General features: G+C 40.4%; 2 protein-coding genes across 3 annotated transcripts; both read right to left on the bottom strand.

Moving 5' to 3' along the window:
* Nucleotides 1-24,557: 24,557 nt before the first annotated feature.
* On the bottom strand, nucleotides 24,558-54,509 carry LOC131225882 (protein TRAUCO-like). 2 transcript variants are annotated; one of them, XM_058221481.1, is made up of 3 exons: nucleotides 53,213-54,509; nucleotides 43,726-44,048; nucleotides 24,558-24,922 (listed from the first exon to the last, which is right to left on the bottom strand). In XM_058221481.1, exons 1-2 carry the CDS (start codon nucleotides 54,417-54,419, stop codon nucleotides 43,771-43,773), a joined length of 1,485 nt encoding a protein of 494 aa, XP_058077464.1. In that variant the 5' UTR covers nucleotides 54,420-54,509; the 3' UTR covers nucleotides 24,558-24,922; nucleotides 43,726-43,770. The 2 variants fall into 2 exon arrangements, with proteins under 2 accessions (XP_058077464.1, XP_058077462.1); XM_058221479.1 differs by lacking the exon at nucleotides 24,558-24,922 and having other exon boundaries at nucleotides 43,618-44,048.
* On the bottom strand, nucleotides 49,618-50,230 carry LOC131225883 (ATP synthase subunit 9, mitochondrial). Its single transcript, XM_058221482.1, has one exon. It carries the CDS (start codon nucleotides 50,014-50,016, stop codon nucleotides 49,756-49,758), a length of 261 nt encoding a protein of 86 aa, XP_058077465.1. The 5' UTR covers nucleotides 50,017-50,230; the 3' UTR covers nucleotides 49,618-49,755.
* Nucleotides 54,510-72,089: the final 17,580 nt, after the last annotated feature.

Here is a 72,089-nt window from a genome sequence, read left to right on the forward strand (position 1 = left end):
GGGCAGTAGACCCACTCAAAGGGGCACCAATAGAGGAAGGCCGAGTCATAGCAGCCGATGTTACCTTCTTAGTGTCAGCCTTCAATCACTCCATCTCAACTGCAACCGGCATCTTCCTCTTCTTTGGTTGCTAGTGACCAGACATCTCTACATAAAAATTATATAAAAAAAAAAAAAGATAAGTAATGATGCAACAACAAGAGCAACTAACCAAGTAGTAAAAAATTACAAAACTTACCAGCTCAAACGAAGTTGAACTGATAAAGAAGTAGAGCGATCGCCAACTTCCTATGGTCTCGTTGTTGATAGGTCACCTCGGAGCGATCCCAATCGGGTGCTTGTGGTATAAGGACAGGTTGGGTTGTGATTGGAGAAAGGCTGTAGAGAAAAGCACGATGTCAACAAAAAAAAATATCAAAGTACAAGTGAAGCAATTAAGCATGCTTCCGACCTGGCAGGGTGAAGGAGGTTGGGACCCGGGACGGCAAACCCTCCAGCTCCGCCAATGGAGCCTCCCACTCTCCCGACGTGAAGAACTATTTATCCTTCTAGCCCTTATTGGAGGATGGATTATTGTTTATGATGGCCTGATAGCCTAGCCAGGTAGAGAATTAGTACCAACCGTGTGAGCCCGAGATGCTCTTAGTTTGGTACAACTAAGGGAGCTCGTTTACTATGAGCTTGGAATTTTCAACTAACTGTCAGAGGATGCAGCAACCTGGTTTGCCAAACATTTGGGTTTAACTACCTAGGGGTAACCTGAAGACAACATAAGACCTCTCTCACTATGGGGCGGAGAGGCAAACAATTGCCACAAGGATAAAATGTGGAGTACAAGGCGACCTCCCCTTGGGAGGTCGGCTAGGAACTTCCCTAGCTCGAGGGAAACGAAGTCCCACTAAGCTGGGAATCAAGAACTTTGACCTGTGGGAGTGTAGGTCGACTATACTTAGCCTCGACACGAAGGTGTCGGTAGTAAGAACTAGGTCACTAGAGGACCTGGCGGCCGCCTCAGCTGGTGGTGCCACCTTGGTTGGAAAAAGTGGTTTCCGGTGATCGAACTCAACAGAGGTGGAAGCAGGCCCCAAGGGACAAGACTCAGAGGACTCAAAAATGAGCAAGGACCTGGAATTAGACATTTCGTTCACTGACTCCAAGTAGAAGCGGTTAGAAATTGTAGCCACCCTAGAATATTTCCCGGAAGACATCAGGGAGATAGAGGAAAAAAAGGAAAAGAAAAGAAAAAAGAGAGAGAAAGGAAGAAGTATGGTGCATGTTGAGGGTCAAATATTGCATATTAGACCCCAGTTATTACAGGGTTTTACGAACATGATAATGCTTAATGTCCTATTTTAATCATGTTTTTTGTTGCAAGGTGAATTTAGGAGCTTGGACTTAAAAGAATGTTAAAAGCCTGGATTTAACACTCAGACATCACCAAGGTAAGGGACGGACCTCAGGGGACCGAGATCGAAGAATTTACATGCCAGAGATCAGAGAAAATCAGGCCACTCACGTTAAACGGGCCTGAAAATCGTCCAGAATGCAAGATCACAGGGTTCCCACCATCCGTTCGACTCAAAACTTTATATATGGCCTAAAGACCATAACTTAACCGTACACGTCGAATTTCAACCATTGGATCCTTGTGAAAGTGGCCCAATGGATAGATCATCCCTTATAATCCTGATTTGGGGCCCACCTGATATCTGGATAGGCTTTAAAATTGGTATCAACCCCTTAAATTGGATGGGGAAGTAGATGAACGGAGTAGATTTTTAAGGAACATCTCAGTGGACCCCACGCTCAAAGTGCATGTACACAGTGCACTTGCGCTGTACGCGCACTGGACGAGGAGTCGGTCAACCAAACGGTTGACCCGTCTCTCTCGTGGCCAGCAGATAGGCGTTCATCTGCCAGTTTGTGCTTGTGGGCCCCACCCATCAGCCATTCCTAAGATCCGAACTGTCCATTGAGTCCAGGGGGGGCGTGACCCTCGCCTAGGTGTCCTTTTGACCCCATGTAAATATATACACGTGGATTGTCAGAAAAAGTAGGATGAACGATGAGTTGGTTTAATACAGTGGACCACACCAAAACCTGATAAAAATCACTCCTTCCTGACTGGTTTTTCACCAGGAATCCAATGAATGGGGTGGATTTCCCCGAAAATACCACTGTGGGACCCATCGATCACGTCAGCGCAGCCTCGTGTGTAAGCATGCGCACATCCATGGAAAATCAGATTTTTAGGCGGTTGTGGCCCACCATCTTTGATCAAATGCAAGATCTGAACCGTCCATTGTTAGAGCATCCAAAAACATCCCAAAAGACGGTGTTTCTTTGGAAAATGAGCAAGGAAAGTGGTGTTGTTTTCGCATGTCTTCTTGGCTATGTAAAGAGGTTACGCGGAAACTTTCTTGGCCAACTTACACACTCCACTACCTTGGGCATTCTCCCAGCCAACCAATAACTATAAAAGAGAGGGAGAGAGGATGTGGAGGGGATCTTAGGCAACTGTGGAGGCACCTTGGGAGCATGGACGTAGGAAGAAAGGAGAGAGAAAGATCGTGGCGGCCAGCTACTTCATTCTTCATCCTTTCCTATCCTTCTTCTTTGGTTTCCTTTCTTCCTCCCTTATATTTTTAAGAGTCTTTAGCGTGATCATGGTGATGATTGGCTAAACCTCTTAGCTAGGGCTAAGAAGTGAAGCTTGTAGTGAGATGGGAGATTTTTTCATTATGCATTTTAATTCATGTTTAAACTGTACTGATTTTGATTCTAGTTTGATTAATAAGAATGCTTTCAGTTTTTAATGGTTTATTGTGACTTAAATTACAATGGATCTGTGATATCTTTGAGCATGTTCTTTTCATTATTGAGATTATGAGCATAGGAATCCTGTTGTTCACCATCATCTCCTGGGCATGGTTGGATGATGGAAGCCTTCCTAACATTCATACATCTCTTAGATTGGATGTGGATTGGCTAAATTCTGTTGTTTGCTTTGTCTCATGCGATAGTTTTGTAATAGAATCAATTCTAATTCTCATACCTATCTTCTCTTGAAAACTAGATCAAAGGAAGTTTAGATTGGTTTTTAATGAAATATCTTCCAACTGGATGAAGATAGGACTCTGATTCTAGTTGTGTTCGTGAATCAAGCATATATCTCGCTGATCTCTACAAGTGGATCCTTGGCACCCAAGTTTCCCACCTTTAAATTTTACAAGTTTTAGTTTAAGATTTCACCATTATTCCCATAAAATTTTCTGACTTAGATTACATCTTCGTCTAGTTCTAGCTCTAGTTACTTTCAGATTACATACAAGGTTCAGTCCCTGTCGATTCGACCTCGGTCTTACCGAGATTATTACTACATCATAACCCTATACTTGGGGTGTGAACAAGTTTTTAGCGCAGTTGCTGGGGACTAACAGTTATGTTTTTCTGAGATTAAATAGTTTTAAAATTAGGTTAAGATTAGGGTTTTCTAACTTTAGGATTATGTTTTATTTTTCTAATTTTAATTGTAGGATTTCTTTTAATTTTAGAAACTAACATTGCTTTCTAATTTTATGTTTAGATTTTCTATTTTTAGAAATTTTCTAATTCTAGGAATTCTTCTCTTTTTAGAAACTAACTTACTTTCTATTTTAGGAACTTTCTAATTTTAGAAATTTTTATTTTTAGAAACTAATTTCTTTTGTTTTCTTGTGCAGGAACTCTCCAAGCTGGTAACTTCTTTCTAATTCAATCTCTTTCTATTTCTAGATCTCTTATTGCTGTAGGATTTTTCTTTTATTTTTCTTAGGATTAGATTTAAAGTTAGGGTTTCATCATGGAAAAGTGGGTACGTCACTATGCTAAGATGGATAAGAGATATTGGGGAGGGGTGTATAATGATTACGATGTAATTCAACCTATATCTCAAGATTTTTCTGAAACCATTATCAAGAACCGACTGGAATATTATGCTCCATCAGTTAATAAGTCCTTACGCGATCATAATTATGGGATTGAGGACTATTATCAACCATCATATTCTCCCACATATGATCCGCATGACTATAACCAATGAAAACATCAAAATTTGGAAGATGAACCAACAACATGTTATAATGATTATTCTCTTGGATACCCGACCTTTGAGATACAACCAGAAATGATCCAAGAGGATTCATTTCAACATAACATGGACTGTCTTGCGTAAATTAGAAAAACGTTGGAAGTGCTTAATTCAAGTGATAATTCTCTTGGGTCCTCTACCTTTAAAATTCAACCAGAAACAATCCAAGAGAATTCTATTCAAAATTCCTTCCGAACTCTAAAGCTCAGCCAGCAAAATACACTCCAAAGACTACAAGAACTTAGAATAGATATTCAACAGTGGAGTTCACGTGATGCGATTGTGGAGAACTCTAGAATTTGGAATAATGAGTCGGATTGTGTTAATGAGCGTACGGTTCAATTTTCCAAAGAGTCGATCTCGATGACGGGCCAAAGGAATGGTCAAGAGACGTGGTTGTTTTTCAAATATAATGATGATGACACACTTCACTCACATGACACACTAGGTTTCAATGATGAGGGAGAGGTTAGTTTATTCGAACCTCAACCCAATTTAGAAAGAGAATGTGAGGAAAGTGATCCCATCCTAAGAGTGTATTGTACTGAATTGGAAGATGATGTGTATTGGGATGACGATCATGAGTGTGCAACCCAAATTCTCCTGGAATCAATCTCAAGTTTGGTCTAGGTCAATGATCAAGAAGTACACGAAGTGATCAGTCATAATGAGCTACTCCACTCACTTAACATGTCTGATTTAAAAGTGAAAGATGAGCTCCTTGCAATTGACCATTCTAACTCTTGTGAGACATGTTTGGACCACTCCCCTGAATTGAATGATAATATGATTCGGGAGAGACACGAGTAGCTCGATATGACTCTGAAATTTGAAACCACCTAGTTAAGGCCACCATCTGAGCTGTCAAATTTTGACGATTCAATGCCTCTTCTGAGTAGTATCAATGAACAAAGTCCTCACATCAATACTTCATTTACTGACCTTCAATTTTTCTGTGCAGGACTGGAGCAAGAGAGCATACCTCCATCTACTTTTAAAGACGATGGAGTCCTTAAGCGTCTCATTATAGATTTCAATGATCTTATGATAAAAGAAATAGTGGACGCTTTATAAGACAATACCTCGATAGTTGTTACGGATCGAGGAAACTCGTACTCTGAAATCCTTCCCTCCATAGATCTTGAGTGCTTACCATTAAAGGAGGAGGAGCTAAAAATTGAACCAGAGTCTGAAACTCTGGAATGTGTCGAGACTACATCATTTTCTACAAATTTTTTTGAATTTTATCTACCTGTAGTCTCTGATTCACCATAGGATACTAACTTTGACATTTCTTTTGTCACAGGTGAATCATATATACTTTAGATACTTCAAGCGATTAAACGACAATTTTTGCTGAGGTACATAAGTTTCTCTAGACATTCATGCTCCAAGGCATCCAAGCCTATTTCAAAAAAGGCTTTTGGATGATCTTGTTGAGAAACCTACTGAGAAATTTAGCCAGATATTGGCCGGAAGAGGAACCTTGTGGCATGACTAAGTAGCTTTTCCCTTGCTTTCATAGGACTAGGGTAGTTTTCTTTATGTCGTTCTAGGATAGTTGGCTTTATGCCGTTAAGTTAGTTTGCTTTCTAAGTTATTTTAAGATAGGTTGCTTTCGTTGGTCTCACTCTTATGCTAACTAACTTTCATGCTGAGATCTCTTTGGAAAAAGCCTCTTGATTCCTTCTTCAAGTACTATCTTTCCATCAATTCTCCTTTAATTTCGTTGTCTCACGTGCATTGCATGCTTATATCTTTTACATTGAGGACAATGTAGATTTTAGGTTGAGGATGGGAGATTAGGTTACCTAATCAGTGTTTTCTTGGTCTTAAGCAAAAATTGTGGAAAATTTTTAAATTTTATCTGAAAATTCTTGTGAATTCGAAGTGATTTTGACGGCCATATTTGATTTAGAATTATAAGATACTTAATGTTGGTAATTTATGGCTCTTAGATTCAGCCATTTGTTAGATTTTACAGTTAAGTTTGAATTGTTAATTCATTATTAGAAGTTTTAAACATTGATTGAGTCATGATTTCACATGTCAAACCTAACTTATACATTAAGTCTTCAGTTCGATATTGAATTGTTAACCTAGTAGTCGCTAGACATGGAAGGAGCCAACCTGGGGAATTTGTCCATCATGTTCAAAGAAAAAATAGTAACTAGCTAAAAAACGGTTGTCTTCAGAAAGGGTTGGGCGAATAGTCTTCTCCATAGGTTTGCTCCCCATAGATGAAACTTCGATTCCCCTTCTTGGCTTTACCTTTAAAAGGTTGACATAGCGTGAAAGTCATCAATGGAAAACTTAAAAGCTGGAAGAATGAAAAGTTAAACTGTAAGGCAACTTTTGGTTTATGTTATGGTTATCCTGAATGCTCTTATGATTATCAATGTTATCATGAAAATAAAGAATCGAGCCCCTGATTTTGATAAGTTTAGGTTTCACCATACACCCATGGAACTCAATGTTTAAAATTTTTCTAATCGATGGATTAATACTTTAAACTTTTTCTTTAAAAAAAAAAATTTATACACATGGACACAACTTGACTATGAAGTTTACCATGCGCTTGAGTCCAGGAGAAAGTAATCCCAACATTCATGAATCTTAGAAATCTAGTATCTGGATTTTTCTTCAAAATTTACTCGGGTTTTTAGAAATTGTCTCGTACTTCTTAAACTATTTTTCGCATACTTTGCTCGGGACTAGCAAAATGCTAGTTAGGGATTGTGTTGAGGGTCAAATATTGCATATTAGACCACAGTTGTCACATGGTTTTATAAACATGATAATGCTTAACGTCCTATTTTAATCATGTTTTTGGTTGCAAGGTGAATTTAGGAGCTTGGACTTAAAAGAATGCTAAAAGCCTGGATTTAATGCTTAGACGTCACCAAGGCAAGAGAAGGATCCCAAGAGACCGAGATCGAAGAATTTACATGCTAGAGATTCGAGAAAATCAGGTCATTCACGTAAAACGGCCCTGAAAATCATCCAGAATGTAAGACCAAAGGGTTTCCACCATCCGTTCAGCTCAAAACTTTATATATAGCCTTAGGACCATAAATTAACTATACACATCTAATTTCAGCTATTGAATCCTTGTGCAAGTGTCCCAACGGATAGATCAGCCCCTAAAATCCTAATTTGGGGCCCACCTGATATCTTGGTACACTTCAAAATTAGTATTAACCCCTTAAATTGGATGGGGAATCAGATGAACGGAGTAGATTTTTCACAAACATCTCAGTAGACCCCACGCTCGAAGTGCATGTATATAGTGCACTTGCGCTGGACGTGCACCGAATAAGGAGTCGGTCAACCAGATGGTTGACCTGTCTCTCTTGCGCAGCAGAAGCCAGCGGACGGACATCCGTCCACCGATTCGTGCTTGTGCCCCCCCCCCCCCCCCCCCATCAGTCATTCCTAAGATCCGAACCGTCCATTGAGACCAAAGATGGGGCGTGCCTCTCGCCTAGGTGTCCTTTTGACCTCATGCAAACGTATACACGTGGATCGTGAAAAAACGTAGGATAAATGGTGAGTTGGTTTAATACAGTGGACCACACCAAAATCCGATAAAAACCACATCTTCCAGACTATTTTTTCACCAGAAATCTAATGAACTGAGTGGATTTCCTAGAAAATGCCGTTGTGGGGCCCACCGATCACGTCAGCGCAGCCTCGTGTGTAAACATGCACACGTCCGTTGAAAATCGGGTTTCCAGGCGGTTGTGGCCCACCATATTTGATCAGATTCAAGATCCGAACCGTCCATCGTGTATATCATCCAAAAACGTCCCAAAGGACGATGTTTCTTTGGAAAATGAGCAAGGAAAGTGGTGTTGTTTTCACGTGTCTTCTTGGCTGCGTAAAGAGGTTACGTGGAAACTTTCTTGGCCAACTTAGGCACTCCACCGCCTTGGGCATTCTCCCAAACAACCAACAGCTATAAAAGAGAGAGAGAGAGAGAGAGAGAGAGGACATGGAGGGGATCTTGGGCAGCCGTGGAGGCACCTTGGGAGCTTGGACATGGGAAGAAAGGAGAGAGAAAGATCGTGTCGACCAGCTTCTTCACTCTTCATCCTTTCCTATCCTTCTTCTTTGGTTTCCTTTCTTCCTCCCTTATGTTTTTAAGAGTCTTTAGCATGATCATGGTGATGATTGGCTAAACCTTTTAGCTAGGGCTAAGAAGTGAAGCTCGTAGTGAGATGGGAGATTTTTTCTTTATGCATTTTGATTCATGTTTAACCCGAACTAATTTTGATTCTAGTTTGATTAATAGGAATGCTTTCATTTTGTGACTTAAATTACAATGGATCTACGATAGCTTTGAGCATGTTCTTTTCATTATTGAGATTATGAGCATAGGAACCCTGTTGTTCACCATCGTCTCCTGGGCATGGTTGGATGATGGAATCCTTCCTAACATTCATACATCTCTTAGATTGGATATGGATTGGCTAAATTCTGTTGTTTGCTTTATCTCATGGGTATGGTTTTGTGAAGGAATCAATTCTAATTCTCATATCTATCTTCTCTTGAAAACTTGATCAAAGAAAATTCAGATTGATTTTTAATGAAATATCTTCCAACTGGATGAAGATAGGACTCTGATTCTAGTTGTACTCATGAATCAAGCATATATCTCCCTGATCTCTATAAGTGGATCCTTGGCACCCTAGTTTCCCACCTTTAAATTTTACAAGTTTTAGTTTAAGATTTCACCATTATTCCCTTAAAATTCCTGATTTAGATTACATGTTCGTCTAGTTCTAGCTTTAGGTACTTTCAGATTACATACAAGGTTCAGTCCCTATGGATTCGACTTTGGTCTTACCGAGATTATTACTACATCGCAACCTTATACTTGTGATGTGAACAGTGTACTAGAAAAATGATCTGGCATAGGGACTCCTAAGAACTGAAGGACGTTGGAAATGGTTTGGCCAATGTGAGATTGGATGCAGATCGGCAGAGCCTAAACTTCTCAAAGCAAAGAAACAAAAGGAAGAATGGGGTCGGGGTATTTATAGAACTCCCATAACAACCTCACATGGAGAGAACGATCAACTAATTACGAGAGAATCTCGAACCAAGGTGATCGAAGGCCTAGGATAGGTTTTCGAGCTAGGTTGTCAGAGCACAAGGCTTAGAGATAGAATGAGCAACTCTCCTTACAAAGAAATGAACCCCCGAGCTGAGCCGTCAAAGGACAAAGCTGGGTGAAGGAAGATTCGTCTCATTAGGAACCTCTACAACATAGGTGAAGGACCCGTAAGGCAAGGAGCTCGAGATCTGAGCTCTCCTACATTCTAAGCTAACCTGACTGACCACCGCCAAGACGGTACAAGTAACTCGGAGGGAATTAAGCCCTCGATTCTAAAAAGAATGGCCTGACCTAATCTAGGTCAAAGATCATACCGACCGAGGCAGAATTGGCGACATTTTTGGGCGTAGTTTTCCATCCAAATAGGGACTTCTAGCGTATCCCATTAAGACAGGATGGTTTTAGAACTGCCCAAGGACCTTATAAGTACAACTACCCTAAATGAAATGAGGTAAGCTTAAAAAACCCACATTTTAGTCATTGATCTAAGCTTATCAACTTAAATTGCACATTGGAGGGTCCACGGCCGGTTATTGGCACACCTTGTTGTCCACATCTTCCTTATCCTTGCAGATCCATTGTCACAACCCTAAGTGTAGGGTCGCAATGTAGTAATAATCTCGATAAGACCGAGGTCGAATCCACGGGAACTAAAATTTGTACATTTCTGAAATTAACTAGAAGTAGAAGTGGAAGAAGATGTGAAACTAATTATGAAGTGATTGAGAAAGTAATTGTGAATTAAGTAATTAAAACTAAAAATTTAAATGTGGGAACTAGGGTGCCAAGGATCTACTTGTAGTGATCAGGGAGCCCTCTTGCTTGATTCAAGTAACACAATTAGAATTAGAGTCATATCCTATCCAATTGGAAAATATATCAATAAAACCAAATCTGAACTTCCATTGACCTAATTCTCAATGAGGGAGAACTATGATAATTGGCAGGGATTCCATCACTAAACTATGCCCGGGAGACAATGGCAAACAAAAAGATTTACCAATCCCATAATCTCAAAGCAGGAGAATTGTGAAGATTAGGAAGGATTTCATCACCCTACCATGCCTAAGGGACAATGGTGAACAACAGGACTTATTAATTTCACAATCTCAAATAAGAAAAAGAAGATACTCAAAGCTATTGCAGATCTACTGTAATTTGAGTCACAATAAACCATTAAAAACTGAAAGTATTCTTTAAATACCAAATTATAATATATGGAATTCAACATAAACTTGAATCAAAGCAATAGAAACATCCCATCATGCTACAAGTTTCACCTCTTAGCCCTAGCTAAGAGGTTTAGCCAACCGTGGACATGATTGGACCAAAGTCTCTTAAGAAAAACATAAAAACAACTAAGAAAGAATAAGAAAAACTCTTGACGAAGGCTTCTCCACCCTTTTGCTCCACTCCTTAAACCCTAGAAGATAACTAGGAACATCCTAGGGAGTCCTATTTATAGTTGTGGAACTGCGCAGTTTTCTAAAGTAGACTTCACTCTACGCAATTTCACAAAATGACCCAGAGTTTTAGAATATACTTTTTCAGGATGATTTCAAAATTCATTTTCTTTACTTCAAATCTTTGATTCTCTTCATTCCTCACTTAGTTTTCTTGGATCTTTCTTCAATCTTGGTCTCCTAAGATCCATCCCTTACCTTGGTGATTCTTAAGCATCAAATCTATGCTTTTAGCACACTTTTCAATTCAAGTTCTTAAATTCACCTTGCAACACAAATATGAGTAAAATAGAACATTAAGCATTATCATGTTCATAAAACCAAAATATAAATGGGGGATAATATGCAATATTTGACCCTCAACATCCTTCGGGGGGCATACCTCCATAACCGATTATATCTGTTAGCCCAAAATCTGGCTACAACAATTATTATACATGAACTCTACAAATATAGATTGTCATCTCAACTTCTCTTAAAGTCTAGGACGCATGCACGTAAAAGGTTTTCGAGTATCTAATTCGCACGCTCTGTCTGCCCATTTGATCATAGATGATATGTTGTACTATAATCCAATGTAGTGCCTATGACTTCCTACAAACTCATCAAAAAATGTGAAGTGAAACATGAGTCGCGGTCCAACATGATAGATCTTGACACTTCATGTAATCGTACTACTTCCTTGATATATAGTTTGGCAAGCACGTCCATAGAATAATTAATGTGAATAGGGATAAAATGTGTTCACTTTGGCAATCGATCAATGATTACCCATACTGAGTCATGCTTCTTCTGAGTTAACGAGATCCCAATTATAAAATCCATCGAAATGCAGTCCCATTTCCATTCTGGTACCTTTAGAGGCTGCAAAAGACTATAAGGGTTTTGATTATCAGCATTCACTCAATGACAAGTAACACTGCGAGATATGTACTCAATTATCTCCTTCTTCACATTTGGCCACCAAAATGACCGCTTCACATTCTAGTATATTTTAGTTCCGCCAAGATGAATTGTAAACTTTGATTGGTGTAATTCCTTTAGAATTTCTTCTCTTAACACTAGAACTTTTGGCACACACAGACGATCTCCATATCAGATACTTTTATCTTCCTAAATCTTCCATTCAAATTTATCCTTGCCCTACTATTTAGCCATCATCTTTGTTAATTATTCATCATTTCATTGAGCTTTTATGATTCTTTCCTTTATAGTTTGCTTAATCATTTTATTACCAAGATGAATGTGTTACTCTTGAAATCGTAACTTCACTTCAAACTCTTTCATAAAATTCAATATCTTCCATTTATAAATCATTATCCTAGCTATATTTTATTGCTTATAATGCTTCCTGCTCAGAGCATCTGCCACTAAATTTATCTTATCATGATGATAAGATAGTTCAAAATCGTTGTCCTTCAAGAATTTCACCCATCTTCTCTTCTTCATTTTTAAATCCTTATGCAAGAACAAATAACAGAGGTTCTTGTGATCGATAAACAGATCAAATCGCTCGCCATATAAGTAATGGCACTAAATTTTAAGAGCAAACACGATGGCCGCTAATTCTAGGTCATGAGTCAGATAATTACACTCGTGATTCTTCAATTGTCGTGACGTGTATGCTATAACTTTATCTTCCTGCATTAGTACACAACTAAGTCCTAAGATCGATGCGTCAGTATAACCTACGAACTTCACTCCCTCTCGAGGAAGGCTAAGAATGGGCGTCGAGGTTCATAATCACTTTAACTCGATCAATGCTTCTTCACACTTCTCCGTCCACTTGAACGGTATACCTTTCGAGTCAAACTCATCAATTGGTCAAAAATGTTTGAAAAATTCTTAATAAACCTTCTGTAGTAACCCGCAAGTCCAAGAAAACTTTTAATATCCGAGAAATTTATAGGATGTTCCCACTGAACCACTGCTCCTACCTTTGCAAGGTCCATTGTCGACCATCTTTGGTTATAATATGCTTGGAAAATTTCACTCTCCTTCCAAAATTTGCACTTTTAGAACTTAGCATACATATGGTTTTCCTTCAGGGTCTATAGCATCATTCTAAAGTATGCCTCGTGCTCTTTGTTGGTCTTAGAGTAGATTAATATATCATCAATAAATATAATCACAATTCGGTCCAAATATGGTTGGAATAACATGTTCATCAAATCCATGAACACAACTGGGGCATTGGTCAAACCAAATGACATAACCAGGAACTCATAATATCCATAGTGTGTCATGAAAGTCATCTTATAAATGTCTTGTTCCCTAATCCGCAGCTGGAGATATCATGACCTCAAGTTAATCTTGAAAAAATAATAAGTTCCCTTCAACTGATCAAATAAATCAATAATGTGCAATAGTGGATATTTGTTCTTGATCGTCACTTCATTCAACTGATGATAATCTATGCATAGACGCATACTCTCATCCTTCTTCTTCAAAAATAGTACAGGTGCTTCCCATGGTGACGTACTTGGCCTAATAAAACCTTGAGTCTTCGGTTCTTCTAACTACTTCTTAAGCTCCTACAACTCAACCGATGGCATACGATAAGGCTGCATTGATATTAGTATGATTCCTAGTATGAGATTAATGTTGAAGTTTACTTCTCTTCTAGGTGGTAATCCAAGTATATCTTAAAAAACTTCTGGATAATCTTTCATTATTGAAATCTACTATAGCATCAACTCGTGCGATTCCTCATCCTTTAGTACCATAATGCGTTCTAGTTTTTTGTCCCTTTTCTGCCCTCAGATTTGGAAAGGCTCTCTCCCTGGAATAGAGAAATTTTTTGTCTTAGAATGACAGTTGATCTTGGCGTGGTAGGAAGTAAGTCAATCCATTCATAGGATAACATCATACCCCTTCATTTTCATCACCACTAAATCTATTAGCATTGGAATACCTTCAATTCTAATTTCACAAGTTTTGTATATTTTGTCTAAGGTGGCAGTTTTCCCCATGGGTGATTCTACTGAAATTAACCTACTAAGAGATACGGGTTTCAAGTCTAATCGTTTCACTATTATAGTTGTAATATAAGATATTGAAGCTAAACAGGCTAATCGAACATTATAATCGTATCTTCTATGTCATTGTTATCAATTTCTGGATCCTCAATAGGCGTAACGGCGTAAACCTTATCTTGCATAGGTTGTTATCTGAACGATTATCCTCCTTGAGAGTTCTAAGGTCATTATGGTTGTTGGGGTTGATTATACTAGTTATGCGATGGTCGAGGAGACACGGAATGCGACTCCTAAGGATGTAAGTGTGAAGGCCTATATGTCTAAGGTGATTGGATGGACTCCTCTGTCTGTATAGGGAACAGTAGTCGTGAAGATGATTAATGAAGTGGCGACAACTGTCCAATGTCTCTTAGTCGAGTCCTACAAAACTGCGCCTTATGCTCGTACTTTCCATAATACGTGCAATTCTCTACAAAATGTCACTCCATATTATTTAGTGTCACGATCGAGGCATTGGTCTGTTGCCTTTTCCTAACGGTTGCTGCTGAGTATCATATTCTGATGTTCTCTTAACTAGGCATGGGTCTGTTTGCGGTCTCTTTCAGCTTGCAGGGCCTTTTCGACAATTTCAAAATACTTCTTGATGTCCGCACAGCAAAATCAGTTCTAATATTTTGGCATAGGCCTTCTTTAAATTTCTAGATCTTGTACTCTTCATCTTATACCACCTCCGGGGTATATCGGGATAACTCAGCGAACTTCACCTTGTACTGAGCTACTGTTATAGCCCCTTGCTCCAACTTTAAAAACTAGGCCATCTTCTGAAGATGATAGGCCTTAGGGAAATACTTCTCGTGGAATTTACTTCTGAATTCGCTCCAAGTCCACACATGCTCCGTTGTGGCCATTCTCTTTGCCGATCTCCACCATATATACATTCGCCTTGGAGAACAAACGTCACTAACCTGACTATTTAGTTCTCTAGACAGTCCATTGCTTCGAGAATCTTCTAAACCTTGTCAGCCAATCTTCTGCGATTATCGGATCTGAAGCACCTTCGAACATGGGTGGTCACAATTTCATGAATTTCTCTAGTACATCCACTCCACCGAATTACTCGTATCTTACTAAGGCCAGATTTTGCTGGCCCTGAGGTGCCTGATTCAAGTTTACTATCATATTCCACTGAGTAGCGAATTGGTCTTGTGGTTGCTTCATCAAGACCACCATCTGAGTTACTAATGCAAACACGGCGTCCCATGGTTAAGAACTAGATTCAGCGAAATGAGCATGCATAGCAGTTGGTGATAACGGAAGTTGCACACTAAGCCCAGCACCACCCAAGTTTCTCGCTGAGAGGCAGGACTTTCCGCCTCCTCTCCTTCCTCAACGTTCTCATCATGTTCTCAGATTATTGTTTCATATTCTACCAGAATATTTGGATCTACTATCGGTTCATGTGGGACAATGATGCTAGTCGATGGGACAATATCGCGTAAATTGTGGATCTTCTTTAGGGCCATCATGTCCTATAAAAGAGTTAAATTTTAATATAAAAATGATCTCTACCATCCGTCTCTATTCAGCAAAGTGTTGCGGATGAAAAATATTTGAATTTTATTACTCAAATCATATATGTACATTTTAAAGTGCTGGCAACACTTAAACTTCGTTTCTAAGTTCTTTGTCAATCATCACAACCGAGGGGTAAATTCTAAGTATAAAGTCTCAAATTTTTAGAGATGTACCATTTATGTAGGTGTGTGTATGAAAACATAACCTACATGTCACTTTATGTTCAATGAAAGCCTCACTCTGATACCATTCTATCACGCCCCGTAATTCAGATACATAGTGTGCACCCTCAGACCCGAGTTGTGGTCCATGACTCATACATTAAGTGTACATAATTCCACTCATCATGTAGCAGTTAGGAGGCATAATTTAACATATTATAAGTTTTCACCAAGTTATCATTCATACATCCACTCAATCACACATATTTTCTAATACCAATTCCATCACAAACACAACAACATAATAAAAGTCCAAAATTAAACTATGTCCACCTAGTTGGGACTTTATTCGATATAATATTAAATACTATTTAACAAAATCATGATTTATAAACATCTCAGATTAAATCTAAACATCAGTGCCCAAAAAGAATGAAAACTAATTCTCTTATCAGTCAATTACATAAACGAATCATCCATCCAACGTAGCAAGTTCACCTTCCGCCAAATACAACCATTAGTCATATATCTCATCCGCCACTTGGGCCTCATTATCCGACACTTGATTCGAATTTTTTGTCTTATTCACCTCTGTAAGGTTGTCAATCCACAACATTAACTGGTCAAGCTAGTGAATGAACACATCATGGTTCATACATAGTACAATATAAGATAGCACAAGCAAGAATGAATTATATGTATTTAGGCATGATTATGTATGCTGAGATATCACGTAATGCATGTTAAGTGGGATGATCATCCACTTGCTTGAGTTGGATATCCGTCAACCCATATCTGCACCTGGTAGGCTTTTACCATAGGTAGGCATAGGCAAGGCCCACACTTACTCCATGAGTAGGCTTCCACTAATGTGGGCATCTAGCAACGAATCTATTAAGAGAACCTTCTAAGGAGATCTCCCAGAAACCCAGGAACAAGGTGTGCATGCAGTCATCTAAAATGTGCCTCTAGGAATCAGCTTAGGAACGCTATGAATGCATGTCATGAATACTCAATGTCTATGCATTGTCATATATAGTCAACATATACATCTCTCTGAGAGGAAAAATGAATTCATGAAATCAATGTTTTGCATCTCCACATATTCAACTTACATTAATAATCATTCAAAACATATATCACGCAACAAGGATCATGCTAACATAGCAACACGATAATTATATCAGTCATGGCAGTCATAGCGATCATAATAGTCATAACAATCACATCGTCTATCTTAACCGTACAGATATGAGACACATTAGGATTCACTCACCTATCCTTAGTAGAGTCGATCCAGCTGAATAGTTGTACATTTTGAAATCTAGAATTCGAATACCTATTAAGATGGTTTAACACATCACAAATTTAATTAAGTTATTCCATCACATGGGGTCCACCTTTGATCAAACTAAGATGACCAACTATTAATCCATTATGAACTTATAACTCCATTGACTTAGTTTTGAAAATCAAATAGGGGACTGTTGATCGATGCAGCCAATCGATCGAGCCACATCGAAGGCCCTCCGTTGATCCTTCAATCAATTAACCATAAATTGAGTTAGTTAGAATTTTAACTTCTTAAGTCTCTGAACACTTTTAGTCACCTTCGATCGATCAAACCTACCCATCGATCGATCAAAATATATCAGATTAAACTCAATTTGCTCACTAGATAGATTTTGCTATGTTCGATCGATCGAGATTGCTCAAGAAAACGCTCGATCGATCAAACTAGGACTTCAATCAATTAGACTATATTATGAATTCTGAACTCTAGTCTCTGGATAAAAATTGACTTGTTCAATTGATCGAAGACTTACTTCGATTGATTGACCGAAGTCGATTAGGTTCTATAACACAATCTGATCTTCTGAAAATTTTAAGGTTTCTTCTCCAACTCTTGACTTTTAGGGATTCAATCAATCTAAGGATTTGGGTCTAATATCTTCTATTGATTTCTCCATCGACAAAACTAGAAAAAAAAAATAGATTACTCGGATCCGAATTATCTGGGATCTATGGTTGAAGTCGCTCAGCAACATATTTCATTATCATCAATACTTTTCATTGATTGTGTGGGTAATCTAACAGTCAGATCACTCTAAAATTCAAGGCCCTGGCATAATTTGGCCTTAAGAATCTTTGATTTAGATCATTCCAGATTAATATGGCTGGATTTCTCAAAGTCGATCTTTACAATACGAGATCTCTCATATGAGCTGTCTTTTTAATCTTCAAAACATTTTCAAAGATTAAAGTAATGAACTTAAGGTTGATCTATCTTGTTCATTATTTAGATCTAGGGTTTTAGATGAAAAATTCAGAAAATTTCAATTTAAAGAGAGAGAGAGAGAGAGAGAGAGAGAGAGAGAGAGAGAGAGAGAGATGGAAACCTTACCTATAATGAAAGAGCCCTGGATTTAAAAGATTCCTCCGTAGTCTTGTGAATTTTTACCAAATATTAAAATATTGTGGTGTTTGGAATCAATCATCTAACCTCACATTTTATTGAATATACTTCTACCATCCTGCTAAATGATTATTATTTTTTGGTTATTGATTTTAAAATTAAATTATTAATCCTAATCCACTCAAAAGTTATTTGTGATAAATCCACCTTATCCATATGTTTTGCCATATAATTTTACTACACCTAAAAATGACATAGATCTAAAACTCATGCGAGGCCGAAATAGTGGGGATTGAATAATAAGCAATAGTCAGGTTTGAACGTCCACCATGAAACAATAAAAGTTTTGGGATCATACTAATATTTTTATTGCTTTCAATTCATCCAGGGAATGACCTTACGAGCGGTTTGGATGGCATATAAACATCACCATGGACCCTGGGAAGGTTTCAACGGTGGGAATTTCCCTCCCCACTTTTTCCTGTCGTGTGGCCCACTTGAATTTTAGATCTGCTTTTTGGGCTCAGGTTCTAAATGAGCTGGCAAAATTGATGGACAGTAGATTTCTCACAAACATGAGCCCACCTAGATTGCCACTTGGGTCCAAGGTAATCCACGTCCTTGATTGAGCACTAACAGAAATGTTATTTACCGAACAATCTTGACCGCCCAATTGATTAACTTTTCCTCATTCAGCAAGTAATCAACAACCAAAAATTAAACGATTAGGATCATCTGATCAATCTAATCTTTCGTATATGACCCATTCACCATTGGACTTTTGGAACAAACGTTCTAGATCTCATCATGATGTGCCCTATCCATGGTAAAAAAAAGTTGTGGAAGAATGGCAACTCCCATGATTCCAGAACCACTGGACTGATTGGCACCCATTAAAATATTACGTGTAACTACGGTTCCTCTACAAGCCCTTGGGGCGAGGCAACTGAGGTCTGTGCATGGCATCGTTATAAAAGTTCCATGCTCAGGCTTATAACCATCATGCGGGCCACCACATAAAATGGGAGCTTTATAATAGTTGGAGTTAATAACATAACAAGCAATGCACAACCATTTAAAAGCCTCCAAATTCACATGGTACCCATAAGATGGTTTGATCCATCTAATTGCAACCCTGACCATGGGGCCTAACCAGACTTATGTGTTGTATATCCATACCGTCCATCCTTTTTGCCAGCTTATTTTAGAGCATGGTCTTAAAAAATGAAGTTGATACAAATCTCAGGTGGACCATACAGTAAGAATTGAATTCCCACCACTAAAAGCTTCTTAGGGGCCACAAAAGTTTTGGATCAAGCTTGTATTTGTATTTTTCCTTCATCTAGGTTTGTATCTAGGTTTGTGTGACGTTATCAATAGGTTGGATGGCAAATAAACATTATAGTGGACCTTAGGAAGTTGAATAACCACTCATTCCTGTGGAAGGGTCCACCTGAGATTTGTATCTGCGTTATGTTTTGGACCATGCTCTAAAATAAACTATTAAAATGAATGGACGGCAAATACATATAAGGTGGAGACCATTATCAGGATCCAACCTGGCCTGATAGGTTGGATGGCAAATAAACATTATAGTGGACCTTAGGAAGTTGAATGACCACTCATTCCTGTGGTGAGGTCCACCTGAGATTTGTATCTGCTTTATTTTTTGGACCATGCCCTAAAATAAACTATTAAAATGAATGGACGGTGAATACATCAAGGTGGAGACCATTATCAGATCCAACTGGCCTGATAGGTTGGATGTTATACACAAACCCGTGGACTCCGATTGCAATCCTTGTAGAATAAAACTATCCAACGTCCTCTTCTTTCAAGAGTAATATCATTTATATAATATAGCAACTTGCGAAGGACTGTTTGGGAAGTGCCTAAAAACAAGTTCTATCTCACAATCATGTATTAGAGATCGTATCTTTTTTAGGTAAGGAATAAAAATAATCTCTAATACATAATTACCATTGACTAAACTGAGATGAGCTCATTTTAGGTGTACACCAATCAGGCCCTCAAAGAATGAGAAAGTGATAGAATTTGAAAATGTGAAATACTAAAAAATAAAAATAAAAATAAAATACTCTTAGATACAAACAAAAGAATTATTCATTTAAAATAAGATACTGAAATATTTCCTGATGTGAATGATTAAAATATTGTAGCACTTGTCTTCTATTTTCCATTCTTTTCTACGGCACGGTTATTCGTCTTAAGAAATAATACTCACACATGTGAATTGCCTATATCATGCATAGATATATAGTTAACTAGTGGCAAATCACGCGATATGGAGTCCCATGTTCATGGGGCCCACCTTGATGTATGTGTCTTATATCCACGCCCGTTCTTCCATTTTGAAAACTCATTTTTGGGTATCATGCCAAAAATAAAGCAGATAATAAGTTTTCTTGTGGGACACAGGAAATAGTGTTAATCAACCATTAAAATTTTCTTGTGGGACACATAAGTTTTGGATTAAACTGATATTTGTGAGACCTCTTCATCTAGGTATTTGTGACCTTATCAACAGGTTGGATGGAAAATAAACATTCCAGTGGTCCCATGAAGTTTTTAATGGTGGGGATTTAATCAAGACTGTGTCCTGTGGTATGGTTCACCTAAGATTTGGATCTCTTCATTTTTCAGATCATGCCTTAAAATGAGCTGTCAATTTGCGGCAAATACATCATAGTGGGCTCCACAAATAGGAAGCCACTGGGGATCCACCCAAATTGCGCCCATGTTCATGCTAGTGCTAACATGGTGAGGGAGCTCGCACAAGTGTTTCAGTAAATAGTCACGTGCATGGATCAAAAATCAAATGGTCCATTATTGTTGACACAGGAAAGAATATGAAACAATAAGAAAAATATTACAATTTACCTGTGGTAATTAAAACCTTAAATTCACAACGAAAGTTCTTGAATCCACAAGAAAATTAGAGTGAAAGTTTTGATATTTTATAGAATAATGTATGCATGATTTCTTAATTTTACTACTAATAAAAAATAAACCTTAATTTAAAAATTATCCAAAATAGTAAACTCTTTTAAAACTTAATTTTCTAATTCTAACAAAATTCTTCTAAAGTCTAATTTGTCAAAAATAAAAAGTCTACATTCGAAGTATTCTTGACCTAATTATGAGCAACTTCTTAAAGATTTAAATTTCTAAAACTCAAAAAAAAAAAAAAAATGAAAATAGAAATTTCTAAAATTAGTCTTTTTTTTTTTCTAAATATTGTAGTGTTGGACGGGTTGCATTTTCTTATGAGACGGATGAATTCGGCCAATGCAATGGACTAGTTGATCCTAGAAACATCATTACATAAATATTGATAGGTCATGCGCTATGTGATGATGCTCAGATCAATGGTTACAATACGGACTTCGAATGACAATTTCTCCATATCGAAATGAATTTCTTCAAACCATACACACTTGGGCCCAATTACATCATTCCCTAAGTAGGATTAAACCCGATTTTGACGGACTACTTCAACTTTCATTTGAATTTCTTTTGGTTCAGCTGTGCAAAGAATACACCCATAGCATGTCATACATTAATTTTATGATTAGAATGTTGTTCTTTAAGTAGTTCATTAGATAATGAAAAAACTTAATGTATATTTTTCAATTACTTACCACCTATATATTAAGAGAGAGTTGTCCGATAAAAAATTATCAAAATAAGTAAAATGTAAAATAGTAAAGGAGAAGGCTGACCATTAGTAATCCGTTGTCATTTTACCAGCTTTACTAATTCCACTTGCATGTAGGTGCGTGTGGAGATGTGACATGTATCTGAGATACGAGCTTTCCATCAAATGACTACACTATTTAGATCTTCATCCTGAAAATCAGGCCATCTTACTCCTCAGGTGGGCCATCAACATGTACAAAAACCGAATGGCAGGAGAGCAATTTTGACCGTGCGTTTACTCTGTACATTGTGGCCCACCTGAAGACCGAAATTGTTTGACTTTGTTTAGGCGACAAGATGTAATCATTATTTCCGACATTAGGAAAAGCTCAAATGGGCCAGGTAGCCCTCCCAACCTGATGAGCCCGAACCGTCCATCTTTGGGGAGGCTTGGACCTACTAGATTGCCCCATGGGTTGCACTTGGGTCTTGCCTGCATGGCCCAATACATTTTTGAGTTGGGCTTTTTAACCCAAACCAACTCGATTTTACAATAAATGAGTTATATCGTAGAACATACCGTTCCAATACTCAATTAGGCAACCCATCCATCTTGAAAGTAGACTGTTGGTTTCATTCCTTCGTGCATCTATGGCCCACTTCATCAAGAAATAGATTAGGAACATTCAAGTAGGAAATAGTAGGGTTGAAAGTAGGGCAGGTTGGTGCTCAACCCTAGTTCAACCCAAGGTTCCTATACCTCAACCCTAACCCAACCCAACCACAGGTTGGAAATTCTCAACCCAAGCCCAATTCAAGCGGTCTCGGTTGGGTTGGTCAGGTAGATACATGCTAATATTTTTGTTATTACATTAGTCTATTATATTTCAATACACATCTTATTTTTTGTACATATAATTTTATTAATTATATGTAGTTATTTATCATAAAGAACTTCAGTTTTTTTCTAAACAAACAAGCTAAAATATAGAACTACTCCTTTAAAAGTAGTGTTGTGTAGCAGGCAATCTATTTGAGAGAAAAATAAGGTGCATCTTGTTAGCTTGAGTCATCAGAAATGATGTGGACCAATGAGACCCGATGGCACTGGAATTTCCTATGCCTTCAAAATAGACGATCCACATTCAATTATAATTTATAACTTATATATCAATCAGGTTCAGATTGGGTAGGACAACCCAAGACCTCAACCCGAGCCCGACCGAAGTTTCATTGGGTTGGCGTTTGTATAGGCCAAGCTAGAAACGAAACCCAATACATCATGCCCGAGCCCAACCCAATGTCGGGTCGGTCACAGGTCGGTCAGGTTGAACCCGCCCAACTTTCAGCCCTAGGAAATAGCGTCCTTATCAGCATTGAGTCAAGCCTGATCAGGATGGGTCAACCAATTTTTCGAGCTTGGGCTTGAGCAAGCTGTGCTAGGCTTATGTCAGGCTCGGACCTTAGCTCTTAAGGATTGGGCTAGGACTGAGCCTAACCATTGCTGCCCCCTTCAATACAACTGCTCATCAAATGGCCATCATAGATAGGCCATAAGAGTAAGAAAAATAACATATTGGGTACAAGATCTCGTTGACAGTGTGCGTATATATGCCTTCTATAAAATTGTGTTATCTGAGAGAAGATCCATTTTCACCACAGCTAGAATCATCCCATCAAAGAAATTCTAAGCAGTAGCCTATTAATGGTAGCGCCCACAGGTGACTGGTTCAGATCATCACACACACCTGTCATATGTATGGTAAATGATCTTTAGCCATTAAAAATGAGGTAACTCTAGAGGCAATGTATCAGCTCTCCATTACTATCATCTTCCCCCATAAATTGGCCATCAACGCAGGGATCTCATATTGTAATAGAAACCATACAAGTGGTTGGAGCGACAGTGGATTGGGACCGTCCACTCAGTTGGCCCTCATGCTGATGGTCCATGTCTTAAAACTACGATGATCAAACAAATATAGCCATCATTTTTTAACAATTATTTTCCTACTGAATGGAGCCGTTAACCACTTCAATTTTCACCGGATTTCTACAATCATCCAAATCGACATCCATGATGGGCCCCATCATGCGAATGATTTGGATCGAGTCTCCCTGGCAGGTGTACAATTCAAGGGTGACTCTCCAGGGATGCAGGTAACGCCCCACCATGAAAATCACCCTTGTTGAAAATAAGGCTGATCTGCTCGCTAGGTGGGACACAGCCATATGTTGAACCAGAGCATTGATTGTCCATTTTTCTTTTTTTCCAACAGTGTGGTTCACTTGATGCGCAGATTAGTGTAATTTTTGTCCCAGGTAATCTTCACGTGAGGACTACAGTTTGCATGGCACTGATGGTCTATTATAGACTTGGGTCTAAAGATCAAGTGGACATAAGTGGAACCGTCGTTGATGATCCAGTCGTTGATGATCCAAGCCGTTGAAATGATGGGCTAAATTTTTATAGACGATGGTTGAATAGATAGAAAAATCCCAACCATCCAATCTGGGCCATTAGACAATTGTCAAACATAAACCAAGGAGGACATGGAAAAGCTGTTTGGTTCCGTGCATCCAAACAAGCACCTACAACCCGAGAAAATAATAATAATAATAAATGCTTTTGGATCAAACTCCTATTTGAATCAATCCCTTTTTTGCTAAAATTAAAGGTCCAAACACACCCTAAATACTCTTTTGTTTTAAAATTTCTCACTAAGTCATGCAGGGTAAAAATGCCCACCCCTAGGCCCTATTGCCTACCGAAAATAAATAAAATTCTTTTCACTTAAAAAAATAAAATAAAATAAAAAAGAAATGAAAAGTCCACCGCTACACTTGGGTAATTGAGGTGAGACCATCAGACAAGGCCTCTTTAACACTGGTCATTAAATGGTCCAAAAAAGAAACAACTACAATGTGCATTCACTATAAGTGAATCCTAACCCCAATCTAACATTGGCTGATTATAACCAACAAGTGTTTAACATTATATCATTTATTGTAACTCTGCATGGAACTCTTCATACATGGTTTACAAATTTTTAAGATTTTTTGTTTTTTTTTAGTTTAATTAATAATCTACATAATAAAACAAGTGCATCATCAGGATTCGAGCCCAGTTATCCCTTTTTCGATAGGGCGTGCCCTACGTAAGTTGAATAACTGATCTAGGCAACTTGGGAGTCTCTATCCATGACCTCCATAAAGCTACGTGGAGATTTGAACCCACTGATGTTGAAGGACCAGTAATTCAGTTGTGGGTTAGGGGTGAAATGCCACAATAAGAGCTCAAACTAATAACATCGACTACAGCCGTTTTCACCTGTTTCACATGGTTTGGATTCCATTCCCTATTTGATAGACTGACTTCCATTTTCCCTTTGAAACCTGGTGGAAGGGCATGATCTCATCCCTGTTTTAGTCAAGACGAAACTTCTTTCAATCCATCATACAAACTAACAAGAAAACAACTTCACAATTCAATTACATTATCATATGAAAAATAAAGCCAAAGCAAGCAAGTGCATCAGAATTTTCAAAGAGATAAGTACAGCATGCCCCACTACTTACTGCTAGGGCCATCATGGGACTGGGATTAGGTTTGCCAAGAGAATAGTACTAGTAAATGCATGGAGTTGAAAATGTATGCATGAGTCTCTCATTGGGAGTCACTCATCTATTTATTATCTATAATTGCATTAAAAGAGAGTTTGCATTTTTTGTAAAATGTCATCCATGTCCTATGAGTATTACATTTCACACAAGTGGTTTTTCAGTTTTTATAAGACAAGCATGCATCCTGCACGATCTGAACCACCCATCAGGTGGGGTGCAATTTAAAGAAATGGTGTCTAAGATGTGGCTGTGATGTACACATGATGGGAGGAGAAATTTTATCAAGTTGTCTAAGATGTGGATATGATGTACACACCACAATTGGTCCTAAACACTGTGAATTCTTTCAATGGTGGGCATCTCCATCCCAATTGCTTCTGGTGGTGTGCCCCACCTGATTCATGGATCAGCCTTATTTTTGGGTTCCAGGCCAAGGAAAGGGTGGCACACCTGATAGATGGGGTGGATCTCATGCACATAAAGTCGTTCTCCCCACATTAGCACAAGGCATGCCATATACCTACACAGCCTTTCTGTTCCCTCCTCTCCCTTTGTGAAAATAGCATTCCACATTTTTCTCAGAATCCAGCTATCCATAACACCTCATTTAACATTTATAATTTTTTATTTTTATTCTTAAAGGGCTTGGAATATCATTATCTGGCTAAACATTGCTAGGAGCATCGTCTATTAGCACATCAAATGCAAGATAGACCATGCAAATATCCTTATTTTAATGCAAACAGCGCTATGATGTGCACCAAACAGTCCCCAAATATGAACTGGAGAGGAAAAAAGACATCTATAGACTAGCAATAAGCTGAGGGAGGGGTAAAACATAGAAAAACCACATTAGATGCATCAAGGGTGTGGATCAAAGTGTCTTGGTGAAAGACAACGAGATTAGGGTATAAAAAATGCAATGTATTTATAGTAGTGTGTAGTATATATTTATCTTTTTGGGTGTTTGCATGTACAAAGTGTTGTGTGTTCCTAAGGAGTATGTAAATGTGTTTCTAACAATATAATAAAAGGTGTGTTAGGACTTGATGCCCTTAATACACAATTAAAGCTTCTATCAAAACTCTCCTCTCACGCTTCTTTTTTCTTCTCCTCTTCCCTCCACTTCTTAAATCTACTCGAATCAACTTGGTCTCAAAGCAAGAATCTTCGCGTTGATTAGTGCTCCAGGAATCTGATAACATTAGAGACTATATGGCTAACATTAGCAACTATACATACCATATGGCCTATTTTTTATCTAGAAGAACATGGTTTGGTACATTTCGATTTTAGAAGATTTATAGTGATTTTTGTGAGATTTTTGGAGCCATCTGAGGTATATTTGGACCATTTTTCTCATTTGACAGAAAAACCCAAAATATCGGATTTTCTTCAATTTCGCTCAAATCAGTAGGGTTTTTTTTTCTTCTTCACATGGTGGATCGGATCCGTTGCATTTAACTTCTGATGGAGTTGTTTCTGAGTGGGAGAGTGATTTAGAGATGTTGTGAAGCCAAACAATGGACTGACGGTGCCATTTTTGGGCCCTAGTGGGTCTGACCTTACACCATGAGCTCTGGTGTATGTCCTGGTGCTTGATCTTCTTTTGTGAGGCATTGTTTATACTTGATTCAAGCCTTCCTTGATCTTTGTTATTAGATTTTCCTTCTTTAGCTGTCCCAGGCCACCGTCTGGAACCCAGTAACTTATCTATCTATCTATATATATATATATATATATATATATATATATATATATATATATATATATATATATATATATATAAAATATCTGTGTGTGTGTGGCTATTCCTGTCCAATACCCCTCCTTGAGCTGCTTGTGCTTGGGTTTCATGTTTGTGAACCCTTATGGAGGACAAGATCCCTTCAAAATCTAGTGTGAGATCTTCAGAATCCCATCCCTTGTTAATCACAACAATAAAGTTGACTGGTTACTCAATCTATGAAGCAGTTTTTTCGGGGAAGATAAATACTTTCCTATATATTGGATGAAGCTCCGGATTCCACAGATGGGAATTTCAAGACTTGGACCAAAGAGAACTACCAAGCCATGACTGGGCTGCTTAACAGTATGGAACCTACTGTGACTAATTCTGTGATGTTTCTAACCTTGGTAAAAGAATATAGGACGGCCTTCATGATATGTATTCAGAAGCTCAAAATATATCCAGAATTTTCAAGTGGATCTCAGACATCGGGAGATTTCAACAAGATTTGAGATCCCTGAAGAAGTATTTTCAGCTCTTCAGGGCATGTGGGATGAGTTGGATCTCTATCATCTCCTTCCCTCCAACTGTACAATGAACTATGATCACGTATGGAAGCATCGTGAAGAAACCAAAATTATGAAATTCCTTTCTGGTCTCAACTTTGACTATCATGGTGTTCAGAAACAAATTATAGTCATCGATCATCTTCCTCCTCTAACAGCTATTTATGCCATGTGTCAAAGGGCAAGTAAATCATCCTCTACTTTTGTTTCGCATGATCGGTCTGCTTATGTTGCTGGAGACCGACCTTTCTTTAGCCATGGTTCTATTGCTCCAGCATGGGGTGCTCAAGGATGTTGACATGATTCTGAATTGAGTAATCAAGGCGGGGGCCATGATGTTGATCATGGTAGATGTGGTAGACAAGGATATGGACATGACAAACCTCACGTTTGTACACATTGTAGGGGCACAAATCACTCTATTGATCGTTGGGATCTTATTGGTTGCCCATCTTAGGCAGGTGTGTCTGTGGCTGGTAGTGCCTCCATTGGTTCCATGAAAACTTCACTGCTACTGCAGTAGAGAAGTCTTCCTCAAGTGATCTTGTTCTCGTCCCATGAGGCCTATGATGCGTTAATGCAACTACATGTACGTAAGGTCTCTAATATTTCCAGAGCCACTATAGCCTAGTCAAGTACTGCTCTCCATGTGTCTTCTCCTCCTTCCTAGGTCATTGACTCTAGAGCTACCTCATACATGATTGATAAGCCCCATCCGTTTAGCTTTTTATCTTCCTTCTAGTCAGTCACACTTTGTCACTGATGCTAATGAAAACCAAACTCATGTATCTGGATCCAGTTCCATCAAAGTTGTTTCCTACTATACATTTTTCATCAGTTTTGCATGTCCCCAGCTTCCCACTTAATTTATTATTTGTCAATTCTCTTACAAAATCATTGAATCGTTCAGTAACTTTCTTTCCTTCTCACTATGTGTTTCAGGACCTCCAAACGAAGCAAATGATTGGTCAGGGCCATGAACGTGAAGGAATTTTTTCTATGATAGCATCTAGTGCCTTGTCTTTAGTGAGTCAGTGTCCATATGGCATTGCTGCATAAGGCATCTATCCTTCTCTAGGTTAAAACTTTTGTCTTCAATTTCTGCATTTAAACCTTTAAACTGTAAAACTTGTGAGTTCCATACTTTTCTGATGAAGGAAGATCTTTGCATACTTTCTCTTTGACCTATAAGAGATGTACCAGCGGATGTCACCTTCTTTAAAGAGCATACTTTACTGATGAAGGAAGATCTTTGCATCATCCTCTTGCTAGTCAAGGGGAGTTCATGCAGTCTAATTCTAACTACATACCACTTCTAGTCATATGTCTTGACCGTCTCTCTCAAAGCCTATTCTTATATATCATCGACAAACTAAGTCCTCTACTGATCAGCCACCTATCATTTCGTCTGCTTCTGCTGGTGGTTCAAGTATAAGCTCTCACTCTCAACCTCATGATGATCTTCCCATTGTCTTATGTAAACCTTCCCGCTCATGCACAAAGCATCTCATTAGTAATTTTGTTTCCTACAACATCTTTCACCTTCCTTCTAGTCTTTTCCAGTTTCCATATCCTCCTTTGTTACTCCATGCAATTTAAAGAAAGCTAGGAGTAGCCTTAACTGGATTGAGGCTATGATGGAAGAAATGCAGGAGCTAGAGAAAAACAACATCTGGGAGTTAGTTTCCTTACCTAAATGAAAACAGACGGTTGGATGTCAATGAGTTTATACCATCAAGTATCGTCTAGATGGTTCCAATGACCGTTATAAGGCACAGTTGGTCATAAAGGATTATACTCAACATATGATGTGGACTCCTTTGAAACATTCTCTCATGTGGCCAAACATAACTTTGTTCGTGTGGTTATCTCTTTAGCGATGAATTTATCTTGGCCCCTATTTCAACTAGATATGAAGAATGCGTTCTTACATGGTGATCTTGCTGAGAAGGTCTATGTGGATCAGCCCCCCAAGTTTCTTTGCCTCGCGATTAGCCTCTTGTGTGTTGCCTGAAGAAATCAATTTATGGTCTTAAACAGTATCCATGTGCCCGGTTTGATGAATTCAGTCGTGCTCTCCTGGACTCTGGATTTGTTTGCAACCAAGCCGATCACTCACCATTCATTTGTCAGCGACCCACATAGGTTATGGTGTTGATTGTCTATGTGGATGATATTATGTTATCCGGAGATGATAATGAGGGAATGGTCGCTGTTAAATATTTTCTCAATACTTGATTTGATATCAAAGATCTTGAAACTCTCCAGTATTTACTAGGGATTGAAGTTGCCCAATCAAAGTCTAGAGTCGTGCTCTCTCAAAAGAAATATGTCATTGATCTTCTCTCAAAGAAAGGGATTCTAAGATGTATGCTTGCCACTACGCCTATTGATACTACTCAGAAAATCATTCTTGATAATGGTGAGCTCTTCTTTGATCTAAGGATGTATCGTCGATTGGTTGGCTAACTTATTTAACTATTACTCAGTCAGATCTTTCTTATGTTGTGGGTGTTATTACTCAATTCATAGATGCCCCTCATACCACACATTTGACAACAATATATCATATTCTCCAGTATCTCAAGTCTGCCCCTGGTAAAGGTTTGCTTTTTCAATAGCATGGTTACCTTCATTTTTCTTGTTACTCCAATGCTGATTGTGTTGGAAGTTTTCGTGATCGACGGTCCACATCCGGGTATTGTACGTTTGTAGGTGGCAATCTTGTCACCTGGAAGAGTAAGAAGTGGTTCATCATTGCACGATCTTATGTTGAAGCTGTGTATAGGGTGATGGCTCATGCGACATGTGAACTTGTTTAGCTTCAAACACTCTTACAAGAACTTGGTTATGATCCTTGGAGTCCCATTTCATTGCATTGCAATAATCAAGCCACTATTCACATTGCCAGCAATCCAGTGTTTCATGAACACATGAAGCACAATGAGATTGATTATCATTTCATTCAAGAAAAAAGCCGCTAACAAGGAAATTGAGACTCCCTTTGTTTGCTCTAGGGAGCAGTTGGCAATGCTCTTACCTAGTCTCTCAATCAGGATGCTCTTCTCTGCGTTATTGGCAAGTCAAGCATTATCAATGTTGTCAAATCGCATATGCGATTAAATGCGATCGGCATATGTTGTTCGCATATGCGATCGCATATTATATTTTTATTTTTTTTTAAATGAAAAAATAAAAATAAAATGTAAAAAAATTTTAAATTTTAGGGAAAACGTGCCCGAGTGATTGAATAACTCCTTTTACTTATTTCATTGGAGTTTAAGTATTTCATTTAGTTATATATTTAATTACTTATATTATATTACATAAATTTTAACAAAACAATCAAGAAGCTACTTAAGATAGAATTAATTATTAAAATCTTCGAACATAGATATTTTATAGATAAATGGATAACTTGATGACTTGAAACAACTTACAACTTACAACTTAATGTAAAAAATAAGCATACTAACATAGGCTATTATTATAGTAATGCGCTAATAATATATAATCCAGTTGTCATTGCGGCATCTGATCACCATCATCGTCATCGTCATTGGCATTATCAGAGTCAGTCTCCTTCTTCAACATATACTTCATCTTCTTCTGTTTCTTCGTCATTGGTTCACACTAGTACTTCATCCACATCCAATGGTTGATCTTGATATTCTTCTTTTATCTCCTCGATCCCGTCCACTGCATGACTGTTGCTGCTCACCCCTATTCTTTGCCTTCGAATGAAAGAGCATTCTCCATGTGCCGAGCCGAATGTGGCATCTTCGACTTGAGCCCATGTTAGGTCCTCACTTGCAAAGACCGGGTCCTCTATCTCTACAAGTCACTATCTGCATCCAAATCATCTAGAAATATAGAATCATAGAAACCGAGCTTTTCTCGCCTAGTCTGGAATCGTTCTTGTAGCCTCTGATTATATTAAACAAAGACCAAGTCATTAAGATTCTTTTGTTCAAGACGATTCCTTTTTTCTTTTCTTTTTTCTTTTTCTTTTTTTGAATCCACATTAAAGAAAGTGCATTAGCAATGGCTCATGGCCATTACTTTTAACTCCATAAGATTGAAAACTAAAATCAACATTAATAAGTGAATTGGTGAGATCAAGTAGTAGAATTAAGATGATTAACAAAAAACGCAAGCATTACGATAATTATCATGAATCCCATGAAAACCAGAAGAACATCATGTATGATCCTAGCCTAAGTCACCAACATCGTCACACAAGATCATTAAATAAAAAGAACTAGGATCTAATTGATGTAGGGACATCCAATTAGCATAGTCTATTTCGAAGTGGAAAACCTAATAAAACCTAAGGTAAAAATTAGGGTTTAGGTAATTTGGGAAAGTAGGAAAGTTATGGATTTTAGATTTACGGTTAGGGTTTCAGGAATAGAAGATAGGTAAAGGAAAGATGGGTTTAGGAGAAGATGAAGGCTTAGTTGGGAGAATCAAAGAACCTGAAGAAAATACATTGATGGAGGGGAAAAGAGATGATGGTGTGGAGATAGATGAAGACATCGCACCTCCGTTGATGAAGATTAGCCTTGCACCAATCTCCCTTCCAATTTGCATGGAAGTATCCTCAAATCGCATGAAGATGACAAAAAAAGAAAGCAAGAGCCTTTTCTCTTTTTGTTAATCACAAAATCCAATAAGGGAGAGAGTCACACGCCCACCCTCTCTTTACAGCTTCACCAAGTTTCACTAATTACAAAAAATACCGTCTTATGAAATTTTAATAAAAATGGTCATAGTCTAAAGAGAATCTACTAAATCACTCACAAAGGTGTGCAAACATAAAATAATCAAAACTAAATCCTAAAAGATGATAAAATCTAAAAAACTGATGTGGACGATCCACGATCAATGGCCTGATCATGTGATCTATGTGATCCAACAACCCGATCGTCATGTCCCTCCAATCTATCGATCTGAATCACTCCATAAAGCAGCTCATGTGCATCTTCCCAGTGTGGGGCCTTCCAAATGTTCACACATGTACATGGGGTCTTCAACGGAATCACGGGTACTCGTCTAGCCACAGGAAAATCGATGTCGCTCGACTCCTCCTTTGATATGTACGCAAGGGTGTACGTGATGTGATATCCTCATCAAATTGCCAAACATACCAACTTGAACATACTCCAGTTGCACTCGCAACCGCTAACAGAACATGTGAGTCCAAAAATCTTCATGGCTAGCTTCTTTACTGCTGGATCTTTCCTATTCAGGTCGACTCCATAGGCAACCCACCAGCCAACTGAAATAATTGTCTAAATAGGGTTAGACTTCGTACATTTCAAGAAACTATTTCTAATTTACTTGGACCAACTCGCTTAGACATTCATACTTGGCAATTTCATAGTCCTATGACTGATAATTATCTCTTGAAAAAATACCCACACTCTTCATGTAATAGTCCAGCAGAGCTGATATCCTATCTTGTTCTTCTTTATCTATAACCACTCTTTCCAGGACATTAAAAAAGCTAGCCATATGCGTCACTTCCGCCTTTGCCACTATTCTATAAGCGGAAGCAAAGAATGCGGTTGAATTAAGAATGTAGGTAAATGAATATAACCGAGATGACATTTAGTTACCCCATGTTTTATCTATAATATCTAAAATGGGCATGTAATCATGCTCTTTATAGTTGAAGTGATCCATGATTTTGTTTCTAGCCCTCTCCATTGCATCATAGATGTAACTCATTGGTGGCTTCTCATCTCCATCTACCAATCGCAACACAATCACTAAAGGTCTCGATGATTTTAGTGCCTTTAGCACTTGTGTACAAAAATATTGTGAAATGATAGTTTGTTTAACTAGCTTCCCTTCAACATTCTTTGACCAAGACCCATTATTCTAATCGGATGACACTACAAAGCTTCTAAGCTCGGCTTTCTTTGAATACAACCTTTGTAGTTTTAAGAAGGTTGTTGTGAAACGAGTGACAGCTGGACAAAGCAAGTTACACCCAATGCATTTTCTTATTTAATGGAGACGAGGGGCATGTTTGTACATAAATATTGTGATTCTTCTAGCCCTAGCAATCACCTTAATGTACAACCTACCTACATCTTCTACCAGAAAATCTATAGAATGTACTGCAAAAAGAGTCCAAAATAAATGGCACCTCTTCTCCATAAGAAGACAGTAGTCGGCTATATATGAGGTTGCATTGTTCGTGATAACTTGGATGACATATTCCTCTCATACTTCTTCAACTATACTATCTAATAATTTGAACAAATAATCGGCCATGTAACAATGGGCCAATGTATCCACGGACTCCATAAACATTGGTTCCAATTGGACAATTCACTACAAAGTTTATCAAAGTCCGACCGAATTTATCGGTTCATCCATCAGCCATAAGAGTACAACCATAGGTTTTTCACACTTCTTTATATTCACAACCTTTGTAGTGTTAAGAAGGTTGTTGCGAAATGGGTGACAGCTAAACAAAGCAAGTTACACCCAATGTGTTTTCTCATTCTATAGAGACGAAAGGCATGTTTGTACATAAAGACCGTGATTGATTTGGCCCTAGCAACCACTTTAATGTACAACCTACCTATTTCTTCCAGCATATCTATACAATGTGCCGCACAAGGGGTCTAAAATAAACGACACCACTTCTCCATAAGAAAACGACTGGCAGCTATATATGAGGTTGTGTTGTCCATGATAACTTGGACAACATATTCCTCTCCTACTTCCTCAATATACTATCTAATAATTTGAAAAATTATCAGCAGTGTGAGAATGGGCCGATGCATCAATAGACTTCAAAAAAAAATGTCCCAGTTGGACAATTCATTAGAAAGTTTATTAGAGTCCGATTGGATTTGTCGGTCCATCCGTCGGCCATAAGAGTACAATCATAGGTTTTTCATGATTCTTTATATTCGGCTATAAAGCTTCTTATAAAATCAACAACAATTTTGAGGCATGTTTCCCTCACTTCGTGATATGAAGGAAGCTTAATCCCAGGGCCAAATTAACCTATTGCTTTCAACATAAACTTGAAGTTTTTCAACTTAATAGAATTGAAAACAACACCAACTTAGTACAACCACTAAGCGAAATATCAAATCATAGTTCTCCTATCTTTTTGCTTGTATCGATTTTCCAAAGTGGTTTGTATGGGTCCTTTGCTATTATCTCTTTGGTCAACCACATCCTCAGCATGTGGTCTACACCACCTATCTATAGGCACATACCTATGAGCTCTTTTCAAGGCCGATGGTCTGAGCCACCTGGTCAATGTAAGGGGGTAGGACTAGGTTCATTCACATCAACATCTATATCCGCATATGCTTCTCTCTTCTCGAAGTACAGCACTATCGTGTTTTCTCCTCAATTGTTTGTCCATATACTCCATGATTTTCTTACGGATTTCTAGAGTAATGTTGGGGCTTGCTCTTGCATTTGTTCCCGACATGTGTAAGGTGTTGCTTGTGTCGTGCAATGCCACCGGCACTTACAAACCCACATAGCTCACACACCATGTGAGTCTTTTCAGTAGCACTACGATAGTGCCCGTACTTCGAACCCACGTCATTTTATTTTATTTTTTTGAAAGATCACTTAAATTCATTAGAAGGGAAGAAAAATAGAGCAGGAAAAAAACCAAAGAAAGCAAAACAGGAAAACAAAGAACAAAGCGAAGCCCAGCAAAAAAAGACGGTCTGCCAAGAAGGTGGACCTTACAGCACTGATAAAAAGAAGAAATCAAAATTTCTAAAGCTATCGTGAGACGTTGCCCACTCAACGAGCAAACGTTTAGCAGTTGCGGTTATACTGTGCGCCGGATGAGATATATTATGAAAGTATCTGCTGTTTTATTTCTGTCCAAACGGCCCACCAAATAGCAAGAATCAACATCCTCCATAGTCGCTTACAGTGCTTGCCCAGGCTGACCCCATACCAGGCGTGGAGGAGAAGATCAACAGAAGCCGGATTACACCAATTAATCCTGAAGCAACGCAAAAAATCTGCCCAAACAGACGCAATGAATGGACAGTGGAGAAGGAGGTGATCGATAGTTTCCTCGTCTTTCATACAGCATAAGCAGATGTCGACCATCGGTAAACCTCTTTTTTTCAAATTGTCAATCGTCAAAATTTTTTTGTGCCCCACGAGCCAGCCGAAGACCAGAAATTTTGGGGGGGGCCCCACATCTCCAGATGAGGGAAGACGGAGAAGGAAGCGTGGGAGGAGAGGAGGAAAGCTTCTAATATAGGGACTTGACAGAGAACAAACCCGATTTATCCCATCTCCATTTGATACGATCAACAGCTGAAGGATCTAACTTAAAACTCTGAAGCTTTAGAAGAAGGTCAACATAATCTGAGGCCTCCCAGTCCTGTAAATGTCTTCTGCAAGTCACATTCCACACTGCCTGTTCTCCAGAAGTTATAATGCATCTGTTGATGGAGATATCATTAGACGGGACTAGCTGGTAAATAGAAGGATACTGGTGTCTGAGGGGAGCATCTCCCAGCCAGGTGTCTTCCCAAAACCGAACACGATCTCCCTTCCCTGGATCGAAAACAACTCCTTGAAGCACCTACTTGCTCATGGACAAAATAGCCCTCCAAATTGCCGAGGCTTTGTAGGCAGAAGAGGGCTTTGACCACCAGCCGCCAAAGGAACTACCATATTTATGTTTGATCAGCTGATTCCACAGGCTGTCGATCTCAATCCCAAGTCTCCAAGTCCATTTTCCCAAAAGCACTCCATTCATCGCCTTGAGGTCCCTTATGCCTATGCCCCCATCTTTAAAACTACAGCACACCTGCTTCCATTTAACTAGATGATATTTATTTTTATCAGACTTGCCATTCCAGAAGAAATCCCGCCGCAGCTTATCGATCAACTTCAAAATAGAAGGAGGGCATCTGAAGAGGGACATGAGGTGCATAGGCAAGTTAGACAAGGCCGCCTTTATGAGAGTGAGCCGACCGCCTCTCGAAAGAAAACGACACTTCCATTTGGCCAAATAGGATTCGATGCGATTGATCACCGTGTCCCACGCTGATTTTGGGGGGGGGGGGCGTACAAAGAGGGAGGCCAACAAAAGAGGAAGGGAGGGAAGCCGCAACACATTCCATCTTTTGAGCGTAAACTAAGACCTCCTTGGGCGCAAGATTTATACCAAAAAGTTTTGTTTTGGCCAGATTAACTTTTAGACCTGACACCACCTCAAAGCAGCAAATGACAGAGTATAAGTTTTCCACCAACGCATCATCTGCCATGCAGAAAATAAGAGTATCGTCCGCATATTGGATGTGGGAGATCGTCTTTGACATGCCTTTAATTCTGATACCACTAATGAGGCCTTCCTCTTCTCCTTTGTTCAGCATTCTAGAAAGGGCCTCTCCAATGAGAAGGAATAAATGGGGAGATAAAGGATCACCCTGCCGCAAGCCATGCAAGCCTTTGAAGAAACCTTTGGGGGACCCGTTAAGAAGAATGGAAAAGTGAGGAGAGCTGATACATTCCCCCAACCACTGTCTCCATTTAGCTCCGAAACCCATCCTTCTAAGCATGTATTGCAGAAAATCCCAATCGACGTGGTTGTAGGCCTTTTCAATGTCCAGCTTGCACATGAGGATTTTGGAGCCAATTGTGTGAGTAGAGTCCAAACATTCATTAGCAATGAGGGCACAGTCCACAATCTGCCTACCTGAAATAAACACACTCTGATTGCTCGATATGATCGTACCTATAACCATCCTCAGCCAAGAAGCAAGCACTTTCGCCAAGATTTTATAAGGGCTCCCAAGAAAACTGATTGGTCTATAGTCCTTGAGCGCAGCAGCCCCTGAAGCTTTCGGAATGAGCGCGATGAAAGAAGCCCCCAAACCCTTCGACAATCTGCCTCTTCCATGAAACTCCCTCACAAACTCCATCAGATCTCCCTTGAGGATATTCCAAAAAACTTGAAAAAAATAAATCGGGAAACCATCAGGGCCCGAAGCCTTATCCCCAGCAAGAGTCGCCACTGCTTTCCACACTTCCTCCTCGCTGAAAGGGGCTTCCAGGAGGTTAGAGTCAGTATGGGATAAAGTCGACAAATACAGATTGTCCAAAGTAGGTCTGCCCCACCTTTCTCCTTGGAATTGAGCTTTATAAGTTTTCCACTAGCGTCATTTGACTTGGGTTTCTAAGAAGAAGACATGATCTTGTACACTTGTAAAGATAAAGACTAAAAAGTAGAAAGAGAAGGAGAGAGAATTACACTTGTAGAGAGTATAGACTGGAGAGTCACACACATTTGTAGAGACTAGAGAGAGTTACACACTTGTAGAGACTAGATAAAGAGAGAATAGAAATAGAATAACTTCACTTGCACTTGTAAGAGGGAGAGAAAGCGAGAGCAAGAGAGGAGTGAGTTCTAGTCTTCTTGAATATTGAACTTGTGTTGTACACTTGTGCTTGTTGTCTTGTACAGTTGTACACTTGTAGTTGTAAGTTCTAACTTGTACATTGTAACTTTTAGTTTGTACTTTGTAGGCTTGTTTGTACACTTATACACTTGTAGGTTGTAGCTTGTAGTTATGATGTTTAACTAACTTGACTCCTCTCTTGAGTCTTTAAAAACAAATCAAACTAGAAAGAGAAAGTAAGAAAGAAAGATTGAATGAATGGGAGTATAAGACTATGAGAGAGAATGTAATGTAAGAGAGAAAAAATGAATGGGAGAATTTAAGAGAGAGAGAAAGAATGAATGAGCGAATTTAGGAGAGAGAGAATGAGTGAGAGAGTGTAAGAGAGAGACAGAGATAGAGTTGGAGAGATGAGAATGAATCAATGAATGAATGGAAGAAAAAAAAAAAAGAATAAATGAATATTACTAAATGAATTGAATAAGAAATGAAACTATAATAGAAACGAGAAGAACCGAAGAAGAAATGATGATCTTGAATGATGGTATTCTTGTTGAATCTTGATATTTAAACACTTCAACTTTTGATAGAGAATGAGAAACTTTAAGCCTTGACTTGATTCTCTTGAAAATCAAAAGAGTTGTAATCTTATAGAGAGATTAGAGTAAGAAGAGGGAAAGAATGGACTTTAGAGTGGAGAATAGTGAAAATGAGGGGGATTTGAGTGCCTATTTATAGACAAAAGTGGGCGGAATTGCAAAAATAAATAAATAAATAAGTTCCAACGGTAATATTTCTGACCGTTCGGACATTATGCGATTGCATATGAAGTATGTGACTGCATACTGGCATATGTAATCTCATAATGATCGCATACATGTTAGGACCGCATATGATAGCACAGCAATCCCATCGCATATATGTGCACATGCGATTGCATATGCGCACATCGCATTTGACATGGGGCATGATTAACATTAATGCTCCAACTTGGGAGGGAGTATAGAAAATGCAATGTATTTATAGTAGCATGTAGTGTGTATTTATCTTTTTGGGTGTGCATGTGTACACAGTGTTGTGTGCTCCTAAGGAGTATGTATATGTGTTTTTAGCAACATAATAAAAGGCGTGTTGGGGCTTCATGCCCTAATACACAATAAAAGCTTCTATCTCAAAACTCTCTTGATGGGGACATCCGAGCACCTTTTAGAGTTTATCAAATAAGGAGGAGATTTGCCTCAGTTTCTTTATGGCTAGGTGATCATTACATGGAGCCTAGTGGGCCAAATTCGAGTTTCTAGCCACGTTGAAGACCCCACATGCATGATCATGCATCTTTAAAGACCCCACACTGGGAAGATGCATGTGGGTTGCTTAGTTAAGAGTATTGGACTGTTGGATTTCGCACGATGGGCCATCTTGACTTTTGGACCATTTTGATGATTTGGTCGTCTTGATCATGGACTCATATCGGATACTAGTTTTAGTTATTTTGTTTAGTTAGTTTGATTATTTTGGCTTATTTTATAATTTAGTTGATATTAGCGGTGGTTTTGGACATTTTATTGTAAAACGCCCCAAATATAGTATACAAGGCTTGGGCATGTGAAGCCCCAGGAGACATTCTTTTAGTTGAAAATAAAATTTTCTTCCTTGTTTCTTTGAGCAAAGAAAAAGCCTCATGTGATTGGAGTTTTGTGTGAAGCCATGGAGTGATTCCAACTATCTTCTCTATCTTTTTCTTCTCGTCAAGGTATTCTTTTCACCTCTCTTCTTCCCTCTCACTTTTTTCTTTTGTTTCTTCCCAAATCCCATCCCCACCATCCCCAAAACCTTCTAGACCTAAACCCTACCCCACCGTACGGACCCTAATTCTTTCAAACACTAACAAAGTGCAAGTGAATCCTCAAATTTAGATCGAATCCTATGCTAGATGGAAGTTCTATCTTCCATTGGGCCATTTCCGATTGATAATCTTAAGATCCATCTACGGAATTGTGATGTGGCTTGAATTTGAGCATAGTTGACTACTTGATTTATTTAGATTTGTGATAAATTAGTAATATTTTATATTTTGATTTACTCTAATAATCCATTTATTAATTCATTCGCATCATTATAGTTTAGGCTATCCGTCCTGCATCATCTCCTCTCACACTTCTCCTTCTCTTTTCTTCTCGTATCTTCCTTCCACTTCCTAAATGGCTAAATCTACTCAAAGCAACTTAGGGATGGGAAGATGGAGGGGCTACTTTCAAAGGTTGTGGAATGAAGACGCAAGCACAAGATAAAACTAGAGGGGCCTCAGACCCTATCGCGTTGGGAGCATAAGTGTATTATTGTAAAATTCAGGTAGAAGAAGTAAAGGTAGCCTTATGCAAGAATGAGAAAAGGAAAGGCTGTGGAACGTGTGCTTATAGAAGTGCGGGAGGTACTAGTGAAATTGGGTAAATTTGGTTCACTGGATTTTCAGTAAAATTTTGTAGATAAAGAAAACGTCATGTGATTAAAGAAGCATCGTACTTCCTATTTACAAGAACAAAGGAGATGCGCAAAATTGTATCAACTATTGAATGATCAAATTAATGAGTGACACTACAAAGCTCTAGGACAAGTTCATTCCAACAAAGATTAGGACAAGAAACCATGATACTAGAAAGATTAGCACACACCAGGGAGAAAAAATTAAAGATATTTTTCTACTTAAAACAATTAATGAAGAAATTATAGAGTTAAGCAAGAATTTATGCATGTTTTATGGATCTAAGGAAAGCATAAGACAGTACATAAGCATGTCATGTGGTGGGCGAATTATCAGCTTGTTCAGGAATCCGAACAAGATCCTCGCCAAGGTGTTGATGACTAGATTTTGAAGCATCCTAACCAGGGTTATTTCTAAGTTTCACGGAGCTTTAGTCGAGGGTCAGCAAATTTTGGTTAGTGCTCTTATTGCCCATGAGTGCATTGACTCTAGATATAAGGAAGAGGCGAAAGGGGTTGTACATAAGCTAGACATTGAGAAAACATATGATCAAGTGAATTGGAAATTTTTGGACTACATGTTGGGGTGTATAGGGTGTGGAAGGAAGTGGAGAGGATGGGTTAAGAGTGTCTCAGTTCAGCAAGATTTTCGATCTTGATTAATGGATCGGCAACCCGCTCTCTCCCTTCTCTTTGCGATGGTAGAAGAGGCTTTGAGCAGAATGTTAAACCATAGGCAGGAGATTGGGTTGTATTGTGGCTTCCCGGTGGCGAGATTATGTACCGCAATATCTCATTTGCAGTTTGCCGACTTAATATGATTTTATTTTATTTTGCGATGCCGATGCAACTATGGTGGAGAAGTTGAGGATGGTGATCAGATGCTTCAAAGTTGTCTCGGGGTAAAGGTAAATATTGCGATAAGTGTAAAGTTGGGTGTTCATATGTCAGGGGGGAGCTTGTGCAACTAGCTAATACATTTGACTGTTGGGCAGGTTCTTTTTCGTCATTTTGTTCGGGGTTGCTGCTATGAATCAATTAACTGGCGAAACACTTGTGGTATGTTGTGGTGAAAAGATTTGAAAGAAAGTTATCAAGATGGAAGTGCCAGTATCTTTTGCTTAGGGGCAGCATAACTCTCATAAAAGCAGCTTTGTCAAATTTGCCAATATATTTTATGTCCTTATTCCCATGTTTGAAATCAGTAATGGTGATATTGGAAAGGTTGAGCACAATTTTCTATGGCAAGGAGCAAAAGGGAAGAACAAGTACCACCTCCTAAGTTGGGGGGAGGTGTGTAAAACCTATGAAGATGAAGGGGTAGGGATTGGGAATTTGGGCGCTGATGAACAATGCGTTGCAGGGGAAATGGTAGGAGGTTTGGTATAGAAGAAGGGGCAATGTGGAGAGACACAATAGCTAAGAAGTACAGACATTCTGAGGGATGATAGTGTGTTAAGGAATCCTCTATGTACAAAACCTTGGCGATATGGAAAGGGATTATCTCTTTGAAGTCGAGATTTGTTGAAGTACAAGACTAATGGGAACGGGAAGAATATTCATTTCTGGAAGGATGTTTGGGTTGGTGAAGTGTCCTCGTAAGCATTGTTCCCAAGAATCGTTCGAAGGTCCACAGCCGGCAATATCCTTGTCGTGTGTTGTTTCTCGATGTATGGCAGGCCATGGTGTGGTCCCCCCATGTTGCTCATTTTTATGGGAGGAAGAGGTAGAGGAATTGGCAGCATTGCTAGAGCATATCCAGTGGTGTCGCCAGATGAGTGGGGAGCAAAATCGGAAGATGTGGCGTAAGGATAGCTCCAGTTGTTTTTCAATTCAATCATATTGCGAACTTCACAAGCAGGGAAGGTCAGGTGAGATTAAGAAAACATGGTATGTCAGGTTCTATGGTGCTCCCCCAAAGATCACGGCCTTTGCTTGGTTAGCCAGAAGGGAAAGGGTCTTGACTGTGGAAATTTTCCAGAGATACAGAATAGTGCTCCCTAACGTTTGTCTGTTGTGTATGGCAAGTATTGAATCGGTTAACCATCTTTTCATCCATTGTCTGTTTCCCTACCAGGTGTGGAGTGGATTTTTCAGATCTCTTGGATTGTGCCAAGTTCAATTGGAAACCTATTCTTGGCTTGGCTTGGCATGGCATGTAGCTTGGTAAGCAGTTGAAGGCTTTATGGTGGCTTAGCTTGCTGGCAGTTTTGTGGGCAATTTGGGAAGAACGAATTGGGAAATGTTTTTGTAATTCATGTAATATGGCTGATTGGGTTCTCCTTAGGGCAAAGGGCTCTATAGTGGATTGGGCATCCTATATTGAAGGGTTGAAGGATTGTACTTTTCCTTTTTAAGCTGTTTTTTTTTTCCTTTTCTTTTCTAGTTGTATTTTCTTTTTTAAGCTATATTTTGCACCATCTCAGCGCTCCTCTTAATAAAATACCAGAACCTTCCAAAAAAAATCTAGAGCAGCTTAAGAGAATCCCAATAAGAGAAATTGATGGAAAGAAAATGGAGATGGTGGAGAGTGGAGACAGCATCTATGAGGGGAACCTTGATTACTGTTGAAGGGCCTAAAAAAGAGGATGAGAGGAATAAAGCTGTTTGGATCAAGGCAGTGAGAAAGGATATGAAAGCTTGTTTACTAACCAACAGGTTTTATGGTAATGATTGACAATATAGGATTTGTAAAGCCAATCCCAAAACACCGCACGAAGCTATGACGACTACATCGAGGATCTATATCTGAGCTGTTGAACATGTGCATTGGAAACTCTCTAAAACGCACAAAATTCAGAGCCTTTATTGAACTTTAGCAGCTTGGCTATGGAGAATAACTGTTCAAATATTCAGGTGTGCATGAATGCTGCTGAACAGATTGTGCATGCACAGAAGCATAAATGCAAGACACCCTAGCAAATGCATGAGCACTTCAAACACAGACACACATGCATGTCATCACACCAAATCAAAGGATTACATACTAGACTATCATTTAGGATATAATAATTAGACCATGTGGATTATGGAAAGCTTAGCGGCCAATGAAAAACCCTTGTTTTATAGTTTTTAATGAACAATTACTTTTCCAAAAGGAATGTTGAGTCAAGTCATGAGCTTGGAGAAACTTGGCCTAGTTGTGCAGTAACTGATCAAGTACCAAACTGCAAGGACACTTTGGGAAATGGGGGAACCAGGAACAGACCCCACGTGGATACTTGACCCATTGACCCATCTACTGACATTCTTCTAGCAGTGCAACTCAGCTTATCATTCCTCTTTTTCCAGTGAAAAAAACTAAAAAGGGTAATGCACACTCATCAAAAATAACAAAATATCACTGCACATCACTACTGTGAATTTTTGCACAGCTATAACAAAAGTGGGAACAAGAGAACATTACAGAGATTCGCACATCACATCTTGCTCTTTTGGTGAAGAAATGCTGCTAAGTTTTATTCCCAGGAGAGAGACCATTTTGCTCGAGTCCTTCAACTTTGACATCGTATCCGTGATACGGAGCTTCGATCATGGGTCTTGGCATTGGACGGCCTCCAAACTCTTGGGGAAAGCATTCAAACTCCGGTCCAAAATTGAACTTCACAACACAGTTGGGCTGGTTGGGACGCGTGAACATGGAAGCGGCCGGATAGTAGCGTCCACCATACAGGTTGGTGAAAGCAACACCTTGACAAATTCCATTCTTGAAGAACGATAACTCGCTTCCTGCATGGGTACATGAGGCGGTCTTCATATATACTTTGAAGAAGTAACTGGATGTTTTGGAGGCAGGCTGAATGCCAAAGAAAGCCAGACACAGCATGCATTCTTGGAGATCTTAGTATTTTTACCATGAAACTAAAATAATAATGATAATAATAGTTGCATGGTGGGGATAGCAGAACTTCCATTAGTGTGAGGGGATTTTAGATATCATGGCCAATATGGAATTCTATTTTTTTCCTTAGAATAACAAGTATTTAATAATATGATAAAGAAAACATATTCACGCTCAGAGCATTCAATTACACATTATAAGTTTTGGTCACCATAATTTATTAAAACGAAGAGATTACAGCCTATGTTCATAGCATTCTGTTACAAATAACAAGCAATTGTTGCGATTTTTTTCTTCTTCTTTTTTTTTTTTTGGGCATGATCATAATTTAAAAAAATGAAGAAATTACTACTTAAAGACTACAGCAAAAGCTAAGATGGAGGTCTCGAGCAGGATAGCTGAAATAGCTGAGAGAGAGAGAGAGAGAGAGAGAGAGAGAGAGAGAGAGGGATGATCCACAGATCCAGATTTCTCACCGTCAATAGGGTAGGGAACACCAGATACGGCCTGGAATTTCTACCTACAGCACCCAGACCCACCTTCCGGGGTGTCTCCATCCTAACCCAATCTCCCTCAACACCCCCTTCCTCTCTTCCCTCATCTCCACCGTTTCTGGCAAAACCCCAGTCCCCATTGCTCCAATCCCAACGTCTCCACACTGCCCCAATTGCCTCCTTCCCCTTCCTGCTACCCCTGCTTGTTTCTCCATACCAGCCCTCCTTGCTACCCTCTGCCCCAGTTCTTCCTGTCAAACCCAACCAGTAGTTCCCCAGTTGGCTTCTCTCCCTCATTCAACTACAAGCCTCTTGCTTTCTCTATGCTTGTCGTGGTGCCGTTGTACCTCGCTCACCATTTTTGAGGCGGATAGTCTCCCGCACCTCTCATCTCTGAGCCCAACCCCTCCTTGCCCCCTGCTTCTTCCCACTACCCCTGCTTGTTTCTCCATCCCAACCCTCCTTGCTACCCTCTACCCCAGTTCTTTCCGTCAAACCCAACCAGTAGTTCCCCAGCCGGCTTCTCTCCCTCATTCAACCATGAGCCCCTTGCCTGCTCTACACTTGTCGTGGTGCCGTTGTACCTCTCTCACCATTTTTTAGGTGGATAGTCTCCCGCACCTCTTGTCTCTAAGCCCAACCCCTCCGCTCCGAAGCTCTTGAAGTTGCTTTACCCCTCTATTTCATCTTGGCATACTGGTCTTCCTCTTGAAGACCAAGTCCATCTCTCTCTCTCTCTCTCTCTCTCTCTCTCTCTCTCTCTCTCTCTCTCTCTCTCTCTCTCTCTCTCTCTCTCTCTCTCACACACACACACACACACACATCTTACCATGATGTTCTTGTAATGCATTCGCAGTGTTATGTGAATAGTGACTGTGGCTATTGCAGTAGCCTTTGTCTACAAGGTGGCCTCGGTTGTTGCAACAGTCTTGACCTGCATGATCACATTGGTTGTTATGGCAGCCTCAGCACAAGAGATGACCTTGGCAGTTGTAATGGACTTAGCGTAGGGGACAGCCATTACGGTGACCTTGAACAGGCAACACTAGGGGGGAGCTAAGGAGACAACAAATTCTCCATTGAGGAGGAAGAACACGAAAGCTTGTGCAGCGACGCAGGCCATCTCTTTAAGTAGTGACTTAGGCAGTGGTTAGAAGCAGGGATGCATGCAAATCACAACAAAAATACACCCATGAGGGCATATGAGGTGATGGGGCCACATAAGCTATGTACAGGTGTAGACATAATGTTATCCTTGGTTTTTTGCCTTAAGATGAAGGGAGGAATATTCCTGTTAGAAGTCGCCATTTTTTGCACCACTTGTGGTACCAAAAAAGCATCTCAACACTTGGCATTTTGGGTAACAAGTGCAAGGAAGAGTAGAGAACCAAAGATTCTAAGTTCGATCCCCAGTGGAGTCGCCATTTTTATTCATAACAAATGCCTATTATTCGATAAGGATTTGATATTAGTTCGATTACTAACTCGGTTGCAAGGATGTGCACCCAAACACGCCCTATCAAAAGCTTTCATTAATCTGGGAACAAAGTACATTCCAGGTGTAGTTTGGCACAAGCCCTTAGTTACGTTCCCTAGGGAAAAACCCCTAATTAAAAGGTAAAAACCAAAGAATATTAATTTGTTACATGGTGTAGAGTACTATAACGCAAATGATGCATAAAGTACTAATCCACGGTCCTTTGTTTTCAGAGTGTCCAGATCATCCATTAGGCAAAGATTTCTAATGTTCAAGGACTCAAATGGTTTTAACATTCATGTCCTCTATAGCTCCAGAAAGTTCAAAGCATGCCTACCTTCCCCTAAGGTGTTAGCACCGAGCCATTCTGCTGGATAAACCAAGGATCGACTCAGTTTTCCTTTACAGTTAGCAATATCATCTGGGGAGCTCTGTTAATCAATCCACCAGTCAGCAGAAGGCCAGTCTTTGGGGCTCTAGATAGTCGGCAGGGAGCCACTGTTTGGAGCTCTCAGACAGTCAACGCAGGGCCAGACTGCTTATACTCGAATAGTTGGCACAAGGCCAAACTACTGGAGGTCCACAGGCTAGTGCAAAGCCACATTTCAGACGTATGAGTCCTTCAACTCACATTCTCACCTTGTCCCGAGCGTCGACAGAAGAAAAAGAAAAAGGGTTCGCAAGGAATCTCAAGAACCACAAATGGCATGAGTTGTAGGAATAAAGACCCAAATGGATATTTATAGTGATAGGAGATCATTATTTCCCGCCCACGAGGTGGTACAGTTGTTTCCTGCCTAAAAAGTTTGTTAGCCGGTTATGGACATGTGTCCTGCTGGCATTGAAATACTCAAAAGTGATTTCCATCGGCACATGCCAAGTATGATACATCATCCTGCGCTGACCTTGGTTGTTAGCGCGGAGTGGACTTTTCTTACAGAGATTGGTGCCACACTCCCTAAACTGTTAACGTGGTGCGGCATTCCTAATCCTGTGCCCCTCGTAAACAATGATCTCACACTCCCCTTAAATACTGGGTGCAGAGTTGAAACATAGACCCCCCGCTGGCCTTGACCATTTGGCACAAAGTGTGTTAGAAGAGTTCCGCACTGACCTTGGCCATTAGTGCGGAGCGTAGAGGAAGGGCTTCATACTAACCTTAGTCAGCATTTCAACTGGTCCTGCGCTTGGCTAGGGATGAGTGCAGACCTCTCCACACTGACCAGTTATCGTAAGTGCGATTTGGAGTTAGTGGAAAATTTGATGCCTACAACCATGTAGCTTAATTGGATGGTTCTCCATGTTGCAATCCAACCTCGAGGTCGTCAGTTCAATCCCAGCTGCCCAAGGATAATGATGACAATGTTGATTTCCATCAAATTAAATAGATAATCATTTTTCATATTCGTTGACTAAAATGCAAAAGTAAATCAATATGTGCAAAATACTTTGTATTCATGTGACTGCAAGAAAATTTTGAAAAGGAAGAGCCCTAAAGCATTCACTTAGCAACAACAAGGAAACCAACATTAGCAACTAAATCCTACATATACTGGAAAAGCGAGCAAGCATATAAAGTATAAACACATCCAAAATACTCTAATCCCAGTCAACCAAATTGAAAACGATAAGCTGCCCAAAATTACTAGGTCAAAAACCATACAACATTTCATTTCAGCGAAATGAAATAATCACATTTACAATGCATTCTTGCTTATGCCAGTGAAACACCTAAAAACATATTTTGGTCGATGCCGTTCCTCTGCAGATATGCAGCTGAACTAACATAAGACTGTAAGCGCGCCTGAGCGCCTTTTCCCAGCATCAATTATACCGGACCTAACTAAGGGGGTACCTGTGCTGGGCAATAGCATCGGTCTCTGATTAACCAGTCACAGCCGGTGCAAGGAAAATAATAAAATCTATAGTCTTGCTTCTTTATTATTATACGAATGGCAATAATTTAGTATGAGAAGGCTTTGTGCACTACGCGGTGCCACCGCTCACCTATCGAGGTGTTCAATCAAAAAGAAGAAGAAACCCTGTTTGTACGAGAACGTCATATCATATAGAGAAGGATTTCCTGCTGCACCGCAGGAAATCCATACCAACTTAGCTGCCCGGTGCTGCTATGGGCAACCGGTACACCATAGGTTGGTTGGTTTCTTGCAGTTCTCACTTTAACACCAAATTCCAAGTATATTTCAATGAAAAGTGACTATCTATTAACCAGTATCATCAAAAACAGAAAATCAAAACAAACGTCTCAGATCAGCATAGAATCATTTGGAATATTATTATAATATGGAAATCTTCATCTTCATCTTACACCTCTCAACAGAATGTATTCTACCTTCCTCATCCACAGATAAAGCATCTCCATACATCTAATGGGGATGGGTGTACCGCCTGGAACCAAAAAGATCAGCTTAGCCTCGAGGCTAAGGTTTTGTAAAAGACCCTCTAGTATGAATATCATTTGCTTGATATCATCAATTGTGCTTCCCTTCGGAGGAGCTATGATATAATCAGATAAAAATCTACCGTACCAGTAAGAAGACGGCAGACGACTCGATATTTGCCTATCGAAGTCATCCAAGAAGAAATTCAAAAGAACAAATGGCAGAAAGCCCACCGGCGCTATGCCCGATTCCCTAGACCAGTCATTTCCATTTTGATCTAAAATGGAAAAATGGAGAAAAGACTGAACGAGATTCAGAATGTCGGGGTCACCTGTAAAAAAACGCAACCTAGACAGAAGACGGTCACGATTGACTGTATGAAAACTTGGATTCAAGTTGACGTGTATGAGTACCTCAACAGGACCAAAATTCCGCACCTTTTGTATAAAGGAGGTGGCTTTTGTGCGATCTTTCCTAAAGTCATAATCATTCTCAGAAAAGGCGGAGTCCAACGTAGTATTTAGAACACATGCAATCGTAGGTGCTACAAGAAAATCCTTATCCTCGAAACGTAGAACGGCATTAATAGGAGTCGGCTTGTCTGGGTCTTTCGTAACCAAGACGATTTGGTTTTCTCAAAACCCTTCGGCAACACCACGAGCCTCAATAGCGACAAGACGTAACTGGCCTCCGGCATAGAAGCTCTCATCTTTTGAAATGTTATATGGCGCTCCCACATCTTTGAAAATAAAAAGAATGCCAATGCGACTCGTTCTAAAAAAGAAAGAGGATAGGAACGGGGAATAATCGAAAAGGTAGGAATACCTTGAAACTCCTTCATATTCATCAGTCGGTCAAAATGCTGCTGCTCACATCACGCTCGTTGTGTGAGACTTTTTTGTTTAGCCTCGAGATTGATCGAGTAAAGGCATGGGATTGATCGAGGAAAACCCCCGTGGTCACCGCTCTTCGAAGAGAGGACCCTCCTTACTGAGAGACACGGTATAGTCAGTAGTGTCGTTGACCATAGTCCGGTCATGAACCGTCTACCGGTTCATTAAAGTTCATTAGATTTTAGTAAAGGTTGAAGGTCCGGTTCTTTCTTGAATGTGGAATCGTTTTAGATCGTACCAAGCTGAAAAACGTATGCGCGCGCCTTTTTTTACGTAATAAGCTTTGAAGCTGGGCCTGCCTCCACTTCCTTATTAGAAAGAGAGGCCTATTAAGAATGAAATTGAAACCTCCTTTCTTTGTTCGATCGGAATACGGATGAGATCAGAGACGCCATCATTGGGGCAAACGATGCAATAGCTTCGGTTAGAGCAAAGCCCAAAATGGCATAACCAAATGATTGTTTAGCCAATGATGGATTTCGCGCCACGGAATGGATCGAGGAACTAAGGACGTTTCCAATACCGACAGCAGCTCCCGCTGAAGCAATTGTAGCTGCTCCGGCACCTATTGATTTTGCACCTTCTAACATCTCGAGTCGAGAATTCTCGTCACGCTTTTCCGTAGCTCTTTCCTGGATTCCTCGTCGATTCCTCTTCCCCACGTTCTTATCTCGGGCGTATATCGAAGGTTTAGTGCAAGAACCAACCCTACTAGATATGAATTGGAACGCGCACCAAAAAACAAAAGCAGAATCAATGTACCGACTCACATAACTCACTTCAAAGTCAGTAATAGAATTTAGCCTTATCTACGGCTAAAACTGAACTCAAATATAAACTTCCCTGCGTGTCATAAAGCGACCGCTGAGGACTCAATTAATTTGAGCGTCAATAACATAACTCCAACTAAGACAGCCACGGGAATCGTACTTGACCGAGAGAAACTATCACTACTCGAAGAAGCACCTTGGCAGGGGTTTCGTAGTCCAAGTGGATCAAAGCACTGAGAAATGCTTTGTTGAGCTTCCTCTATCCCCTTGCCTTGAGTTGGCAGACTCAACAGATGATGAAAATCAATTCCATCATTAAAAGAAATGATTCAAAAACGGTTCCTGTGCCGCAGCAAAGATCGGACATTTGGGAAACCCCATTCCTCGAAATGGACACTCGTCAATCAGAGCCAGATTAGAAAGGGCACTAGTTGGATTTCAAACCAAATCCCCAGTAGCAAGATTAGGATGAGCGCAATGCAAGCCACTGGGAATCTGAATCCAGAACAATAAAACATTCAAACAAATAAACGCACTGAAAACTACGAGAAATCTAAAATCCCACAAAACACAAAGAAGAGGCATTCTTAAAAGCTTCCCCGAGCGAAATTTGATAGGAACAGATGGTTTTCCGATCGCATCCGCCACACCACTACTAGTGCGTTCAGGAGACGATCGAAGAAAATGACGATTAGAAACCCCCCGCCTGTTCTCTGACTAGCGACTCCCGGAGCAGACTAGAGGCAATTGGACTACTATTAGTAGAAATTCATGAATGGATCCTCCCCTCCAGAAGAGGCATCTTAAAAGAGGTCCCCAATTTACCGCCCACACCTGGAACCGGCGAATTCAAGCGGCGCCCTAATGCTCCCATTGGCTGCCACTTGCGATCAACAGAACGAGTCACCCTTTCAAGAGCCCAACAGCCTCCAAGCAGTGGATTGGAGGCACGCGAACGAGCAGAATGAAATCGCTCACCGACAGAATAGTGAATAGCCGGGCGTTCCCCGGAAAACTTTTTGAATAAATTACCAAAAATGTCCATAATATATTAATTATATTGACCTCTTATATGCTCTCTCGCTAGAGAACAAAAAAGAAATCAACGAGAGCGCATACTTCTACTATATACAATACATATATCATATTGCGTTTGCGTTGCGTCACTGGATTTCTTAAATCAAGAAAGGCATGGGGACACAAGAAACAGAAAGAAAGGCATAGGATTTTTCTGAGATACGGACCCTACTGCTGCCCCGTCCTTAACTATTTATGGCGATTCAGTCCCTAGTTTATGCCCCAGTTTTTTATTTAGTTGGGAGTTTGTTCCTCTCGTCCCATCGCCTCCATATATCGGCAGGATGGAGGGACAGCAGCGAAGCAAGGGTCTCGGAAGCCTGCCGATATATGGAGGGGACGAGATAACACAGAATGAATGAATAGAGAGATTCAGAAGATTGCCATTCTCCCTATTTGCATTTATTGTGGGCGAAGGCAAACAAATCAGTGTTTAGCGGCCACCACTTGGCTACTTAGTCGGCGGAAGAGCAACCAATGGGAAGAGTTAAGCGGAAAGGAAAATCCACCACTGTGTTGGAATAGTGCAGCTGAAAATCCAGGGATTCACCGATGCGAAACCCGAAAGGAGAGCAAGGTTACTTCAATTTCATGGGGGGGTAGAAATTCCATTGAAGTAGGACGCCGCGCCACGACGTCACCGGAACCCATAGACAATTCAGTTAGTTAGAAGTTCCGACCACCAGCTCTATGGCGAAACACCGGAAGACCGCGGACTCACACATAGTCCCACAGAGAATCGCCATATTTATACCTACAAAGGGAAGTAGGTTTCGCATTTGGTGCAACCTCCGCCGGCCAGCTAACGGCTGAGCCACTTCCTATTTTTTGTCAGCCGGTCTCGGGGCGACTCCGGCTCCTTACTTGCCGCTATCCTCTATTTTGATAAAGCAGCTTTCGGGCTCCGCTTTTCAGACCCCAGGAAGAGAAGGGTCCTGACGACGTTCGAAGGTAACGCCTTACCACAGTAGAGGTCTGTCTTTCTGACTGTGATGTGCTTTTATAATTTCATTCATTACTAGTCATTCCGCAAGTCACGACTTCCTTTTGAATGCTACCAATCTATTGATGTTCCGAACCAAGCCCGAAGCACATACTGAACACCAACCCAATCACGATGACAAAATGAAAAAAGTGGATTTAAGGCCAAGCCCGCCACCTGGTTTTGAGAATGAGATTTGCAATCATTAACCAATCTAATCAACAATAAATCCAAGGCTAAAAAGAAGGGATGGGATCCAGTCCACCCGGATCAACATAATTCTTGTACTCCCAAGTTTATACCATACATGGGCATGTGTAAGATGATCCAAGCTGTTTGTTCATCACTCATCAGTAACAAGTATCAACCAGTCATAGACCAAAAAATTGCCATCAGACAATCCTAACCATTTAAAAAGCAGTGTACAAACATCACACAAACCTGATCAGCAATTTCTGTACCACACTTCTTACTTGGTCATAGTCAGATCATTGTGAATTTTGGTCTATGGCCCATTTATGGAGCCTTATGATGAATGAATGATTTTATCATCATGGAAATATGATACATGAACGGTATAAACCACAGTTTTAGAAATCAACTCAACAGTCTGTTGAGTCTTGTAACTTGTTAGAGTTTTCTAGAGCATTGAAAACTTGGTAATATTTAATATTTAAATTTTATAAATGTTGAAGAGTCTACTCGAGGCAACCCGTGTTTGGTTGACTTCTATCAAGTTTCTCCAAGTTTTGTCAAGTAGAATCAAGTCGGGTCAGCTGAGTCTGGAATGAGTCAGGAAGGAGTTGTGACCGAATCGATTTCTTTTTCCAGTCCTGAGGTAATCTGATGAATTGGGTCGAGCTTTTCCAAATTTTCAAACATATAGAAATGAACCCAGTCCCATCCTTAAAAATAAATGAATTAAAAAACTCAAGAACTCAATTACTACTTGCTTACCTGGTACTACTTTCGGCGGATCATCCTTCCCATCAGCCGCACAGGCATATCGCTGCCCCTTATAAATAACCAAATGCGGCGGTTTCGGCACATACAACTCTCCATCAGGAAGACTAATGTAGCAGCCCACCACATCCCCTTCACCATACCCTTTCTCTCCATACTCCTCCCTCACTGCCCGATGCACCTTACTCCCATCCACATCCCGATACGCAAAGCTGTTCCCATCATACCCCACAGGCGCCTGCAAGTCCCCCTTCTCCGTGGCCCACCCAAGCCGCGTGTGGCCCGTTTCCCCCAAATTCACTACCTTGATTTCAAAGTACCACACGCCCTCAACAACCCCTCTTGTGGCACGGACCATGCGGTACCCTTTGGTGCTCCCTGCAGACAGACGATCATCGCTGAGCTCGACCTTCTCAGCCTTGTAGATTTTCGAAAGGCAGATAATGGCGTCAGGGGAGTCATCGGATCTATCGGGAAAGCGTGGGATGGGGGTTATGACGACAGCAGACTGTTTGGCAGTGGCGGCAGCCGTTGCAATTCTGGCCTTCTTCTTGTTCTTGCGGGAGGTGGATTTGGTCCAGACATTGATGGCCTTCTTTTTGGGTTTTTTGGTTGCAGGTGTTTGTGTCGTTACGGGCGGGAGCGGTGGTGAGGGTGCAGATGTGGGTTTTGGGAGTGGAGAGGTTGAGGTTAAGGATGAGAGGGGCTTTTTCTTTTTACGGGCGGGGGCGGTAGTGATATAGTCTTCGGAAGAGGATGTGGTTGGGGGCTGTTGGGGGTCTTCTAGTTCCGGTTCTTCGTTGTTGTGGTCAGAGGCTTCATTGTCGTTGTTATTGTTGTCATTGTTGTTGTTGTTGCTGCTTCTACTGTTTTTGTTGTTGTCCGAGGAGGATTCGATTTCGTGGTTGTCAGAGGATGGGGCTGGTTCTGGGTTGTCCGCGATGGGGGTGTCGGTGTCGGTGTTGGTGTTGGTGTTGGTGTTGGCGTTGGAGTTTGTGTTGGCGTTGGCGTTGGCGTTGGCGTTGGGGAGATCAGAGAGGGGTTTTTGTTGTGGGTTTTGATGTGGTGGTGAAGGAGGGGTTTGAGTGTGATGGAGAGGACTGCTGTGGGTGTTGGGTATGTCGGTGGTGGATTTCGTGTGGGTGTTGTTGTCGTCGTTGTCGTCTTCTTCGTCCATGTAGGTGGCTCTCAGGCTTTCCATTGAGGAAGGATGTGATAGACAAGAACCGCTCTCTTTCTCTCCCCCCGAAAACTCTGATAGTCCGCGGAATGTGATGAATAATACGCTGACACAGAGAAACGGGGAATATTAATTAAAACAACACTTAATTATGACATCGTAAAAAGCGCTCACCTAATAATACGAAGCATTATTGTTTTACCCCCCTACGCTATTCAGCTTTTTCAGGGATAAAATTTGACCACCATCAGCCATCTGTTTTTAGTCCATAGTATGCGAAGGTAAGAGGGCATCTTGAGAAAAGGCATAGGTGCACTTTAATTTGCTAGCCATTAACCACTAGGATTATTTCAAAAAAAAAAAAAAAGAGTAATTACTTGTGGCCAACAAGTGCATTAGCATTGTGTGCTAATTTTAGATTGTTTCCACCGGTGTGGTCCACCCATCATGAGTTCTACACTCAAACTTCATCTTATGGCATGAGAATACTCCCTTCATGTGGATAGGTTGGATTTGATACAAGGCTATCCAGTGGACCTCAGGTAAGGTCTCATTTGAGGTTCGATAAGCAAGTCCCTTGCGTATAGAAGGCCATTTCATCTTTTTATCTTTCTCTTTCTTCCTTGTTTTAAGAGGGGACCACAACAAAGAGCTAAAGCTTTCGACGGCAATTTAGTGGGCCACAGGGTGGAATTGGTTCAAAAGGTGGAGCCCTTGCCACAGGAGGCCACTTGGCCTTCTTTGGTGTTTTCTTTTTCCTTTTAGAGTGAACCACGCCATGAGTTGAAACTTATTTAACTATTGTGAGTTGTACAGACAAACATCACACTATCACAATGGTGTAGTGATGTAGTTTTGTTCAAAGTTTGTTTCTTATTTATTTTTATTATTTTTCTTTGTACGAATGATTAGAGTTTGTGAAATAGAATAGGATTTGGTGTTTGTATGAATGGTGGAGAGCGTAGTAGTCCCATGTGGAAAGTCAGGGTCAGTTTTTTTTTTTTTACAAGACCGAGCAGTGAGGATGGCCAATAGACATCAATACACATTGAATATTAACGATCTACAATGTGTATCGGCAATCCACATTAAATGCCCGTTATTCATTTGCGTTCCCGTGGACATTAGATGATAGATTTTCCAAGAGAATGGAAGATCGACTCTCTTTTTCCACCATTGTCTCACTCAAGGGCTTTTATCTGGGGGTAAAAATGTGTTATATTTTACAAGAATAACCACTAACTAATTATTACGATCCTACAGTCGGTTAGACCTTATATAAACGCTTAATATTGAGAATCTGAATATCATTAATCTTAAAATGACTCGTGAATTTGCATTTCAAAGACTCTGAATAAGGGACCATAATTATAGAAAAGGAAAGTTTTAGGCACCCACTATGCCCCGTACAGATGTATGGTCTTTACTTCACAAGATCTTACTAATTTCTAAGAAATATGATTAGTTATCGCGTGCAGAAGATGTAATGCAATGCAATGGCAGTGATGATTAGCCGATCTGAATTTCTGATGGCCGGGATCCGATTATATTGGCAAGCCACAGAGCATACGTTTAAAACGATCAAGTGAAGAGTGCAAAGTATATAGAAATGAGATGTATGGGACGCTTGATACTGTATGATGCTTATGATAAAATTACAAGTAATTGGCTAAGGTTTCTGGTGGACCTACTCCGATTATATTGACAAACCTCATAGCATACGTCCGCTGGTTAGTTGCAAGAAAACAATGAAATGCAATGTAATGCTGATGTATATGTGGAGCAAGGGGTTGAAAAAGGGATTGAATATTGCACAGTACTAATGCTCTAATTTGATGAAATTGGTTGAGCTTGAACGGTAATGTCATAAGGCTAAATCAAGTGGCTTATATTTGAACTTAGGTGGCCCAGGAGGCTTGGACTTTGGCTAGTCTAAACTAAACCAAGGTTGGACTCTTTCACTCTCACTCTCACTCTCCTTGATGGAGGGGTGGTTAGATGGCTAAGACCCCAAGGTATGAGGAAGGATGCTTGATTATTCTTAAATGATCTGGATCTTCTGAACCTACTAAATGCTTGAAATGACAAGGGAAGGGGACTATTTATAGTCTTCAAACCTGGTTTTCTAGTAATTGTTGGTGATCATAGGGGAAAAAGATGATTGAAGGGCTAGGATTGAAGATTGTCACATAACATCATCTCATGGGTTGAAAGAGGTGGTAAACGTGCAATTTTGGGTAAGGAGATATGTATCAGAGTAATTACACTTCAACCGCACACTTAAGGTTTGAAAAAGTAGAATTTCATATGCTTGAGGGACGCCACCCCCAAAGAGGGGGAGTGTCATGTGGCCAGTGGCAACCTAGTCATTACTGATACTCACTTAGACTCCCTACTTTGGCAGGTAGCCTCCTCCAAGCGTGTGGAGCCTCGCTATGAGAGTTGTTGATTTGAGGTTTTGCATGTTTCTCTAATTGGGCTTTGGTTCGGGCTTGGTTTTGGGCTTAATTAGGTGAGTTGACTGGATTGTTGGATTGGGTAGGCTGATTAGGTGAGATGACTCAACAAGTTGACTAGGTGAGTTAACTCATTGAGCTAACTCAAGGCTCTAGGGTTTTAGGTTCCTAGGGTTTAAGACTAGGCTGACTGAGTTTAATGGGTTAAATGGGTTGACTTTGGGGTTTAGGATTAGGGTTCCTAGGGTTTAGGCTTCTAGGGTTAGGGTTTAGGATTGGGGTTTGGTTGTCCATCCATCAATTCAAAACAATCAACTTATGTGACGCCCTAATTCCCGAAACCCGAGTATACTACTCGTTTTCTGAAAACCCGAGTGCTAACCTTTAAAGATAGCCAAAATTCCATGTATATTTTATTATTATTTTTTCTTTCTTTATTGTTCAAAGTGAACATTTTAGTGAAAGAGAAAATAAATCACAGGTGAATGAAAATTTGCATACGCATTCAGAATATACAAGTAGCTGCCCATATGGCTTATACAAACCAATGTCTCAATACTAAAAAATACTAGTAATAAACAATTTATCACATAAAGATAATAAAATGCAGTCATGCTTGAGCTACAAGATTGCACAGCTTTCCTTAGGGCAGATACGGCCACACATCCCTAAAATTTGTATCATGCTTCTCATATGTCTGAACATGAGTATCAATCAAATCAACTGCAAAACCTGTGCGGTTATATATTCAAAAAATGAGTAGCCAGCTCAGTGTGACTTTACCTCAAGATTATACACCACCACATTAGTTAAGTATATTTTAAACAAGAAATCATACAAAATAATACAAATGCAATCTTATTTAAATGGATGGATGCGTGAATGCACATTAACTGAGGATGCTCATCAGGTTGACTTTTGGGCAAAACCTATGCAAGTAGCCAGTCACCAGTAAAAATACATCAAGTACGTGCATAGTGACTAACTTACACAAATTAAGTTGATTGTGGGTAGTCTGGGAGCTAGTAAAACGATACCATGACAAATGATACATGCTACAACATTCAGAATTAGTCACCCGTCGTCGCTTGTATGTTATGAATGCATGATTAGCCCAACCGTTATTATTTCAATAACAACCATCCAATTTAAGAAAGCTCAAAAATCACTATGGGGGGCTCGTCACCCAACATAGGCTAATGAAAAGGTGAGTCCTTGGAGAGGGGGGGGGGGGGTGAATAGGACTATGCCAGATAATTGAATAAAATGATGAATAAGTAAATAAATCAGAAATCTCAATTACACTAGTTTGAAAAGTTGATTCAAACTGATTCGTAGGACAACTTTCATCTAAACAAGTTCAGGTAAGACAACCTTATTTCATGAATGTGATAAAGAATCAAAATTTCAAACTAAGTAGGAGTAAATAAAACTATCTATTATAAACATTCACTATTTTTGCATAAAAGAAATTACAACCATTCACCACAAAAGCAATAAAAGCATTCACCACACACCAAAAATTATAGTGGTTCGGTGTGTCAACAGCTATTCTCAAATAGCCACACCTACTCCACTCCTAAGATTACTAACCACGTAATCTCGGCTTTCACTATGAATAAGGTTTTCACAGGATCACCTTAAAACGTAATATAGTTGTGATTTTATCGGGCTATCACAAACAAAGAAACCCCTCACTGGGATTTTCTGGCTTATCTCGAAAAAACCAACTCTGAGATTTTCTAACTCTCTCAGAAAAAACTAAATACAAAATGTAAATGTATACTTATCTTCATCGTAGAAGAAGCTGTAACCGTAGAACTGCTTTTCTTGAATGGCGAATGTTCAATGCTCAGTCCGATAGAAACGGTTTAGGATTCTATTGATTTTAATTAGATTTAAAATAATGGTTACTTGTATTAATTCATTTAAATCTTGAAAAGAAGAGTATTCTCTCTCTTTTTAGAATCAGAATGATAGAATAGGAGATCAAGAAATTAAACAAAAAGCTATAAAATCAATTATAAATACTGCTTAATAGCTTGACAATAAGTGAGACTTCTTTCTCTCTTGAATAAGGACTTTGATAGGATTGAATTGTATTTTCGAATTGAGAAAGAACATTAATTTATAGGCACAAAAGTTATTGCTTCGACTCGTCTAGGCATCAGATTTAGTTCAAATAAATTTTCAATTTGAGCGAGATAAGATCTAACAGATCTTCGACTGGTCGAAGGCCCTGCACAACTGGTCGAAAGCCCCGCTTGACTAGTTGAAGATGGTCTTCAACTGGTCGAGGATGCCAAAATCTGAATGATTTTAGTTGTTGGACTTCGAGCCGAGGAACGCTCGACTAGTCGAGGAACCCACTCGACTGGTCGAAGGAGTAATAGAATTTCTGTTTCACTTCGACTAAAACTAGGACTATTCGAGAAATTCCTAGACTGGTCAAACCACAACTTAGGCTAGTTGAAACTCAACCAAATATAAGTATAAAAACTCAATTTTAAATATTTTTTAAAAGCACCTAAACCTAAGCTCTTTCTAGGGTTTGTAATACCTGTATGGACTGAACTTCATTTGAAGTATATTAAAGACTAGAACATCTCTTAGGAGCTTGATCTTCTACCAGAACTTTAGTAGATCGAGCTTAGTCTTCGAGTAGAGCTTGAGCTTGACTTGAACATCATTTGCTAAGATGTTTTAACAAGACAAAATTGACAAATAAGGTGTAAAATGTGCTTTAAACATAATAGCACTTACAGCTAATAACTCGGGCATAGTGTCCCCTACACCACTCCCGGCTCATGAGACTCCAACACTAGGATGTTTAATGATAACATCCTCAACTAGTGGTCATTCATATTATAACAAGTGGGACTTACCATTGCAGGGTTATAGGAAAATAATCCATCAAGTCATATAGGACAAATATTTAATCGAAGCCACAAAGGCAAATATTAAATCAAAGCCACATGGAAAAATATTAAATCAAAGTCACATAGGATAAATATTTCATTAAATGATACAATAAAAAGAGATTATCCCCAAAAGCCACAAAGGCGTAAACGATCCACAAGATAGTAAGTGCACAATAACATTCAATTTAATCTAATGCATAAAATGGCCACTAAATCGAGGATCTATTATAATCACAATCAATCAAGTTACATCCCAATCTGGAGATATATATATATATATATATATATATATATATATATATATATATATATATATATATATATATATATATAAGTGGAGTTTTCCTACTAATGGATGTAGCAATTCAAGTTCTACGAACAATCCACAAGTATGAGAAGATATAAAGTGCAACATGTAGGTGTATATAGAAGATAGAAATCGAGCATACAATTTAAGTATCAATTCCAATAACATAAGTAATCATGAAATAACGATATCAATTTATCAGTCAATAATCAAAATATAAACTATCACTTAAACTAACATGAAAGCAGAAAGCCCAAGGGAAAAAGTCATCACCTTATGTGTTGAATCGCCTACTAATGTTACTGGAAAGTTCGTGTGCCCTTAGAATCGAATACTGCCATGAATTGTAAAATTGTACGATTATATCAAAGTTGTACAAACTATCTATGGCTAAGATCAACAGTAAGGAATTAGTTACATACTTCGATATACAATCTAACCTAAGGTTAGGGTTTTTGAGAAATACAAGTTTCATAGTTATAACATTAACTTAAATAATCAAATCTAAACTCTCACACAAGAGCGTAGAGAGATAGTTGACCTCAAGTTGACTTGGTTGAACTTAGTCAAACTGAGTTAAACTAAGCTGAACTTAGCTAAACTTGGTTGAACTTGTCTTGGCTTAGTCTTAACCCAACTACAACTCGGAGGTAACACTCTACAACTCGTTCGAAAACTCAAGCCTTGTAATCCATCTAAACCAGTCCCCAATGATGATCCAAAACTCACCCAAACTCGTTCGAGTTCAAACCAAGTCGACCCAGCACCAACCCAATGACCACCCCACTCTCTCTCTCTCTCTCTCTCTCTCTCTCTCTTCCTTCTCATGACCGAACAGGGTATGGGTTTGGCCCAGACTTAGATTCAGCTTAAGTGAGTTGACTCAATGAGTCAAAACCCCATTACTTCTCTATCTTCTTTCTTCTTGCTTTCTTTGTTCTTTTCCTTCATTCCTTTATGATTTTCTGCATCCCCGCAGCTTGAGGTGGATGTTGGATATGAATCGATTGAACGAGTTAGCAAGTTGAGGCCCAGCTGACTCTACACAATGACCCTGTAGCAAGTTAAATGTGGCACAACTTCTAGTTGGCAGCCCATGTTTCTCTCCTATTCTCTTTCTCCTTCTCTCAGCTACACCCATAAGGAGTTCTAAGCTTAGTTAGAACTCACCCCAACTCAACAGCGAGTCGAGATAGCCAAACTCAACAACAGCTCGCATGCTGGTCCAAACTCCATCCTCCACTTCTTGTTCTTCCTTCTTTTTCTTTGCTTGCTTTCTTTCTTCCACAAATATGATTAGACATGCCTGGACTCGCCCAAAATCAACTTGAACTCGGGCAAAATGCCCCAACTCAAAAACAACTTGCAACAGCAAGCGCGAACCCGGCTCCTCGACCTCCCTCTCTTTGATCTTCTCCTTTCTTTTCTTTTCTTTTCTTTCTTCCATTTTTTTCTTCTTTCCTCTCTTTTGATCTGATTGTTGTGGATAGTGCGGATGTACCCAGGGAAGCTCATAAAGAAGATGTTTTAAAGTTTCATGGAGGTTTTCTCAGTGGTTTTGCGAGTTGAAGAAGATTGGCTTGGTTTTGGAAAAAATAGGAAGAAATGGCAGCGGCTGTGGTTTCTCTTATTGCAGCTAGGGTTTTTGGATCGTCCAGGGATGAAATATCCCATTTTAGATAATTTGGATTGGTTGAAGTGGCTTCCAGAAGCACACAAACAGCCGAGATCGTGTCAGCGCTTTGAACAGAAAGATTCTTTCCACATTTTCCTATAGCAGTGGAAACCCTAAAACAAGGAGTGAATGGAGAGCTAGGATTGTGTCAAGGTGGATGGCTAAGATGGAAAGGGAAGAGAGCACATGGATGGCCAGCCTAAAAGCAAAACAAATTTCCATTTTTGGAAGTCAGCCGCACTAAGCCAATTTGCACCAGAAATTGTGAAGGTGCACACGTGTTTTAACGTGTAGGAAGGGTTAGGTCCTAGCCAAAATCGATTGCCGTACAAGATGGACGACTCAGATCATTGAAGTGGGTGATTCTTGTGGACCACTGATCAACGCACGGTAACAACCCGTTTGCATCCCCACTTGCATTCCAACCACTTGCACCCAACAATGTGCGCTCACTCATGTGCAACAACATGCAAAACTAACAAGGTTTGGTAAAAAAAAATGCCAGCTCCATAATGGACAATTTATATCTCTCAGGGGGGTCATTGATGGTGGGCCATAACCATAAGCATCGCAATGGATGTTGTTTGTTTGAGCTATCATTAAGCGGGAAAGAGAGGAGAAATCCTCCTTAAAAACAAAAAAAATCAGCTCAACCCTGGTTTAATCGAGGTTGTTGCTCCGTGCACAGCAGGTGTGCACACACGGTGTACTCACTCACCTTCGAAGTGTGGTCCACAATGATGTTGTGTGAAATCCACACCGACCACTTGCTCTGTAGGGTTTTATCATGTAATGCCCTGGATTTCGAGGACCTAGTGAGTACTCTACTCCCAATCCGGCGCCGACAGCCTCCGTAGAACCCCATTCTCGGACCCCGGCACCCATTCACCAGGTTCCGATCCTGGGATACTACAAGGAGGGTTTCAAATCATTAGTCTGATTCATAATGAGCATAACAAAAGCATAACCCACAAACAATAACCACAAGAACACCACCACAAAATCCACTATGATCAAAAACTTTTAGTACAATACGACAGAAAGGGGAAATACAGTATAATAAAAGAAACAAAACTCCAGAAGCTCGGCTGCACGCTCCAACTACAACGAGACTATGGCTGCGACTGCGTCCTGGCGTCACCTGCACGCATCAATCGTGCATAAGCTTATGGAAAGCTTAGAGGGTGGTGTAAGTGTGTGCACAATATAAACGTGCTCAAAATGCAAGGTCAGAGTGATGCGGAATCATGGTGATGAGCACATGAATGCAATCAGCCGTACCAAGGCTATGCGGTGCAAGATATGAATGCTATCGGCCATAACACGGCCATGCGATGCAAGATGCAACTCAAGCATGCCAATCCTCAACATGTATCGGAGTTCTCATTCGGATAATCACCGGGTTCAATACACTCCAAATGACACTGCCGCTCTCCTAGGCGCAACCCAAGTGAGCGTAAGAAACCTCACTATCCGCCCGGCCAATAGTCCGCCAATACATCCGGGACGTCGATAGCGGACCCATTCACGAGCCGGTCAAACTCGGCCTAGTATTGCCCCCTACCCTCGGGCGAGTAAGGCCACACTCCTTTCCAACCGACAACGACACACAGTGGGAGACGCGGCCTCCCGGTATTCGGCCCTCATGCGCTCGTATATCCACTCGGTCTCGATGTTGGAGTCATCCTCCGGTACCATCGGGTTTAGGAATTTTCACCCGGGACGTCTATGGCGCCCGTATGCTATAACCTGGTATTCAATCTCGCCATCCACGATGTGTCTATGGAGGCTATGGCCCCGATGTCGCTAGGGCATACAAGAACTACAATCACACAAATGCAAGTGCATGAGTCACATTATCAGTCATCAGCCCCGTATATACCATGCACTTATATGAGGCAACTCCACCTATCGTGAGCCCATAAATAGTCTATCCAAAGGTATATGCTATGATCGGTCACTCCTCACATCGGCATACATATGGTGCGAATGATCATGAATCGTGCATCTATACTAAACATGTAATAAGAGATGGGTTCTAGGTATAATGGAGATGGGCCTAGACGGCCTACTTACCACAAGTTTGGGCCTATCAGTGGGCCTTAGGGAGAACTATAATGCGGACATTTAACCAACATTATCAATGTGGACGTCAAACCAAAAATTACTCCCAAGGCGTGGCCTTACAAAATCAACACATATACCATGGAGGAATTACACTGCAAGCATTACACTATACTGGGCCTTATGTATGTCCTATTGGGCCTTAACCTATGGGTCATCCAGTACATCAAATGGGCCACATAGCATGGGCCCCATATCTATATCAAGGTGGGCCTCAACAGCGGGCCACAAATACATTAATATGGGCTTAATCACATGGGCCCAAAGTACATCATATCAGGCCTTAAGTGGGGCTCAAATATATCAAATCGGCCGAGTCGAATGAGTCAAATACATTAAATGGGCCGGTACAAATGGGCCAAATCAATTGGGCCGAGTCGAATAGGCCGAGTCCAATATATCATACATTCATTGCAAGGGATCATTATGGTGTATAAAAAAATATGAATCAAATCCACAGGATCATATGGACCATACCACAAATGACAATGGTGACAATGATTTCCACCATTAAATTTCCAGTGGGCCCATCATAGTATTTACTTTTTAATCTAGCCTGTGCATAAGGTCACAAGGACCTGAAATGGGAGGAAAACAAATATCATATTGGTGTAAAACTCTATAACCCAAGAGGGTTTCCATGGTGGACATTCAAACCCACTGTTCTTTGTAGTGTGGTCCACCTGATAATTGGACCTGTCTTACTTTTAGTCTCAAGCCTTGAGGCGAGCTAGCCAAATGGATAGACGGTTAGGATGTAACATAAACATCAGAGGGACCCACAAAGCTTACTGCCAAGATGCAGCAGCTGTGGCTGTAGACCCACCGTCCATCAACGGACGGTGTGGATTGCAAATGATGGATGGTAGGGATACAACACGTACATCATGGTGGGGTCCATGTAGTGGTATATGTGTGTGTGTGTGTGTGTGTGTGTGCGTATATACCAATGGCAGGGATTGCCTACACCCACCGTCCAGACCCATCTGGACGGTGATGGTTATATATTAAAGTATACATATTAAAGGTGGGTCCCACGTAGGACTGGCCCACCATATCATTATTTAATGTTATATAATATAATAATATATATCTCATATACAATACAGTAAGGTGGGCTCCCACGTGGATGTGGCCCCACCACAATATATTATTTAAATATAAAGTATTATATTATATAATAATATAATATATCATATACAATGTATTAGTGAGTGTGTGGGAGGGTGGAACTGTCAGCGTCCAGCCATCTAAACGGACGGCTGATGGTGGGTCCCACATATTTGGATGGTTGTGATGCAACACATACTTCATGTGGTGGGGCCCACAGATCTAGCTGATGGTCCAGCAGCTACAAGGTGCTGGTCGTCAGATTGATGGACGGTTGGGATTCAACGTACACATGAGGTGGGTCCACACGTGTGGAACCCACCAGGTTAGCTTATTAGTATACACCCACATCAGTACACACACTTCATATTAGCCACCCCCACTAAGACCTCAAGTGTTGAAACGAGGTATCTCCACTTGGTCTGCCAGTTGGGTTATGGATCTGGGTGTGTCCAGAACTTGGACAGCCAAGATGTAGATGCACTTCACGGTGGGGTCCCACCATTCATGAGGGACAATGGGAATAAAACACAAATTAGTGGGGCCCACTTCATCAAAACAGATAGAAAGAGAGAGGGAGAGAGAGAAAGACGGCGATGGAGGGACCCCGCCACTATGGGTCCCTCATGATTACAACATACACATCATAATGGGTCCCACCTACAAGTGGGTCCTCAAATGCAATCGACGGTAGAACACCCACCTTATCTTCCTTCTCCTTGCTCCCTTGGACTCCTTAGCTCCTTACCTTCACTTTTAATGGAGGTTGATGAAAGATGAATGGTTGAGATTGGAGATGAGAGGGTGGGCCACACTTGAAGTTGAGAGGGTGTGTTGGATGAGTGAAATTTCTCATGGAATTTGGAAAAGTTGCTAGAGAATGAGAGGGAGAGATAGAAATAATGGGTGGAGGGATGGGTGGAGTGATGGTTGTAAGAAAGGAGTGATGAGGGGTATGGTTTATTTTGAAATTGGTGGAGAAGAGGGATGGTTGAGGTTGAAAATGAGAAAAAGAGGAATGGTGAGGTGGAAAGATGGTGGACTTTTGGAAAAAGAGGGAATGGGTGAAGTACTTTGAGGTATGGTTGCATTTATGGTTGATTAATGGGACTAATTGTGTGGAGATTCCCTCGAAATCCGCAACGCGCGGTGTTTCTTCGGAATAAACGTTGATCGGCATCTTCTTACCTGGGTATCGGTTCGGTGCGCAAATCACGGCGTTGGAACCGCGGCGACGACGCGGTCGCTATGATACAACTTTTGGATCAAGCCGACGTCGGTGCGCAGGACCTGGCTTAGGATCGTGCGCAGACACCGAATACGGTGCGAAGGTTGCCGAAATTTGACCGGAAGGACCGCGGAAGCTAACGGAATGGTACGAACTAGGACACGGGTCTTACAAATGCCCTGGATTTCGAGGACCTAGTGAGTACTCTACTCCCGATATCGTGGGTGCCACTTATGCTTTGTGGAAGCAGGATTCTATAGTTTGTTTCACCTAGCATTTGAGCAGTTCATATAATTAAATATAAACTATGTGATGTACCCTGGAGTAAATATGTCTATCTATAGTACTGGACTATAACTGAGAAAAAATTATAGTTCAAAAAATACAAAATGTGTCGACTCTAAAAATCTCATCGCTGGCCCTAAGGCAACCTATAATGGCTTGCCCAGTAACTGGAACTACAAGAGCTCTTCCTCTAAGTCCACGGACACCTCATCCAACACATCAGACTACATGGTACCTGCATTTATGATAGGGTCTGATTGGTGTTTTAAAATACCATCCCAGAATGGAAGTGAGTGATCAACTCAGTGGTTCCATTAACATCAAGTTACACAGGTTATCAATTCCACAAGCATAGTTAATGATAAAGCAATCTAAACATTTAGTTCCTAAATATTCTTATTAATGCACATGCATGCTGTTATGAGATAATACATGTCCTTGCAATCCAACACTCCCTCGTAGTAACGCCAATGTCTCATTCGCAAATCCCAACACTCTCTTATCACGCGATCACAACTCCCAAGTCGCCACAACCTATACTAATGCAATGTGATAAGTGATCATGTTAACTAAGTATTTAGTTAAGTCCAATCATCCAGCTAGATTGGGGAAGCTGAAACACCTCCACTAAATCAATGGCTCTAACCTGATCACTAGGCCCAGGGCGGTCGTAGCGGCCCTGTACCTGTGATCCTTGATCCATATCAGGGTTTACCACCTAGACGACAACTCCCCAATCAATGTGAGGCTAACACTGACCTGACCAACTAGCCCAACTAATCACCCAGGACTCGAATGACACAGCCCGAACGCATAGGGTTAGGCCGCCCATTAACGGGTGGAGGGCGCTCACAAATGATGTAAGGGTCGTCACCCAAAAACAATTGTGGAGCGGTCGCGGCATCATTTCAGTTTGATATACTAGGCTCTCAGCCTCCTTGATTGCTCATTGGTAACTACGGAAATGCTCGTCACCCCAATGTAGGCAGACAACATGGACACAATGTCCCATACCACCATGCCTGGCTCCTGAGACTTGGGAATTGTATCACTAACAGTTATTAGTAGGCCTCTCCAGGGTATGGGGGTACTCCAGATTCAAGCAGACGTGATTGTACATGGTGGACAGATATGTTTGGTCAGCTAGCAGACTAGTTCGGTGGACCCGGTGAACTTTGGCATAACCGGCTGTTCACACCCCAAGTATAGGGTTGTGATGTAGTAATAATTTCGGTAAGACCGAGGTTGAATCCACAGGGACTGAACCTTGTACGTAATCTGAAAGTAACCAAAACTAGAACTAGAAGAAGATGAAATTTAAATCAAGTGAATGTGAAGGAATAATAGTGAAATATTACTCTAAAACTTGTAAATTCAAAGGTAAGAAACTAGGGTGCCAAGGATCCACTTGTAGAGATCAGAGAGATCTACTCTTGATTCATGAATTCAACTGGACTTCGAGTCTTATCTTCATCCAGTTGGAAGATATATCATTAAAACTCAATCTGAACTTCCTTTAATCTAGTTTTCAAGAGATGTGAATGATGTGAATTAGACTTGATTCCATCATAAAACCATGCCCATGAGACAAAGCAAACAATAAAATTTAACCAATCCGAGAGATGTATGAATGTTAGGAAGGATTCCATCATCCAACCATGTCACGCCTCAAACTCGGAAAACGGGGTCACAAAATTTCCAATCGCCGAATCCGGCCCGACAGCCTCCATACTGCCCCATTCTCGGATTTCGGCACTCACATGCCAGATTCCGATCCTGGGATCTTACAAGGAGGATTTTTAGTATGATTTTTTTTTGTAATGGAGCATAACCACAAGCATAACCAAGTCACAAAACAACATCACCACATATCCACTATATAAAAAACTTTAAGTACAGAGTGGAAAGGAAAATACAAGATGATCAAAAGGCTCCAAAATAAACTGATGCGCACTCTTGTCTCAGCGCTGCTGCTATCCAATGCTACCTGCACGCAACTATCGTGCATAAGCTTACAAAAGCTTAGAAGGTGGTGTAAGTGTGTGCACAAGACAAGTGCCAAGTATATAATATCAGAGTAATGCGAAAAGATGCGGTAAGTCCATAAATGTAATCAGCTATACCAAAACGATGTGATGCCAGGCATGAATGCTATCGGCCATACCAAGGCCATGAGATGCGAGGCCTATGTAGCCAAATGTCATATGCGAGATGCAAAGCAAGCATACCAGTCCTCATCAAGTACACATATCAGTACAGTTCCTCTCTAGATATCACTGGGGTCTAGTACACCTCACACTAACTGCCTCATCCCTAGCTGCACATTCAAGTAAGTGGAAGAGACCACACTATCCGCCTGACCAGTAGTCTGCCAATACCTACCCGGCTCGTCGATAGCGGACACATTTGCGAGCTGGTCAAACTCAGCCTAGCTTATAGCTCCCTCACTCGGGTGGATAAGGCCACACCCCCTTCCAACCGACCACGACACAGTGAGAGACACGGCCTACTAGTATTCGGCACTCGGGTGCTCGTATATCTACTCAATCTAGATGTTGGAGCATCTCCTGGTACCAAAAAGGTTCTGGAATTTTTACCCAAGGACATCCTAAGTGCTCACAGTGCTAGAACCAAGTATTTTCGGTATCTGATACGACCATCCACGATGTGCTTGTGGAGCCACGACCCTAATGTCACTAGGGTGTATAATGATCATGACACACAAATGCGAGATGCATGAATCACACCATCAAATCATGCAGCAATTCATCGCGTACCGCACGATCATGTGGGGTACTCCATCTCATAAGGAGTCCTGTAAATGTCTCAACCCAACAGCTTATGCTATGATCAAACATTCTTCATATCAAGCATACATATGATGCGTATGGGCATGAATCATGGAGCTATACTAAGCATGTTATAAAGTGATGAACTGTCCTTACAACGCAGATGGGCCTAGACGGATGGGCCACAAAGTACATCAAGGTGGGCCTCACAGATGACCACAAAACACATCAAAGTGGGCCTCAATGGATGATCATATCACGGAGTGGTCTGCTATGATGTGTTTGAGATCCAACCAAATTCATAAGTTAACATAGAGCTAGATGAAGTGAAAGCAAAATATAAGCTTAATTGGAAGCTAATGTGGCTCCTAAGAGGTTTGAACGAACAATTACGGGCCTATCAATGGACCCTAAGGAGAGTTATAATGTGGACATTTAACCAATATTATTCTTACAATGTGGACGTCAAACCAAACCAACATTGCTCCCAAGGCATGGCCCGCCATAAAACATCATCACAAAAACCACGGTGGAATCATATTACAATGGGCCTTATGTACATCCCATTGGGCCTCGACCCATGGGCCTCAAATACATCAAATGGGCCTCGTAACATGGGCCTCATATATATCAAAGTGGGCCTCCACAACGGGCCACAAATACATCGAATGGGCATCATAACATAGGCCTTAGATTTCATATCAAGGTTGGCCTCAACAACGGCCTCATACACATCGAGGTGGGCCTCAACAACGGGCCATAAATATGACAAGTGGGCCACATCGCATGGGCCATATGTATATCAAATGGGCCACACCAATTGGGCCTCATGCATATCAAATGGGCCACACCCAAATAACAGTGGCAAGAATGATTTCCACCATTAAATTCTCAAGGCCCACCATAACATTTATTTTCCATCCAATTTGATTATAAGGTCACACAGACTTGGTTGGGAGGAAAAACATATATCAAGTTGATCCAAAACTGTTGTGGTCCAACAGGACTTCAATGGTAAGCGTTCATCTCTCCACTGTTTTCTGAGGTGTGATCCACCTAATAAATCTGCCCCATTTCTAGTCTTAAGCCTAAGATGGGCTTGCCAATTGGATAGACAGTTTGGATACAATACATACATCAAGGAGGGTCCCGCACATGTCACCAAGGTGGGCTCCACATAACCTGCCAAATCACAACGGCCATATGGCTAGTGTGCGGCACACCTGCCAATCCAATTCCATCAGAGGTGGGTCCCACATGGGGCCCACCATAATGTTTATTTCCCATCCAAACCATAGATAAGGTCACAAAGACCCAATAAAAATAAATAAATAAAATTTATATTGATCTAAAACCTCTGGGACCAGAAGGTTTCAATGGTACACGTTCAATCATCACTATTTCTTTGCTGGGTGGTCCACTTGATCTTAGACGTGTCTTATTTTTAGTCTGAGGCCAAAAAAATGAGCTTTCAAAATGGTTGGGCGCATGGATACAACACATGCATCATGGTGGACCCCACTGTCCAAATAGTGGACGGTGCGGTATACATACATCATTAGGTGGGTCCCACCATCCGGTGCTCTAGACGGTGCGGACAGAGCACATACACCGTGGTGGTTTCCACCATCCACAGCCATGGATGGTGTGAGTAAAATACATACATCAATGGTGAGTTCCATGTGAAGCCCACCATAACGTTTGTTTGCCATCCAATCTATTGATAAGGTCCCATGGACCCAGATGAATAGGAAAAACAAATTTACTAATGATCCAAAACTTTTGGACCACAAAAAAGTTTCAATGGCAGGCGTTAAATCCCATTGTTGCCTGCCGTGTGGGCCACCAGAGCCATGTATATGGTTGAAATTTGGAGGGGACCCACTTCAGGAAGGGGCCTACAGAATGCACGGTGTAGATGTTCTACACCCATCATGGTGGGGCCCATGGCTGGGACCGTGGGTCCCTGCCCGCCCGCCAGATGCAGCAGCGTCTTGCTGCGCTGCCTAATATATTATTTTTTTTCTTTTCTTTAAAAAATGGAAATTTTGGGGTTTTTTGTACGTGGGGCCCACATCAGGTGAATCCAACCCATTCATTGCATTCAATGTCTGAAGACAGACTAAACAAGTCCAATATACAATATGTTTTGGAGGTGTATAAAGATCAAAGTGCATTTTAACAATGAAAACCACTATTTTCTAAGCTATGGCCCACCAAATAGTCGAATTGAATTCATTTTTTGGCTCAACGCCTAAAATGACATGGGAAATGGAATGGACGACGTGGATTGGATTGATACATTGAAGTGGGGCCTACACAAGCAGCCCACCCAAATAGCCTTGAACCAAGGCTAATATTTATGTTTTCCTTTCAACGTCCAGCGTCCCTGGACGCTGGACAGTTTTGGCATAGTACATACATTTGAGGTGGGCCCCACCTATGGACGTGGGCCACCAAAAGAAAGGGTTGGATGGCATGGGAAATACATACAACAAAATGGGGTCCATCCAAGTGGGCCACACAACTACATCATCGTAAAAAAAGGAAGAGAGAGAGAGAGAGGGACGCGTGATGATGGAGGGACCCCGGCACTATGGGCCCTCCCTTGCATGATCTATAACATACATCAAGTGGGTCCCATTTCATATGGGCCCATCGATCAAAATCAACGGTGGAGATCCTTTCTCCACCGAAATAGAAGGTCTAGATGACCTCTTTTCAAGTTAGACATTAAACATCATGATGAGGTCCATGGAGAATGGCCCTATTATGGAATGATCATGAAGATCAAGG

The sequence above is a fragment of the Magnolia sinica genome, chromosome 14 (genome assembly GCF_029962835.1).
Source record: "Magnolia sinica isolate HGM2019 chromosome 14, MsV1, whole genome shotgun sequence".
Taxonomy (NCBI): Eukaryota; Viridiplantae; Streptophyta; class Magnoliopsida; order Magnoliales; family Magnoliaceae; genus Magnolia; species Magnolia sinica.

What these genes read in the sequence shown, in the direction of transcription:
- LOC131225883 (XM_058221482.1), bottom strand. Translation starts at nt 50,016, where the DNA reads ATGTTAGAAGGTGCAAAATCAATAGGTGCCGGAGCAGCTACAATTGCT.
- LOC131225882 (XM_058221481.1), bottom strand. Translation starts at nt 54,419, where the DNA reads ATGGAAAGCCTGAGAGCCACCTACATGGACGAAGAAGACGACAACGAC. An exon ending in TCCGCCGAAAGTAGTACCAG is followed by an intron (nt 44,049 to 53,212) that starts GTAAGCAAGTAG and finishes GTACCCATGCAG; the next exon opens with GAAGCGAGTTATCGTTCTTC.